Source organism: Aquarana catesbeiana, linkage group LG02, assembly GCF_042186555.1.
Source record: "Aquarana catesbeiana isolate 2022-GZ linkage group LG02, ASM4218655v1, whole genome shotgun sequence".
NCBI classification, from domain to species: domain Eukaryota; kingdom Metazoa; phylum Chordata; class Amphibia; order Anura; family Ranidae; genus Aquarana; species Aquarana catesbeiana.
In genome coordinates this window covers 100,058,994-100,131,082 of record NC_133325.1, presented here as the reverse complement: position 1 = coordinate 100,131,082, position 72,089 = coordinate 100,058,994, and positions in this window count along the sequence as shown.

Genomic DNA, 72,089 nt, shown 5'->3' with positions numbered 1-72,089 from the left:
ATGGCCTCCCTGATCCTGCAAAGCCTGCGTAAGGATCCTCGTATTCGTGGTATCAAGGAGAAGGACCAATACTGGCTGGCAACCCTCCTTGATCCACGTTACAAGGGTAAGGTTGCGGACCTTATCTTGCCATCGCAGAGGGAGCAGAGGATGAAACATCTTCGGGAGGCCTTGCAGAAAGGTCTGTGCAACGCGTTCCCAGAGACTGGGAGGTTACAAACTCCTGTTTCTGGACAACGTGTTGCTGAGGCTTCGGTCAGTCAAAGAAGGAGCGGTGGAGAAGGTGGCCGTCTGACCGATGCGTTCAGACAATTTTTTGGTCCGCAGCCCCAAGGTATGATCGGTTCCAGCAACCATCGCCAGCGTCTGTTTTACATGGTGCAGGAATACCTAGGGGCAAGATCAGACTTGGACACCTTTCCCACCGAAAATCCTCTGGGTTACTGGGTCTTGAGGATGGATCACTGGCCAGAGCTTGCACAGTATGCAATTGAGCTACTGGCCTGTCCTGCATCCAGCGTTCTTTCGGAACGCACATTCAGTGCTGCTGGAGGCGTGGTAACCGATCACAGGGTGCGTCTGTCCACCGACTCGGTCGATCGGCTGACCTTCATAAAAATGAATGAGTCTTGGATCACCACCAGCTACCAAGCACCCGATGCTGATGTAACCGAATAATTTTTTTTGAAATCTCAGATCCCTTCAAAGACTGCCTATGCTGATGCTGAGTGACTATCCCTGAGTAATTATCCTCTTCCTCCTCAATCATCACGCTGATAGCTTGTAAGAACATTTTTGGTTCTGGGCGCCACCACCAGTGCCTAAGGCACAATTTTTCAGCCCCTGTTTAACAGGGGCGTGTAATTACAATTTTTGATGTAATACTTTGCAGCAGGGCTCGTTCCTGCATTCCAACTAGAGTGTCTGTGAGGGGTTGCAGTGTTGTGGCACCAGCACCAGTGCCTAAGGCCCAATTTTTCTGCCCCTGTCTAACAGGGGCGTGTAATTACAATTTTTGATGCAATACTTTGCAGCAGGGCTCGTTCCTGCGTTCCAACTAGAGTGTCTGTGAGGGGTTGCAGTGTTGTGGCACCAGCACCAGTGCCTAAGGCCCAATTTTTCTGCCCCTGTCTAACAGGGGCGTGTAATTACAATTTTTGATGCAATACTTTGCAGCAGGGCTCGTTCCTGCGTTCCAACTAGAGTGTCTGTGAGGGGTTGCAGTGTTGTGGCACCAGCACCAGTGCCTAAGGCCCAATTTTTCTGCCCCTGTCTAACAGGGGCGTGTAATTACAATTTTTGATGCAATACTTTGCAGCAGGGCTCGTTCCTGCGTTCCAACTAGAGTGTCTGTGAGGGGTTGCAGTGTTGTGGCACCAGCACCAGTGCCTAAGGCCCAATTTTTCTGCCCCTGTCTAACAGGGGCGTGTAATTACAATTTTTGATGCAATACTTTGCAGCAGGGCTCGTTCCTGCGTTCCAACTAGAGTGTCTGTGAGGGGTTGCAGTGTTGTGGCACCAGCACCAGTGCCTAAGGCCCAATTTTTCTGCCCCTGTCTAACAGGGGCGTGTAATTACAATTTTTGAAGCAATACTTTGCAGCAGGGCTCGTTCCTGCGTTCCAACTAGAGTGTCTGTGAGGGGTTGCAGTGTTGTGGCACCAGCACCAGTGCCTAAGGCCTAATTTTTCAGCTCCTGTTCAACAGGGGCATGTAATTACAATTCTTGATCTAATATTTCACAGCAGGGCCCTGTGAGGGCTTACAGTGTTGTGGCCACAGCAACACCTAAGGCCCAAATTTCTGCTGAGTATATAGGGCAGGACCCTACTTTCAAACATCTAACTTACAAACGACTCCTACTTGCAAACGGAAGGAGACAACAGGAAGTGAGATGAAATCTACCCCTAGGAAGGGAAATTCTCTCCTGTAAGAGTTAATATGGGAAAACAATTTCTCCTTTCCACTGATGCTTTCCAATCCTTGTTCCACAAAAAAACCCAAATTTTCAAAAAACATTTTTCATTGGGACAAAAAAGTGAGGTGAAATCTTCTGAAGAGGAGGAAAGACAGCAAAACAAATGTCACAGGGGTGATAACCCTTCCCTATGTTTTCCAAAAAGCTTAGAAAAGATTTTTTGGCTGGAGCTAAACACGTTAAAAATGTTCAAAATTACAAAGAGATTCTACTTAACAACAAACCTACAGTCCCTGTCTTGTTTGCACCGCCTGTATACTGCTGTTCAGAGTATATAGGGCCTGGTGGCCCCACACCTTTCCTTATTTTAATTTGGGTGCGGGGTTCCCCTTAATATCCATGCAAGACCCAAAGGGCCTGGTAATGGACTGGGGGGTACCCATGCCGTTTGTCTCACTGATTTTCATCCATATTGCCATGACCCGACATGAAATTAAACCCGCAAGCAGTTTTAAATGAGATTTTTTCCTTTAAAAATGACATTTGGTGCAGGGACTGTTCTAAACATGGGAAACACGCGTCACTTTACAGGCATACTATAGACACCCCCCAGGTACGATATTTAAAGGAATATTTCACTTTTTTTTTTTTACTTTAAGCATCATTAAAATCACTGCTCCCGAAAAAACAGCCGTTTTTAAAAGTTTTTTTTGCATTGATACATGTCCCCTGGGGTAGGACCCGGGTCCCCAAACCCTTTTTAGGACAATACCATGCAAATTAGCCTTTAAAATGAGCACTTTTGATTTCGAACGTTCGAGTCCCATAGACGTCAATGGGGTTCTAACGTTCGTGCGAACTTTCGGTCCGTTCGCGGGTTCTGGTGCGAACCGAACCGGGGGGTGTTCGGCTCATCCCTATTGACCACCCCCTCTTCAAAAAACTCCACGCCTTTGGTCTCAGTGACTGTACTCTTCGCTGGTTCTCTTTCTACTTATCCAACTGCACCTTTAGCATTGCTTACAATTCTACTTCCTCCTCTCCTCTTCCTTTCTCTGTTGGGGTCCTCCAAAGTTTTGTTCTTGCACCTCTCCTATTTTCCATCTATACCTCCTCCCTGGGTCAGTTGATAGCCTCAAATGGCTTCCAACACCACCTCTACGCTGAAGACATCCAAAACTATTTCTCTACCCCTCAGCTCACTCCTTCAGTCTCCTCACGTATGACTAATTTACGATCAGATATATTAGTCTGGATGTCACAACACTTCCTCAAACCTAATCTATTCAAAACCGAATTTATCATTTTTCCTCCCCCACGTGCCTCTTCCCCTGTTCTGTCTGTCAAAATCGATGGCACAACTATAAGCCCATCCCCGCATGCCAAGGTCCTAGGAGTAGTCCTGGACTCTGAACACTTCTTTAAGCCCCACGTCCAATCACTGTCCAAATCTTGCCACCTCAACCTCTCCAACATCTCCAAAATACACCCCTTTCTAACTAATGACACAACAAAGCTCTTAATTTACTCACTGGTTATCTCTCGCCTCGACTACTGCAAATCCCTCCTCATTGGCTTATCTCTGCATAGTCTATCCCCTCTTCAATCCATCATGAATGCTGCTGCCAATCTCATCCACCTTACAATCGCTCTGTGTCTGCTACTCCTCTCTGTCAATCCCTCCACTGGCTTCTGCTCACCCAATAAATTAAATTCAAAATGCTAACAACTACCTACAAAGCCATCCACAACTCTGCCCCCAGCTACATCACTGACCCAGTCTCAAAATACCAACCTAATCGTTCACTTTGTTCTGCTCAAGACCTCCTGCTCTCTAGCTCCCTCATCACCTCCTCTAATGCTTGCCTCCAGGACTTTTCCAGAGCCTCTCCAATTCTGTGGAACTCTTTACCAATCTGTCTGATTATCATTTACTCTATTAGCTTTTAGACGATCCCTGAAAAACCCTCCTCTTCAGAGAAGCCTACCCTACCCACACCTAACAACTGTATTTTCATTTTCTCCATCTGATTATCCCCCACAGCTATTACCTTTTCTTCCACTTGACCCTCCCTTCTCGATTGTAAACTCTAACGAGCAGGGCCCTCTGATCCCTCCTGTATTTAATTGTATTGTAACTGTACTGTCTGCCCCCATGTTGTAAAGCACTGCGCAAACGTTGGCGCTATACAAATCATGTATAATAATAATAATAATAATAATAATAATTACAAGGCAAGATAAACAAACATAACAGGGAATATAACTACACTAAAACCCAGTATAAAAAAAAATTGAAAATGTACAACACCCATAAGCAATCACTAGCTTCCTGTAATTTAGCTATCCTTCTTTGCAGTTATTTGTGACATGCTGTTGCTGACCTTGCCTTGCTATGGGCTTTACCCCATAATGCATGCCAAAGCATATAATGTGGTAACACACATTGCCGTGTCTTTCATTTATAAAGCACTGCATTGTTTATTGTCCCTTTCAGCTGACTTCAACAGGGCCATGCAGGGCAGCAAACTGAGAATCTATTATTTTACCAAAATGCAGCAAGGTACATAAGCAGTCCAGGTGGAAACATTGTATTTTCTAATGTATATGCTTGACCTGCATTGTGAAACACAGCAATATACACATTAATGTATTTGGTAAAATTGAGCCCTTTTTACCTCCGATTGCCTGCCAGTTTGACCTAGCTTTGTGGATTACAAGGATTCAATGTGACAGCGCTATAACTAAATAAAACAAAATAAAAGAAAACCAAGGAAAACTAATCTCAACTGTTGGGATTAGTTTTCCTTGGTTTTATTTTATTTTGTTTATTTAGTTATAGCGCTGTCACACTGAATCCTTATTATCTGTATTTGTGTGTATCTCACACTTTTGACAGCAGCTTTATTTATTTATTTTTAATTTAGTGTTTAGTTTTAGCGCGGTCATTTTCTAATTTTCTATCTTTGTGGATTACAGTTTGGATTTATGTTCTTCCCTCATATTTACTTTGCCTTGCAAACAACCTTAGTTTTTGTTGCATCTGTTTGAGAGACAGCTGGAGTTTACCTATTATCTAAAGCAGTCAATCTCAACTAGGGTTCCCTTAAGAGGGTGCTAGGGGTTCCTCAAGCTGTGGTTGAATGACCTTCCTTTTGATGGTACCTGTGTAGATCCGAAACCTATGCCATTTGGCATAGCCAGTAGCATGAACCCAATGATCTTTAGCTTTCTATAAGCACAATATTCAGACCACTATTGTAAGGGTGGTCCAATGATTATCAATGTAAGGAGCATTTTTCCCACTGTTCCCCAAAAAATAGATTTTAGCAGGGGTTTCTTGAGACCTGGAAATTATTCTAAGGGTTCCACTGGGGTACAAAGAAAGAGATACTGATCTATAGTAGATTTCTCATAGCCAGAAATTCGTATGCCACTGTTGTTTCTTACAGGAGAGTTTCGGTGCTATGCTGGTCAGATGAAGGCAGTGTCTTTTTTCCTCATTGATGAAGCTCAAAGATGTACATAATTCAATTTTAGTCTCATCTGACCTTTAAAGCACCTTAAAGATTCTGCAGCCACATGGAAAAATGTGTTATGTTCGGATGAGACTAAAATTTATTGATTTGACCTCAACACTAAACGATATGTGTGGCGGAAATCCAATACAGCTCACCCTCCAAATAACACAATTCTTAACCTCCCTGGCGGTAATCCCGAGTGTGGCTCGGGGTTACATTTCAGTACCATTAGCGGTAACCCCGAGCCACACTGGGGATTGCATTGCAGAATCCTGGTCCAGTGTACTTACCTTGTCACCAGGATCCTGCGATGTCCCCCCGCTGTGCCTGCGGGCTGTGTCCTCAATCCAATGCTCTGTGTGCCGGGCTCCATTCCCTGCGATCGTCACGACGCATGGGGCGGATCCCAGTGGCAAATTCAAGAAGTACACAATACATGACACATACAGTACACTGTAATTTTACAGATTACATAACTGTATCAAATCATTTTACATCTCGTTTGTCCCTAGTGCTTTGGCCCATGCCCTGCATGCAGTTTTGTATTATATATACTGTTCTTTCTGCCTGGAAACTTGAGATTGTCCATAGCAACCAAAAAGTGTCCCTTTATGTCAAAAGTGGTTTTAAACCAGCTAGAAAACAGCGATAGTAAATTAGAACACTTGCAGAATTGAGTGATAGTGAATCGTGAGGAAATTAATTTTATTATTATTATATTATTATTTTGTATAATTATTTATAGTTATTTATTATATTATAATTTATGATTTCGTGTTTCAAACTTTATCATACCCGGGATGTCTACTAGAATTTGTTTGGACAGATTTAAGCGAGTTATTACTAAGAATTACAGGCCTACAATATAAAATGCCAAAATTTCTATGCAAAACAATGTACTGCTTTGAGATGCAAAAATCTGACATAATCATACCGCCAGGGTGGTTAAAGTAAAGCATGAAGGTGGTAATATTCTGTAATTGGGGTGTTTCTCTGCAGCAAGGACTGGAGCACTTGTCAGGATAGAAGGATAAACTGATGAGGCAAAATACTGTCAAATTCTTGAGGAAAATCTGCTGCCCTCTGCCAGAAAGTGGTCAAAGGGAAGACACACAGGTGTGCCTGGGCATACCCTAATCACTGCGTGCGGTGCCAATTTCCCCCGATTGCCTTGGATTCCCCTCGTGTTGCGCACCCCGCTCCCCCACGCAATGCTGCTGGCTTCCCTCCTCTCCTATCCCCCTGGCTCCTGCAGGGGGTGTTTCAGAATGGAGATTGGGGGAAGGGGCTGGTAGATATGTCATTTACTGGCCCCTTCCTTTTCTAAATGAACACAGTGAACACACTCACTCACTGTGTTCATTCATAACTAAAGCATAGTAAACTGTGTGTGAATGAACAGGAAGCCCTTCAGTACAGAGTATTCATTCAGTCCAGTACAGCTGAGGCTGCAGAAAAAAGCATGTGTGTTTGAGCTTTGGGGTGCACACCCTAATGCAATGGGCTGCACACAACTATGGTAAGACAGTTTACCTTCCAACATAATCAAGACCCAAAGCACATGGCAAAAATGACCACACAATAGTTGATAGAGAAAAAGCTGAATGCCCTTGCATAGCTTAGTCAGAGCCCAGATTTAAACCCCATTGAAAATCTGTGGAATGACTTGAAGACTGCAGTCCACAAACGGTCACCGTCAAATATAACTGAACTTAGCAGTTCTTCAAAGAAAAGTGGGCAAATATTGCAAAGTCTACATGTGCAAAGTTAGTAGAGACATATCCCAATAGACTAAAGGCTGTATTTAAAACAAAAAGTAGTCCAACAAAATACTGACATAAGGGGGGGGGGGGGGGTGAACCTTTTTCTCAGTGATTCTGTTTCTGATTTTTATTCTTCTGACATGTTGGTGTTAAATCTTTCACTTGGATGTTATAAGTTGCACTAGTAAATACTGGATAAATCAAACACTGGGGTTGATTTACTAAAGGAAAATTCACCCTGCACTACAAGTGCACTGCAAGTGCATTTGGAAGTGCAGTCGCTGTAGATCTGAAGGGAAGATCTGAAATAAGGTGAAGCTCTGCTGATTTTTATCATCCAATCATGTGCAAGCAAAAATGCTGTTTTTTATTATCCTTGCATGTCCCTCTCAGATCACAGCGACTGCACTGTCAAGTGCACTTGCAGTGCACATGTAGTGCAAAGTGGATTTGCCTTTAGTAAGTAAACCCCACTGTGTCTGTCTTTATTTCAGGCTGCAAAGCAACAAAAACAATATTTGAATTTAAATCAATATTTTACTTTTACTCACTGTAGTTTATATAAAAGATAAGGTGCTTAGGCTGTGCAACTAAATAAGATTTAAACAACAATTTGGTGTTAATATCATAGATAAAGCAAGTGTCAATGCATAAATAGAAGTCTGTGTCTCCAAAAGTAGTATAGATATTGTGTATCCCCACACCATGGAGTTCAAATATAATGATTTATTCAACAGTTCTCCACATATATCATGCCTATAGTGCCCCCACAAGAAGTAAGATGCTCACTCACCAGATAACATTGATCCCTGAATACAGGAAGGTCCATATGCGCTTTAAATGTTTTAACAGTAAGAAAGATTCCACAGCTCAAAGCAATCAATCCTCCAAATTGGGCTCTCAGATGGCTCCCAAATCACACTGTTACATCTTCAACAAAGCTCAAAGAGAGTACCAGGTAATAGTGAAAAATGCTCATTGTGTGTCAAATACGGAAATTTCCTCCCTGGATGTGACATCACTGGATGCTGGAAAGGATGGCTGAAGTCCCGATCCAACGCGTTTCACCATGAGGAGTCTTTAGGAAGCACGTAAGCCTCCATATTACCAGGGTCTTATATAACACATGAGCGTTTGTGTTAAGAATATATTGGCTGCATATATGGTATCCTGATCAGCCAATAACAAAACACATAAGAAAAAATGCCCTAATCTAAGATCTATTGTCTAATGCAACTATGATGCACCTACAAAAAAATGAACAGGATTCCCCCTAAATTACTATATACCATAAATTATTCTATAGTTTACATTCAGATTACTAAATGAATAACCATCATATATTGTATATATAAATATAAGCATTAATACACATCAATTGTAAAAATACAAATTAAAAAAATAACTTGTCTATATTAGTGCCATTTAGTGGGTGTAATAGAATATGACACAATAATGCCTAAATTTACAAAGTACACCAGAAAACCTATATTATAAAAAATTTTAGCCAACATAAATGTATTTGTATATTTATTAAAAATTGATTAGAAAATAATTTTGATCAAAAATAATATTTAGCCTTTGCAGGGACAAAAGTATTGAGCGCATGAATTCATTTAGTCTCGTTTTGTGAACCTTTACAGAATACAGGGGGAATCCCCCAGCTCCAATGGGAACAGAGCGGTGTGGCATCCTATACACAATGCAGGGCTGTATATACTGGTGTCTAGACTTGGGACTATCAAATGTGAGTGCAATATATGTTTACTCTTATTTGTTTTATCACTTTTATGGAAATAAATACTACACTATGAGCATTTTTCTCTAATACCTGGTATTCCCTTTAAGCTTTAATGGAGATGTAAAGGTGTGATCGGGAGCCATCTGTGAGCCTGTTTGGAGGAATGGTTGCCTTGAGCTGTGGAATCATTACTGTTAAAATCTATTAAGTGTGTATTGACCTATATTCAGGGGTCAATGTTATCTGGCGAGTGAGCATTTCTTATATCAAATGGTGGTACTATCGGCAAGATATATGTGGAGAATCATCATATTTAAACTCCATGGTATGGGGACACACTATATCTATACTACTTTTGGAGGCACAGACATTTATTTATGCATGGACACTTGGTTTATTTATGATATTAATATCAAATTGTTGTTTATATCTTATTTAGTAGAACAGACTTTTAGACTGATTTAATAAGACAGTTGAGAATGCGCAACCAATAAGTCATGCCAAGATGGCCATCTTGGCATGACTGATTTCATGCAGCAGAATTCCTGGCTTGTATATTGAATGCTCTTTTATCCATTTTACTATGTGAGTGTTTTTTCCTTTTTTTAAATAAAATTGGCTATACATTATCACCAGTGTTAATTTTGCCATCGAATTTTTATTTCGTTTTAGTTATAGTCTTTTGACTAAAATGCCATTTTAGTTTTAGTCCCTTTTAATCATCTGCAATGGTTTTAGTTTTGGTCGTACTAAAATCGACTAAAATCTCCAGTACATGTTAGTCGAACAAAATCATTTTAGTCAACTAAAATCTAATGTGTTTAGTTAAATTGTAATGCATTATTTAAGAATTTCTATAGAATTTCCAAACTCATTATATACTCCTGGAGTAAAAAAAATCTAATATCATGTTATTATTTATGGTATTAAGGTTTGAACAAACTCACAGATACAGATTTATCCACTCTAGACGATCTGAGGAGGCCCGTAATGCTGCACAGTGCTCCGGATGGTGGTCTGTCTGAGGAGGCCTGTAATGCTGCACGGTGCTCTGGACAGGGGTCTGAGGAGGCCTGTAATGCTGCGAACAGTGCTGGACGGTGGTGGTTTAATGCGCAGTGCTCTGGATGCCGGTGCTTAGGGGAGGCCTTTAATGCTGCACAGTGCTGGATGATGGTCTCATGTCTAATGGAAGGCCTGTAATGCACAGTGTCCCTGGATGCCAGCGGTCAGAGGAGGCCTGTAATGCACGCACAGTGCTCTGGGTGGACGGTGGTCTGAGGGGAGGTCTGTAATTGTAATGTACACAAACAATGGGTGCTCTCTGCTCTGGACGGTCGTCACTGTGAGTTGGGAGTGGGACTCTCATTGGGACTCGGGAGGCCTGTAATGCACAGTGCTGCTCTGAATGGTTGTCTGAGCACTTGGAGGCCTGTAATACTGGCTGCACAGTCGCTTGCGTGCTGGGAGTGGAAACAGGCAGAGCTCCATGTAAACCAGAAGTTAGTTCATGAAGGTAAATGTCCCTGCCTTATATTTTCATTTCGTTTTTTTTCGATAACGAAAACAGAATTGATTTCCGTCATATTTTTCATCAGTGGATGAAAATGTGGTGTGCTTTTCGTTTAGTTTTCGCCACTGCAAAAATGGCACTGACAAAAATTTTGATACAAATGTTTTGTTGACGAAATTAACACTGATTATCACGTGATTGGCAGTGTTCATCCTTGTGTTTTATGTTTACATACTTTGCATACTTCACCTGGAAAGCAGAGGCGATCCCATTGAAATAGCTGGGCTGACAGCTTGGCTGAGCTTGGGCGGATGCCTTTCCTAATCTTGCATGATTAGACCACTCAGGTTCTGTCAACATGTTCTGGTAAGCTGCAGTGTTTTATATGTGGGTGTACAACACTGGGGGGGGGAGTGATTTACTAAAAAGACACTGCACCAGTTCATACATTAATTAGTGCGCCGGAAAAGTCATTAATCAAACGTGCAAATGGGCGCACATTGAAGCGCAAATAGAGATAATAAATACCCGTATATGTAAACTGCAACTGTCGCTAGGGTAACTGCATTTTTCTCAACGATAATAGCGCACGACCAATTCAATTGGTTAATTTCATCTCATTGGATGTGTCTTGTTAGGCAATTAGTAGGTGTACTCAGTTATTTAACCCTTTTGATGCTAAACTCATTCCTATCACGTCTAATATATCTTTGAAATATGTTTTTTTCTTTTTTTACCCAAATCTTTCAATACATTACAAAGAACAGAGAAGTATGTCTAAACCCAATAAATTAATATTTTCAGATCTTGATCTTTAACCACTAGACTACTGCCCACTGTCATATGACTGGCGGGATGGTAAGGCTCTAGTTCTGGGTGGACATCATATGATGCAAGCCCATTTAAACAGGGCATGCGCACGATCGTGTGCGCACAGCCCTGTACTGTCGGTGGCGGCGTGTCACTGAGACACTGCTTGTCACCGACAGTGGTGAACAGCCACTGGGCATGGCTGTTTACCACTTCATCATGGCCGATCATGGATGGTAACTCCCCTCATTACACGGCGCATGCGCGCAATCGTGAACTCGCTGCGCGTGCATGTCAGTGGCGGCATGTTCCCGGGAACACTGCTCGTCACCGATGATAGCAAACAGCCATTGGCCAGGGCTGTGTACCACATGATCGGCTGTGATCTATTCACAGCCGATCACTAAATGTAAACCCAGAGTGGTAACTAGCTGTTACCATCCCTTCTCTCCTCACACACCGTTTCCAGTGTGAGGAGAGAAGAGCTAGGAGCAGTGAGTTACAGATCTATGTTAAGTAGTGTCTGCACCAACACCACACCTGTCCCATCGCCCCCCCCCCGAATTGTCATCTGTCACCCAACAGTCACCCCATAAATATGCACCTGTCACATAAGAGACTGCCATCAGTGACCATCAGCAGTGCAACCGTCACCCATCAGTGACCGTGCCCCGTCACCCATCACCCATCAGTGACCGTGCCCTGTCACCCATCAGTGACCGTGCCCTGTCACCCGTCACCCATCAGTGACCATGCCCTGTCACCCATCACCTGGCACCCATCAGTGACCGTGCCCTGTCACCCGTCACCTATCAGTGACCATCAGTGGTGCACCTGTCACCCATCAGTGACCGTGGCCTATCACCCATCAGTGACCGTACCCTGTCACCCGTCACTCATCAGTGACCATCAGCGGTGCACCCGTCACCCATCAGTGACCGTGCCCTGCAACCCATCACCCATCAGTGACCGTGCCCTGTCACCCCTCACCCATCAGTGACCATCAGCAGTGCACCTGTCACCCATCAGTGAATGTGCCCTGTCACCTGTCACCCATTAGTGACCGTGGCCTGTCACCCATAAGTTGTTTTGGACCGAACCAGAACCATTCAGTACTTTTGTTTCTGTCCCCTGGCCAAATTAACCTGTAAAAGTGTGCACACTTGAAGCAAATTACAGACACATACATGAGTTCAGTAGATTGATACTTCTCCTTTATTACTTCCTGGACTCTGGCTAATATGCTGTGAGCCGGATATTTTGTTATCAAATCAAATATCAAGACAAGCATATGCGGACCACAAGATGTATATATTCATTATTGTGACAAAGTTTAAGCTTTTAGCTGGGTTATATCTATATAAGGGAATAGCAAACTATCATAGCTATGTAGGGTGTCTTGTTTCCAGTTCCTGAAAACAGGCGCAATCTTCTTTAACTTGTTCTTAACTCTTGCAGTTCTGTTCCACATGAAGGGGGAGGGTAAGCTGGCAGACATCTAACTGAATATGGTTAAGGCTGATAGCAGAGGCTGAAGTAAGCACTTATACAGGGCCGATCCTAGGGTCACAGACGCCTGGGTGCAGAAATATTTCTGGCGCCCCCACAAAAGGGACGTGGTCATCTTACCAACTCCTCCCCTTTACAAATGTTTCTATGGCAATGACTCAAACACAGAGATGCTCCCCTTAGAAGTCTTCGTTACCTTGGGATCCTCCCATGATCTCTTAACAATAAAGAAAATACAGAAAGAGAGTACACTAATGAGACCTGGAGGGGAGTCTCTCTGATGCACACACAGAGGGCTGTCTGTTAGAAAGAGCCCCTACACATAATACGGTCAAAGACTGCAGACATGATACAAGAGATGGTCAGAGACTGCAGACATGATACAGGAGATGGTCAGAGACTGCAGACATGATACAAGAGAAGGTCAGAGACTGCAGACATGATACAAGAGACATTCAGAGACTGTAGACATGATACAGGAGGGGTGGCAGGTGACGCTGGGTAGCACCCAGATCTGTATTCCTGCAATGACTCCATTCCATTCTCCGCCAGGGATGGCGCTAGGCTGTGTGGCTTTCCTTCTGGTGGCGCAGGGCAGCGGGGTTCTCTCTCTGATGGTGTTCTCTCAGCACTGCCCCCTCCCTCTGGAGTCCTGGGTGTACTTTCCTGAGTGTAGACCCCCCTAGGAAAAACCACCCCCCCTCCATTAGTACAGACCCCCACCAGGACAAACCCCCCTCCATTAGTACAGACCCCCCCCAGGACAAAACCCCCCTCCATTAGTACAGACCCCCCCAGGACAAACCGCCCCTTCATTAGTACAGACCTCCCAAGACAAACCCCCCCTTCCATTAATACAGACCCCCAGGACAAACCCCCTCCATTAGTACAGACCCCCCAGGACAAACCCCCTCCATTAGTACAGACCCCCCAGGACAACCCACTTCCATTAGTACAGACCCCCCAGAACAAACTCCTCTCCATTACTACAGACCCCCCCAGGACAAACCCCCTCCATTAGTACAGACCCCCCAGGACAAACCCCCTCCATTAGTACAGACCCCCCCAGGACAACCCCCCTCCATTAGTACAGACCCCCGAGGACAAACCCCCCTCCATTAGTACAGACCCCCAGGACAAATCCCCTCCAGCACTGCCCCCTCCCTCTGGAGTCCTGGGTGTACTTTCCTGGGTGTAGACCCCCCTAGGAAAAACCACCCCCCCTCCATTAGTACAGACCCCCACCAGGACAAACCCCCCTCCATTAGTACAGACCCCCCCAGGACAAAAACCCCCTCCATTAGTACAGACCCCCCGAGGACAACCCCCCTCCATTAGTACAGAACCCCGAGGACAAACCCCCCCTCCATTAGTACAGACCGCGGAGGACAAACCCCCCTCCATTAGTACAGACCCCCCCAGGACAACCCCCCCTCCATTAGTACAGACCCCCGAGGATAAACCCCCCCTCAATTAGAACAGACCCCCCAGGACAACCCCCCTCCATTAGTACAGACCCCCGAGGACAAACCCCCCTCCATTAGTACAGACTCCCCCAGGAAACCCCCCCTCCATTAGTACAGACTCCCCCAGGAAACCCCCCCTGCATTAGTACAGACCCCCTTAGGACAGACCCTCCCTCTATTAGTAGAGACCCTCCCCTCCATTAGCGTACATAAAAACACCCGGGCGGCAGCTGGAGAGGAGAGGACAGTGTGAAGATGGAGACAGGCTTGGGCAGGAGGGAAAGACAGAGGAGGAGAACACATCAGGCACGGACCGCCCCCCCAGCAATGTTACTACGTGGCTGGTCTCTCTCCACACAGAGACCAGCTGCTCCGCTCTCCGGCGCTTCTCTCCTTCTCTGACAGGAGGAGGGAGGGGGGACGGGCTGCCGCTTGAGCCTCGAAAACTACAGTGGTGGTTGTGACCTGTGGAGGGGGCCGCCTCTGGACACAGAGAGGAGGAGGAGGAGGGAGGGGAGCACTCTGGCGCTTTAGAGTTACCACGTCTCTGGCGCCCGGGTGCACTGCACCCCGTGCACCCCGTCTGGGATCGGCCCTGCACTTATATCTATATGGTTATAGATGTTATATTGGAAATAGGCATTTCACCATAACACTCATGGTCACATCCATTACAGTTCCCCCCTTGAAATGCTTATTTCACAAAACTGTCCCTCACACTGAAAGACCTACACCCAGCCCATCCCCCTCTGCAACTCTTTTAAGCCGTATGTAGAGAAAGAGCAGCGACTAGTTCACAACCCCCCTCGATACAGCTGAAGGAGTGCGACCAGGTGCTCTCTGTCCCTATAGCCCTACGGTGTTGCACCTCAGGGGAGGGTGACTGTAACGGAGTGTAACACATAATTTTCATTAAGGCCTTACATAGACATTGTCATCATAATCTGATATCTCTTGGTTCATGAACGTGGGGGTAGTTTGATCGACAGCTTTCTCCACATACTTCCTGATGCAGCAGATTATAGCCGCCATTACCAGGATAGCTATTCCTATCTGGGTCAACAATCCCTGCCATCCTCCCTTTATCCAGGTAAAATACTGATCCCAGGGGTTGGTGAGCCCTGAGTTCTGTTTTAATGCTTTGGACAAGTCCTCAAGTTTCTGGATGGCTAAAGTCACTTTACCATTTGGGCCGGTGTTGTCTGGGATGTAAGTGCAACATGTGCTTGTCTCGGGGATCATTTTACATACACCCCCCCTTTTTAGCTAGGAGCATGTCTAAGACCATACGGTTTTGGAAGGTCATGTGTGAAGTTGCTTCCAACTGTTCGGCTAAACCTTGGAGTGCATCTCTGGTGTAATTGACAATTCTTTGTTGATTATAGTAGATGTAATTTATCCAGTCTACATTTTTACAGTGATGATGGGAATCAGTGACTCAAAACCCATTAGTGACCATCGCCTGTCACCCATCTGTGACCATCACCCGTCTCCGTCCGTCGCCTGTCACCCATCAGTGACCATCGCCTGTCACCCATCAGTAACCATCGCCCATCACACCATCATCACCTGCCACCCATCGCACAGCCCATCAGTGACCGTCACCTGCCACCCATCTGTCACCCGTCACACAGCTACCCGCCACACAGCCATGTCCAAAAGAGTATATAACAGTGAGGAGGCGTTCCAGATCCTCTCCATGACTGATGAGAGCACCGGGGAGTTCTCATCAGATTCCAATTCTGATCCTGAATAAAATTCGGCATTTGAACCGATCGAGATTAGTAATGATTCGGATGAAGAATGGGCCCCTCCTAAAAGGGCACGACACTCTGGAAACCAGGCAGCCGCCAGCAACCAGGATTATATTCCCAGGCCCAGTACCAGCACTGCCGCCAGCAATAGGCCCCAGGAACAAAGGCCCAGTACCAGCGCTGCCGCCAGCAAGTTGTCTCCCTTTGGAAATTTTCCTTTTGTACAATGTAATGTTCTCTGTGATTTTTTATTATGGAATGTGTTTCTATACCTTGTAGTACTTGAATATTTTGAATAAACATTTATTTGACTAAAATCACTTTTTTCTTTTGTAATATTTAGTTTCTATTTTTCTTTTGAAGAGATTCTTTCATAAACGATTGTGGCTTATTTCCTTTTATGCACAGGTGCTTTTGTTTACCATACTTTACTGAAAGGTACATCTGAACCTTCCATTGTTCATTGCCCGTATTGTCTCTCCTTGGAATTTTCCTTTACTACAATGTAATGTTCTCCATGATTTTTTACTACGGAATGTGTTTCTGTACTTTGTAATAATTTGAATATTTTTTCCCTCACTTCCTGCTTGGATGAAACAGATGTCATCAGGACATGAAGTGAAAATTATTTTGGCTTGACATCTTCTGTAAAATGTTTTTTTTTTCTGCCTAGAGTCTAGCTTTATAGCATATGTATATAAACATCCTGCACGGCAAGTGGGTATACCAAGATCATGGCTGCAGTTTGCAGTTTCTAAAGCCAGTGATTGGCTTTCATTTAAAATCGACCTAGGTGGCTTTAAAGCCACCTTCTCACTTTTACAGTGCTTGGAAGCCCCCTCCCTCCCACTGCCACCCACTGCCATTCCACTGAGGAGCCCAGGACCGCAGTAAGCAGTCGGGCTTGCTGGCCACAAAGGAAATGGAGGGACATAGGTTCCCCCATCCCCTTTGTGATGAATGATCGTTACAGCCAGGAAAGCAGCTGATCAAACATGATCTGTGTTTTATCAGGTGCATATGAGGGCAGGGGAGACATCAGGAGTCTAATAGACTGTTGTCTCCTTAAAGTGTACATGTCACAGCCCAAAGCTACCACAAGGGGGCTTGTTCACTCCTTTGTGATAGCAATAAAGTTAAATTGGGGTAAATTGGGGTCAAATTTAAATAAAAAATAAAAATAGTAAAAAAAAAAAAAATGTAAAAGCATTACTATGCCCCCATGCTGATATGCAAATGAAAATGTGCATGTAGGTCCAGCACACCTGTGTAAAATTATTGCACCACACATGTGAGGTATCGCCATCTCAGAGGGAGAGCAATAATTCTAATGCCATAGATCACATTTAACTCTAAACTGATAACCTGTAAAGGCTTTTAAAGCCTCCCCTATGAACAATTTTATGCACTGTGGTTTGTCTCCATTTCGTGGGCATGTACAATTTAAAATCTTTACATGTTTGGTATTTATTTACTCAACACAACATCATATTTTATGTGTTTACCAAAAAATGTGTATTATATTGTGTTTATGTGCACTAGAGTTCATTTAGGTGTATTTTCTTTTAAATGTGCATGTGATAAACAGCTGCGAAAATATTGTGTGACATTAAAAATTGCAACAGCCACCATTTTATTTTCCAGGGCCTCTGTTTTCAGAAAATGTATAATGTTTAGGGGTTCCCAGTAATTTTCTGGCAAAAAAAAATGTATATTTTGCATGTATGTGAAAAATGTAAAAAATTGGGGGCAAGAGGTTAATCTGGACCCTGTGCTTTTGTCTTGATGGCTAATTGCCTATAAAGATAACATTCTTTAGCTTTAGTTACATTACTTACCTGTGAAGGATGTTTCATGTTGTGCAGGTTCCTGGATTCTGTCGAAATCTTCACTGCAGGTCTGGCCTGTCCTCCTCCTGCCACTGAACTTCTGGCACTGTGAAGGTTAACAGCTTTGGGGGCTCTGAGTTTAGCGCCACTAAAGATGATCTGATGGGTACATGCTCCTTCCTGCCCTCCCCTTCATTGACAAAAGTTCTTTCACTGATTAGACTACATGTATTGTGACCCGTAAATGGGGGAGAGAATCCTGTGACTGATCAGACTCTCCTCGTTTACAGATTACAGTGTAACCAGTGAAAGAACTCTCCATAATGAAGGAGAAGACAGGAGGAAGCCTGCCCCCATCAGATCATCTTTAGTGCAACTGTTAACCCCCACTGTGCCAGAGGTTCAGAAGCTAGAAGAGGACAGGACAGCCCTGCAGTGAGGATTTCTACAGAATCCAGCAGCCTGCACATTTAGGACATACTTCATTACAGGTAAGTGACTAAACTTCAGCTTTAAAAAAAAGTCAAATTCTTTTTTTATATATATAACACAATGGTGTGTATGGATCGTCATTTAGTTACAGCACAATATCCCCTTAATGAATAGAGGACAAAAAAGAAGAACTTTAAGAGGTTTATGATGCCGGCAGGCGGGGTGTGGCTTAAGATTATGTGACCACCGTGATTGACTGTCACAGCAGTCACGTGGTCCAAAAACTCCCGATCGCATGGAGCGATCAGGAGCTTATCGGTAAAGTAATGGTAACTGTGCCAGGAGCGCGCAGAGGGCACGCTCTGAACACAGGTGTATTGGGGGCAATTAAGGCAAATATGCGGCCCCTAGGCGCTAAGGACCAGGCGTCAAGAGGCCGTATATTTGCGTACGGCCGGCGCCAAGGGGTTAAAAATACCATTTTTATTAAACAATAAGTTAAAGTGTTGTATCCACATAAAACAAATGCAATCATGACCCAATTCTTACAGTCCTTAGTTTCATGGTGACTTTGAACTGGTGAATCCTGACATATTTCGCCCAAAGGGCTTCTTCAGGGGTGATGTATCCACTAGCGGTTAAGGCATTCCTGGCGTTACACATATGTAACTTGAGTCTATAGTCAGAACTATTCAAAGATTTTCTCAATGAAGGCAAGCCAAAACGGACTACACGTGTCCACAGGAGGCATACAAGGACCAGAAAAATCTACTTCTAGAGATAATCACATGGGGACATAAGATCCTCAACTTAAGGATACAGTGTATATAAGCATGAGACTCTTCAATTTGCAATGTACGCCTGCCCACATGGCTCTGTGGCATAATCTACAAATCTTCCTCCCTCTTAATTTATTTTTTCAAAAATGTTTGCATTTAGAAGATATTTTTTTGATATATTTCCTCCACCCATACATTCAAGGTATAGTCACTCTGGCATTTACTGAAATGTACAGGAAGGCCCGGCTTCAACATAAGGAGCTTTTACAAGACTGTGTCAGCTCATGGTAGGTACAGCTCTGCTTTTATACAAGAATATCTATTTGTTGTGTTTGTTATTTTTAACAGCAGTTGGCCATGTTTATTTTCAGAAGGTTTTTATTAAATTTCAAACCCCTCTGGCGATTATTCAGCTTCAGCGTGTTCAATGCAAGGAAACACGGAACCTTTACACTCATGCCACATATTCAGATAGATGGGCTGCCTCCGGCACATTTATCAGGAAAACCTCAATTTTACAACAGGTGCCATGCTCTGCAGACACATGAATAATCCTTGTTGTCTGACTCACCTTGTCTCATGGCACCAGTTTATAGTAAATTCTTCACAAGCCAGTGTAGACACGGGTCTGCCTCCCTGAATGCTGTAGACAAGGCTCATTTGTCTTACTTTTGTATAACTCTACCTACATCAACTTTGATATTAAAACCCAATGCTCCCGACCAGAATTACTGCTGTGCTATAAATGCCTGTTTAACAAAGAAGACATCAATTACATTTTTTTTAATAGAGGCTCCTAAAGCCACAAATCATCATCGCGTCATTTGCCCTCATTTTCTGAAATCTACATTGGATTGTGTGTCGGAATAATTCTATTCAGGCTGTCGTTTAAATGGCAACTTCTTAATTTTTATTAGCAGCCAGTATTACTTTTTGTCTTAGCTATGTGCACGGACTGTGCTTGCTGTTCATGCTCAGTCATGCTTTCAGGCTAATTTTGGTAATGTGCAGTATAGACATAAAGAGACATATTCAAGGTCATAAGATGCTGGCATATGCTTGACATATGGTCTGTGGGTAAATGTATTCACTAGTGCCTACCGTTCCACTTTTCACATGACTAGAGAGAAGATTGAGATGGAGAGGTTAGCTTATATAGATAAAAGAAAGAGGCATAGCTATAGAAAGATCATTTAGCTATTTCCTATGGCTAGACAAAAGATAGAGGCATAGGGGCTGATTTACTGAAGGCAGAAAGACTGTGCTCTTTGTAAGTGCAGTTGCACTAATTTTCCCCAGAGCTTAGTAAATATGGTAAAGCTCTGCTGATTTCCATCATCCAATCATGTGCAGGAAAAGGTTTTTTTTTTTCCTTGCACCTGATTGGGTATTCTTTACAACATGAAGCGTCAACACATTTACTAAGCTCTAGGGAAAATTAGTGCAGTAAGGTGCAAGGATAATTTAAAAAAAAAAAAATTTTCTTGCACATGATCGGATGATGGAAATCAGCGGAGCCTTACCATGTTTACTAAAATCTGGGGAAAATGAATCAGAAACAGAATCATTAAATTTATCGTCATTTTACAATAACAATCATAAAATGAAACAGAGTTGTAGCTCCCTCACATTAAAAAAAGAAATTCCACGCCCAGCATAAAAATACTTAGAGAAAAAGAGGAGGCTCTCATAGCAAAAAAAAATCTTAAGATTCTTTATTATTAAAACAAGCAATACACTCACATTTTTCGTGTGTCTCGACTGACACAAACATTCAAACTTCAACAAGAAGCTTGGTTTGCTTCCGGCTGAAAGCTCCAAGCCGCTAACACAATCACAGCATGTGTGGTGATGTTACGTCCAAACCCCACCCTACACGTTTCGTCATCGGAGGCTCTATATTCACAGCTATTTTTATTATACAGACCCCCAAACAAGAAAAAAACTGAACTATAGTGAGTCTTTTGACTCATCTTAACATCTCATGCGTCCTTACCTCTAAAACTCTCTTGCAGAATTTTGTCACAAGCATCCAGAGGTGGACAGAAAAGGGAAATAAAATAAGAAACCATGCTCATAAGTTAGCAGGCTCCTGCCTAAATTGGTCCTAGTATGTGTACGTATGAATGTGAGTTATGGATTGTAACAACTTGAGGGCAGAGACTGATTTGAATGTAAATATTCTTTATATGTAAATCGCTGCATAAAAAGTTGGCGCTATGTAATTATTACCTGTAATAAATGAAAAGAAACAAATTATCAAAACCCGTACATATTAAGGTTTGGCATTGCCCCCTTATCATGCTATATATAAAAAGTTAATAAAGCGCTAACATCAACCTTAATATACCACAGTGATCCAATAAATAATGTGAACCAATAAAGGATGTGATCCTATAAGGAATAAACTAATCATATATATGTTTCCAGTAAACCACACTAGCTATAAATTAATTACTGTTCTTCCAAAATGCTTGTAGATTTCTGGAGATACTGGAAAAAAAGTCAAATACCACTCATTTGTAACATAAAACACAAAAGGACAACGATACCCAAATGATCAGGTGTGTGGTCTCTGATGATGTTCACATGTGGTGGATTGCTTTCAAACCTTCATTGCTTTCAATCCTTCATAGATTGATACTGCTCAAACAAAAGAAAGGACATACCTCATTGCGCAAATAAATAAACTAAAAACGACATGTGGGTAATAAAACACAGTTGCATTAACACATGCCCCGCAATAAGATTGCATTTAAGAAGGTCAGTTGCATATATGCACTGGGGTTACTGGCTCCTCCTAGAGCTGGGCAATTTTCTCCAAAAAACAAACAAACTGTGATTTAAAAAAAAAAAAAAAACTCGATTCACAATTCGAATCAAGTTTTTTTTTTTTTTGATGGACACCGCGCCAGTCCTGAGGAGCTGCGGGCAGGAGTTTTCAGGCGAGGCCGCGGCTTCGGCCTAGTCCGCAGCATCCGGCCTCACTGACTAGGCCAAAGCCACGGCCTTACCTAAAATCTCCTGCCCGCAGCTCCTCAGGACCGGCGCGGTGTCAGCGCCGGTCCTGGTGAAAAAGAATAAAAATGAAAAAAAATCGATTTGCTGGAAATTTGAATCGATTCGACCTCTCAACTCGATTCAAGATTCAAATCGATTTTTTCCCCAACCCTAGCTCCTCCTACGCATTACATCACTGGCACGTGACTTTTTCATCCTTTATTGGATCACATTATTTATTGAATCACTGTGCTATATTAAGATTGATGGTAGCGCTTTATTAACTTTTTATATATTTATTTTTTGGGGTATCAGCACATAACACAATAATAGCAGTCACTATCATTTGTTCATCTTAATATAATTTTTGGTTCACATTCATTCACATCGGCGCTTTAGTAATTTTTATACAATTTTTTACCCTTATCATGCTGCCATAGGCACTCCAATAATAAATTCAGCTATGGCTTCATGCTGTTTTTATTTAATCTGTTAAATTTGGAGTCAGTAAGCAAAATGGCTGTTTCCTTGTCTAAGCGATCTTCAAAACGTGGCATCCACATATTGCTTATTTTATTACCGGCTTTATTTACTGCTTTTTCACACTTCAGTGTCTCTTAATTGAATTTGAAAGATTCAGTGCTGGATTTAATTCATAGTAAGTGCACCATAAGCTAAAAATGTTGACTTCTAGAAATTCAAGAGCAATTTATGTTCCTGTTTTTATCTTACTTTACATTTGTCAACAGTGTTATTTATTCTCATCTGCGGCCAATAAGCCTCATATGCTCACATTTGTTGGCATACGCAGTAAAACAAATGTTTATAATCATTTTTGTTACTTCTGGGAAATTCCTTTTTGGTGTGGCATGCTTGCAAATGGAGCATTTTTTTTTTCATACAATATCTGGAAATCTTTTGTGATTTAAGAATCCTGACTTTAAAGCCAAAATCCTCAATTAAAAAAAAAAATCATTTTTTTTATTTTGTTATTTTAAAGCTAAACTCCAGGCTAATGTAAAATATACAAATAATGGAAGCTCATTAGAATATCATTAAATGTATTATTTGAACGCGGTGAAAGTACCTAACCTTGCATTAGTTTTACCTCTCTGCAGTCCCTGTACAGCAGAGACTAGGCTGGAAAAGGCAGCAAAGAAGCTGGTCACTTGTGCTGCAGTGCTCATGTGCTAACAAGAGGACATGCTGATGGGAGGAGAGCATTGTGGCAGTGAGATGAGTCCTTCAATCTGTTGCTTATTCTTCATGGAAATTGTCTCTGCTGTCACCTTATATGTTTCTTATGTGGAACTTTAGTAAATTCTGCCATTTCAATCATCAGTTTGGTGTGCTGACTTTCCTTTAGTAGTTCGTTTATATCACTGTCATTTTATGCTGGAGAGATTGTTTCTTAATTAATGTCCTATAAGGAGAAGGCAAGAAAGGACACTGGGACAGGAACACACAGATGGCAATAAAAACATTGTCAGAGATTTTAACCCATCTCCACTCTACTAGAACAAAAAAAAAGTTTGGGGTGTAGTTGGGCTTTAACCACTTCAGCCCCGGAAGGATTTGCCCCTTTAATGACCAGGCCATTTTTTGCAATACGGCACTGCGTCGCTCTAACTGACAATTGCGCGGTCGTGCGATGCTGTACCCAAACAAAATTGACGTTCTTTTTTTCCCCACAAATAGAGCTTTCTTTTGGTGGTATTTGATCACCTCTGCGGTTTTTATTTTTTGCGCTATAAACAAAAAAATAGGGACAATTTTGAAAAAAAAAGCAATATGTTTTACTTTTTGCTATAATAAATATAACCCAAAAAATAAGAATAAAACAAATTTAATCCTCAGTTTAGGCTGATATATATTTTTGGTAAAAAAACCCGCAATAAATGTATATTGATTGGTTTGCGCAAAAGTGATAGCATCTACAAAATAGGGAATAGATTTATGGCATTTTTATTATTATTACTATTTTTACTAGTAATGGCGGCGATCTGCAATTTTTAGCAGGACTGCGACATTGCGGCGGACAGATCGGACACTTTTGACACATTTTTGGGACCACTGACATTTATACAGCGATCAGTGCTATAAAAATTCACTGATTACTGTATAAATGTCACAGGTAGGGAAGAGGGTGACACTAGGGGTTAAATGTGTTTCCTCATGAGTGTTTCTAACTGTATGGGGATGTAACTGACTAGAGGAGGAGCCGGATCATTGTTCCTAGCTAGTAGGAACAGATGATCTGTGTCTCCTCCCGACAGAATGAGGATGTGTGTGTTTACACACATCCCCATTCTGATTGTCGTGCCCACGATCGCGTGTCGCCGGCAGACATTGCGTCTCTGGCCACGCGCATCGGGTCCCCCGCAGGGCAGTGGGCACATGCCTGCTATAGCTGTTTAAAGGGCCAACACACAGCTACAGTGATTTGCCCTGGAGAGCCAACCTGCCACATTATAACGATGGTGGCTGGTCCGCTACTGGTTAAAGTGTTTGCCTGGCAATCCTGCCAGAAGTCAAGTAAGCTCCTAACTTCCTGTTGCTGGCTTATAATGTTGCTGCGCAAAACTTCCAAGTGGTGTTGTCAGCTCTGCAGAGTTTTGGGATATAGAACACCTATCAATGTTCCTCTCCACATGCATACATCAAAATCTTTCCCATCAGCATGAACCCTCTGCTTTGATTCCAAAGAGCTTACTCACATATTGGGGTTGATTTACTAAAGGCAAATAGGCTGTTCATTTTGCAAGGATATTTTCATTTTCTCCTGCAGAGTGCATCTTCCCTTGCAAAATGAACAGCCTCTTTGCCTTTAGTAAATCAACTTGACTGTATGTAGTGAAACAGTGAAAAAAAATACAGTGTGTGAAATGAACTCTACACATCATCCCTACTCAGGCACCATCCTAATAATGTGTCCTCGGAACAAAGATAACAGAGGTCCATCCACCCCATGGGACAACACCCAGGGTAAGGAGGTAAACCCCCAAAAATGGGACTTTGAATTGTGCCTGACTGGGAAAGACAATACTTCTGTATACAGATATATAATAAAAGCACAATTTTTTATTACAAAATTAAAATATTGCATTAAAAGTGCAAAGTATATCCAATGCCATATTCCTACATATTTTACAATAACAACCAGTCAGTATCATTTGTAAGCATATAGGATTGACGCGTTTCACATAACTTGCTTCCTCAGGATCCACGCTTGTACAGAGATAGGGAATAGATATGGCTCAAATCTTAAATAGAACAATGTACAGGGAAAGACTATGACAGTCAAAAATAGGCAGAAATCGTGCACATAATAGGTCTAGCCAAGTCTGATTAAAAAAAGTCTGGGCATAAATCTCTCCAGTGAATTTTGTTGTTTTTCTTTTTTTTCACTTTTCTTGTTTGTCCTTATTTGTTTGCCCTAGCCATATCTATTCTCTGTACACCTGTGGATCCTGAGGAAGCAAGTTATGTGAAACGTGTCGATCCTATATGCTTACAAAAGATACTGACCCGTTGGTATTGTAAAATATGTAGGAATTTAGTATTGGATATACTTTGCACTTTTTAAAGAAATATTTAAAATTTTGTAATTAAAAAAAAATGTGCTTTTATTATATGTCTGTATATTATTGTCTTTTCCAGCCAGGCAAAATTCAAAGTCCCATTTTTGGGGGTTTTCCAACTTACCCTGGGTGTTGTCCCATTGGAAGGATGGACCTCTGTTTTCTTTGTTCTGGTTATGTAGTGAAATGGCTCCTGAGAGATGTTACCTTAGCAAGGAGGGGGGGAGAGTGGTTGTCAGCTGGAACTGACAGCAGGCAACCTGCTGATCCTCCTCCTAGATGAAGACACAGGCCACGTTAATGTTATTTCCCACAACTTCCAGGGTTCATGAGCACTCCCAGGACAGATTAGTTTCTCTGCTTCCCTCCCTCAGCAGCTCAGAGAGGCCACACCTGAACAAGCAGAGGAAGCTGGGCAAGTGAACTGCAGCCAAGATGGCAGGTCCTCCACTATGAGGACTTTGTTAAGGTCTGATGACAAGCAGCTCATTTTTTCACTCATTTGTTTTACAATTTGTTTGTTTGAGCATTTGTCCTTATTAATTTTACATTTGTTTGTGCAGGTGTAAGTATACTGTATTGCTTGTCCCCACCTAGTAATACAGCCAGTAAGTCTGTTGCTTTTCAAAAGAACAAGCTCTCCAGCAGAATGTATCAGTTACAGAGATGAGACAAACCATTTACTACTGACAGGGGTGCTTACATTGATCAGAATTTATTTATGTAAAAACTTTATCCCAAAAGAAAAAAAAATATTTGCAGTAACTGCTTATAAAGCATTCAGGGCCATCTTTAAGGCAGGGCAAAAGGGGAAGCTGCCCTGGGCCCTGTCATTGTTGTGGGGCCCAAAGAAGCTGCCTCATACTTGCCAACTATCCTGGTTTAAATTCCCTCGTCCCTCGAGGTTTTAGTCCCATGCTGTGTCCCAATATCTCAGTGTGAAGTGCTGCTACTAAAGCTGCCCAGCTCTGCCCTATTGTTGTGTACAGATGACTCACCTGCAGACCCTGTGTATACATGTAAATTACAGGCATTCATATGTAAATAGCGGGGGCATTCATATGTAAATAGCGGCGTCCAGGGGCATTGATATGTATATCATGCCCCCCTGAGGTCATATCCACAGTAATCTCTAGCAACCAATCAACAAGCAGAAATCATGTGCTGTAACCTCTAGCAACTAATCAGTGAGCCGTAATGTGTGCTGTAACCTCTAGCAACCAGTCAGTGAACGGTAATGATACACTGTAACCTCTGGCAACCAATCACAATAGCTGCCTGATCTGATTAAGTAAACTGATTTTGAGTCTAGGTGCTATTTATTGTATGTCTTAGAGCAGGTGGAGAGTGAAATTGCATGGGGGGGGGCCAAGAAAAGTTTTTCCTAGGGTCCAATCAATATTACGGACGGCCCTGAAAGCATTAGCTGGATTTTGGCATACATTTTTTAGTGCATCCAAATCTATTAGTATATCTACCCCCCCCCCTCCCAGACTGACAATTCTGCTGTCCAAAGGTGTCCCCTGTACTCATTCATCCAGAGTGGGGGCTGTCTAATACAGGAGGTAAGTTACTGACCAGATTCCAGTAATGATCTGGCAACCAGATCAAAATTCCAGCTCTGTTGGATCAGTTCCAGAAAGTTCCCAGTTATGATCATTATAAATAATAACAATTATTTGTGTATTTTATATAGGAGTTTATGCACAGAAAAAAGTTATAACCTAAAGCACCTCTTTATAATTCTTATAGTTAGGTCAACTTTCCTTTTACATTTGGGTATTGTTCATCGTAAACCATAAAACAATGTTGTGGTTATTTACATAAAAGCTGGGGGCACATATTTTTCTACCCTCCTGCCGCCAAGAAATGTAGGACAAGTGGGACTGACAATAAAGACTTTGCTGCATTTGCAAAATGTGACTCTAAAAAGCAGATAAGCAATAGTCTCACGTTTGTAGTGTTGGTGAATAATATTTTCCCCTTCCACAATACCCTGTGGACTTAGCATCAGCATTAGAGAACTGTTAGTTTTATCAGTAATCTCAACGCAGAACATTGGGGATTTTCCACCTCTTTTGAAATCACACATTTGGATTTTTTGCATGTTTAATTATGTGATTAGATGCTAAATTCGATTTAGTCATGCCCTGAATCCTCCAAGCATGATCAGTCAACACGGAACGCACTTTTAAATATTTATCAAGGCTTTGTTTACCTTTGTTTTTGCTATGTCCTTTAGAATGTATCTCATTACATGTATTTGGCTATAAAATAAAACACTGTAGAAAGTTATTAACACTTAAGACCTCATTGCATAATATTTAATTTAGTAGTCGAAAGTATACAGTATATTTTATCAATCTTACAATCTTAATTTCGAAATTAATGTTTTTTTTGTTTTTTTGTTTTGGTAATACTTAGGGTCTATTTCTAAAACATTAGTTGTGCAAATATTAGAATTGTTTGTGCAAGCTGAACGAAATGGCACTGTGATTTTCCCAAGAGTTGAATTCTTGTTTCATCAGCTCCATCTAGTGGCCAAATGCAGTCTTCTCATTGAAGTATTTCAGAAAACTATAAGGCATTTTGGCCACTAGATGAAGCTGACGATACAGACATTAATCTCTTCAAAAATGACAGTAACATTTAGTTCTGCTTGCATTATTACTTCTAAGATTTGTGCAATTAATGTTTTTAACATAATGTCCTTATTTTTTATTAGTCCACTGCCACATGAGTCCACTGCCACATGACTTACTACAATGGCAATTTCGGTAGCGGAAACTGCTGATCCATTGCTGCAATCTCCGTTAGTCAACTGGTCTGTTCACTGACCCTCTTACCATGACATTAAGATGCTGCCACTTAAGTCTTTGGTACTATGAGGACCCTGCTAATGGACTCTTCTTATAATCAATGTGAACCACCCGTGTCACCAGGGAGCAATATAGTGTGCTCCCACCCCACAAACCTAAAGAAAGAAGACTAGGGACCTATTATATGACCATGGATTTAGGTAAGAACTTTGGGTATTTAGGCAAGTTTAAAAAAAAACAAGTAGATATTAGTTAAAGGGTGGTGTTTTTTTTTTTTGAAGATCAGCTTTAACCACTTGCCATTTTACCCCCTTCCTACCCAGGCTAATTTTCAACTATGTCGCACTTTGAATGACAATTCTGCGGTCATGCAACACTGTACCCAAACTACATTTTTATAATTTTTTTCACACAAATAGAGTTTTCTTTTGGTGGTATTTAATCACCACTGGGTTTTTTATTCTTTGCTACTTAAATGAGTAAAGACCGAAAATTTTGAAAAAGAAACAAAAAAAACTTTTTCATAGTTTGTTATAAAATTTGGCAAACAGGTAAGTTTTTTCCTTCACTGATGTGCACTGATGGGCACTGACAGGCTGCACTGATGGGCACTGATAAGGTGGCACCGATAAGGCGGTACTGATGGGCATTTATGGGGCTGCACTGATACGCAGCACTGATAGGTGGCACTAATAGGTGGCACTGATGGGCACTTAAACGTGGCACTAATGGACATTGATAGGTGGCACTAATGGGCACTGGTAGGTGCCACTGATAGGTGACACTCATTAGGAGGCACTGATGGGCACTGATGGGCAATAGCGGTAAAAAAAGCACTTGTGGGTTTAACTAGCTTTTTTTTGTATAACTCTCTTTTAAGGGCGGGGGGGTGTCCTATGCCTGCATACTTTTGCTTATATGCTAATAGGTGTCCCTTATTACCATCTCAAAAAGTTGGGAGGTATGACAGCCATTGTCTACCGTTTTTACATTTAGGAAACACCCCTGAGAAATACCATGGAGAGCCATTGTGTAGATACATTTAGACATGGCGTGGCTGCAAAGAGGTTCTAGAAAAAGTAAGAAAAAGTAAGAAGTAAGATGCAATAAAGCATGTGAAAAACGATAAAAATAAAATAAAAAAATGGTAATTGTTTATGATAGTGACAAACTTAATGTTATTCTGCTAGGATTTAAATCTACTTTAATTGCTGTATAGGCACTTTTCTTCTGTTTTCATTAGTTATTCACTTACCAACCTGACATCCATGCTAACTGGAATAATTCGCTTTTTAAAGTCGAATATATATACATATGTAGCACCCTCATCCTAAAATAGGGTTACAGGTAAATTTAGTTGTGCTGGGTGGTATCCAGCCTGGCTAATTTGTAGTGTTTAGAGGTCAAATGGCTTCCCTCCTAATCCTGTTTAGCTGTGATTTCTCCCTTTTGTCAGTAGGTGATGCTGTTGCCTTTGACATTTGAGTGATGAGCTACAGTGAGTTCAGGTTATAGATAAACATACCTGTCTCAGCCAATCATATTTGCTGCTATGCATGCTGGGAAAAGGTATTTATTTGGGAGAAGTCAGATGATCAGGGTTAGTCTTCCCTGCCCAGGGCTGCGGCCTGGGTAGAGGTGCGTGAAATAGCTCCTGGCTGCTAGGCCTGAAGCCTTAGGCCTATCCAGGTGGCCGTTGGCTGCTAGATCTGTCTGAGGCATATCCGGGTGTCTAAGGTTCTGCTGAGAAAAGCCTGCTCAGTATCCGGAAACAAATTCTGAGAGGGATGGAGTTCTAAGGTAGCATCAGAGGTGACTCTTCATGGACTGGAGATCCATGAGGTGGCTGGAAGAGCTTCAAGAGAGAACTCATTCAAATAATTCAGTATGATGCAGTGAGTAAAGCTCAGTTACTATAGGAGACAGCCTATCCTACAAGGTACAGATGTGCTGGTTCAGCTTAAAGGCTCTTCTCCTGTACAGCTGTCTATCTTATCTCACCTATTTTTGTTTAAGGAGTCTGCTAATCTGCCCATTTGCTGATCATTACTAAGAGCGTCCTGTGCCCTATCCCCTCTCTACCACATTTTTCCTGTTTGAGAAATAAACTTCTCTCTTGTTTAAGCATAAAAGTGACTGGCGCCCAACTTTCTTTCTTGTTCATCGCCCACTATGCCTCGTAACATGCAACCTGAGGAAGTATGTCAGCCCCCCCTACCTCTGGTAGTCATCACCAGGCTCCTGGAAAATTGGTGTAGGTGCTACACATATACTGTATATACTGTAGTATATGTGACTATAGTCAGCTTAAAGAAAAATGCTAGTCAGAATAGAAAACCTCATGTGAGTGAGGGGTGTATTAGTACTTCCTGGATGATTGTTGTGGTTAACAAAAGTTGTGAACAATTAGTCTCCAGTGGCTTCTGCTCTGAGCTTAATTTGCTACTATCCCGTTTCCATGTTTAATAATGAATGAGTTTCCTTGTCCCTTTACAAATAATTATTGTGCTCTCTGCTTTATGGTGCAGACAGGGTTGGCCCAAGACATTGTGCTGCCTTGACCCAGGAATAAAATGCTGCCCCCCCCAACAGAAAAAAATCACGCTCACCAAAAGGCCCCCACATTCATTATTTTTTTTATCATAACAATTAAAACCAGAATTTAGTTTATAAAGAAGTCAGTTTTACATGCAACAGTGGTGGTGGGGTTCAGACAGAGGCGGCAGTGGTGGTGGCGAGGGGGGGTTTAGACACAGACAGGGGTGGTAGGGGGGGTTAGACACTGGCAGGGGTGATGGGGGGGTTAGACACAGGCAGGGGTGGTAGAGAGGGGTTAGACACAGCAGAGGTGGTAGGGGGGATAGACACAGACAGGGGTGGTAGAGAGGGGGTTAGACACAGGCAGGGGTGGTAGGGGGTTAGACACAGGCAGGGGTGGTAGAGAGGGGTTAGACACAGCAGAGGTGGTAGGGGGGATAGACACAGACAGGGGTGGTAGAGAGGGGGTTAGACACAGGCAGCAGTGGTAGGGGGTTAGACACAGGCAGGGGTGGTAGGGTGGGGTTAGACACAGACAGGGGTGGTAGGGAGGGGTTAGACACAGACAGGGGTGGTAGGGAGTTAGACACAGGCAGGGGTGGTAGGGAGGGGTTAGACATGGGCAGGGGTGGTAGGGAGGGGATTAGAAACAGGCAGGGGTGGTAGAGGGTTAGACACAGGCAGGGATGATAGGGGGTTAGACACAGGCAGGGGTGGTGGGGGGGTTAGACACAGGCAGGGGTGGTAGGGAGGGGGTTAGACACAGGCAGGGGTGGTAGGCAGGGGGTTAGACACAGGCAGGGGTGGTAGGGAGGGGGTTAGACACAGGCAAGGGTGGTAAGGAGGGGATTAGTCACAGGCAGGGGTGGTAGGGAGGGGGTTCGACACAGGCAGAGGTTGTAGGGAGGGAGTTAGACACAGGCAGGGGTGGTAGGGAGGGGGTTAGACACAGGGATGGGTGGTAGGGAGGGGGTTAGACACAGGCAGGGGTGGTGGGCAGGGGGTTAGACACAGAGAGGGGTGGTAGGGAGGGGGTTAGACACTGGGATGGGTGGTAGGGAGGGGGTTAGACACAGAGAGGGGTGGTAGGGAGGGGGTTAGACACAGGCAGAGGTGGTAGGGAGGGGGTTAGACACAGGCAGGGGTGATAGGGACGGGGTTAGACACAGGCAGGGGTGGTAGGGAGGGGGTAAGACACAGGCAGGGGTGGTAGGGAGGGGGTTAGACACAGGCAGAGGTGGTAGGGAGGGGGTTAGACACAGGCAGGGGTGGTAAGGACGGGGTTAGACACAGGCAGGGGTGGTAGGGAGGGGGTAAGACACAGGCAGGGGTGGTAGGGAGGGGGTTAGACACAGGCAGAGGTGGTAGGGAGGGGGTTAGATACAGGCAGGGGTGGTAGGGAGGGAGTAAGACACAGGCAGAACCTGCCACCGGGATCAAGGGTCCCACCGGGTCCCATGGTAGGGCTGGCCCTGGGTGTAGATCAGTAACTCTGCACTGCTGCTCATTTAATCTCATTTAATCTTTAACTAACTGACAGGGTTATAACAATTAAAACCAGAATTTAGTTTATAAAGAAGTCAGTTTTACATGCAACAGTGGTGGTGGGGTTCAGACAGAGGCGGCAGTGGTGGTGGCGAGGGGGGGTTTAGACACAGACAGGGGTGGTAGGGGGGTTAGACACTGGCAGGGGTGATGGGGGGGTTAGACACAGGCAGGGGTGGTAGAGAGGGGTTAGACACAGCAGAGGTGGTAGGGGGGATAGACACAGACAGGGGTGGTAGAGAGGGGGTTAGACACAGGCAGGGGTGGTAGGGGGTTAGACACAGGCAGGGGTGGTAGAGAGGGGTTAGACACAGCAGAGGTGGTAGGGGGGATAGACACAGACAGGGGTGGTAGAGAGGGGGTTAGACACAGGCAGCAGTGGTAGGGGGTTAGACACAGGCAGGGGTGGTAGGGTGGGGTTAGACACAGACAGGGGTGGTAGGGAGGGGTTAGACACAGACAGGGGTGGTAGGGAGTTAGACACAGGCAGGGGTGGTAGGGAGGGGTTAGACATGGACAGGGGTGGTAGGGAGGGGATTAGAAACAGGCAGGGGTGGTAGAGGATTAGACACAGGCAGGGATGATAGGGGGTTAGACACAGGCAGGGGTGGTGGGGGGGTTAGACACAGGCAGGGGTGGTAGGGAGGGGGTTAGACACAGGCAGGGGTGGTAGGCAGGGGGTTAGACACAGGCAGGGGTGGTAGGGAGGGGGTTAGACACAGGCAAGGGTGGTAAGGAGGGGATTAGTCACAGGCAGGGGTGGTAGGGAGGGGGTTCGACACAGGCAGAGGTTGTAGGGAGGGAGTTAGACACAGGCAGGGGTGGTAGGGAGGGGGTTAGACACAGGGATGGGTGGTAGGGAGGGGGTTAGACACAGGCAGGGGTGGTGGGCAGGGGGTTAGACACAGGTAGAGGTGGTAGGGAGGGGGTTAGACACAGAGAGGGGTGGTAGGGAGGGGGTTAGACACTGGGATGGGTGGTAGGGAGGGGGTTAGACACAGAGAGGGGTGGTAGGGAGGGGGTTAGACACAGGCAGAGGTGGTAGGGAGGGGGTTAGACACAGGCAGGGGTGGTAGGGACGGGGTTAGACACAGGCAGGGGTGGTAGGGAGGGGGTAAGACACAGGCAGGGGTGGTAGGGAGGGGGTTAGACACAGGCAGAGGTGGTAGGGAGGGGGTTAGACACAGGCAGGGGTGGTAGGGACGGGGTTAGACACAGGCAGGGGTGGTAGGGAGGGGGTAAGACACAGGCAGGGGTGGTAGGGAGGGGGTTAGACACAGGCAGAGGTGGTAGGGAGGGGGTTAGATACAGGCAGGGGTGGTAGAGAGGGAGTAAGACACAGGCAGAACCTGCCACCGGGATCAAGGGTCCCACCGGGTCCCATGGTAGGGCTGGCCCTGGGTGTAGATCAGTAACTATGCACTGCTGCTCATTTAATCTCATTTAATCTTTAACTAACTGACAGGGTTATAAGCGTAGCTGAAACAACTGTTCAAAAAAAATGTGTGGATCAGGAGAACCAGACACATGGGTTTCAATGGGATGCACATGATTAGAGCCTGAGGCTCTAATTGGCTTAAAAAAAGGGTGGGTTTAGGGCGCAGAGCACTTCGCCCTGAGCCCGCCCAGTTGTGTGACAATAGCAAATTAAATATTCGCTATTGTCTTCCTGATTCTCCTTCTGGCCAGTCGGGAAGCAAATCCTGAGACCTGAGTGGCCAGGGAGTCTCAGGACTCCCGGCCACTCGGGTCTCAGGACCCATTTCCTGTTCGGCCAGGAGGAGAAGCAACATCTGTTCAGCCAGAAGGAGAGCCCTGGCTCTTCCCTTTGCTGGAGCGAGGAGCAGCAGCCCTACCCCTCATCCTCGATCTTCGTCATCCCCTAAGGTAAGGCTGTCTACCCGTCCGACTCCCATGGGGGGGGGTTTGGGTCGCGGTGCGAGTGAGGGGATGGGTTTGTTTTCCACCTTTGTGTGTTGTTAATAGTATTCTCAGTTTTGTTCATCGTGCAAGCGGATTTCGTTGGAGAGACTGGTAGAGAAAGTTGGTGGATACTGAACAGTTGGTAAGGTAAATGTGTCTGGGAGCAGCTTTCATGATAGACCGAATGAAGGATAACCTATTTAAAAGAAGGCTGATAAGATGATTGTTTCAATAGTCAAGGCGAGAGATAACAAGGGAGTGAATAAGTATCTTGGTGTTGTCATTGGTTAGAAAGGGGCATATTTTGAAAATGTTGTGGAGGTTGAGACAGCAATTGGACAATGATTGGATGTAGTGCCGAAAGCCAGTATCAGAGTCCAGGATTACATCCTGCACCCTGGCATGAAAAAAGGGACTAGTAGTTCTGCTATTAATCTTGATGGAATGGTCGAGGGAGGGGACATGGGGGGAGGAAATATTTTGAGCTCAATTTTGGAGAATGGTGTGACATCCATACTTATGTTAATTAGTAAAGTGTGAGGAAAACTTGTGGCAAAATATAAAATATTCCATGGACTCAACATGCCTCTCAGCAAATAGCTTGAAGTGTCTACTTTCCAAAATGGGGTCATGGGGGAGGGGGGGGAGTTTTTGTGCTATCTTGACATTTCATGGCCTCTGAAACTGTGATAGGTAGTGAGGAAGTGAAATCACCATTTTTTGCCCTTAGGAAGCCTGAAGGAGGTGAATGGTTTCCGGGGTCCTGTACGTGGCTAGGCACCCAAAAAGTCTCACACATGTGGTATCCCCGTACTCAGGAGAAGCAGCAGAATGTATTTTGGGGTGTAATTCCACATATGCCCATGGCATGTTTGAGCAATATATCATTTAGTGACAACTTTGTGCAAAAAAAAAAAAAAGGTTTGTCATTTTCCTGAAACTTGTGGCAAAATATAAAATATTCCATGGACTCAACATGCCTATCAGCAAATAGCTTGGGATATCTACTTTCCAAAAACGGGTCATTTGGGGGGGTTTTGAACTGTCCTGGCATTTTATGCACAACATTAGAAGCTTATGTCACACATCACCCATTCTTCTAACCACTTGAAGGCAAAGCCCTTTCTTTTTGTTTACATAAAAAAAATGTATATATATATATTTTTTTTTGCTAGAAAATTACTTTGAACCCCCAAACATTATATATTTTTTAAAGCAAAGGCCCTACAGATTAAAATGGTGGGTGTTGCAAATTTTTTTTTTCACACAGTATTTGCGCAGCAATTTTTTAAACGCTATTTTTTTGAAAAAAAAACACTTTTGAAATTTGAATGCACTAAAACACACTATAAGAAGAAAAGAAATAACAAGGCCTTTCAAAGGGGTCACAGTAACTGAACACTGCGGTTGAATTTAATTACATTTAATTTAGAAAGAACACTCCATAATATCAAATATGACAAGAGCTCTGAGGAAGTTAGCTGTTATTGGCGAAATATGTCAGCGTGATATCAGCACGTTCGTAATGATGGAGGGGTCGTAGCACTAATACAAATAGTGTATTGAGGCAGTGGTGATGGAACAGCTGAGAGCTTGCTGCAGGCAGGGATGACACTGGATCCAATACCCAGATCAACTTCCCAAAGGCTGAATTGCTATATTTATTATCTAAATAGTTGTATACTAATAGTGCGGTAGATCTGGGCACCACAATATTTTTTCACTAAAACACACTATATTGCCCAAATGTTTGATGAAATAAAAAAGATGATCTTATGCCGAGTACATGGATACCAAATACGACATGCTTTAAAATTGCACACAAACTACAAACTACATACATTTTTAATTGCCTTTAAAAGCCTTTACAGGTTACCACTTTAGATTTACAGAGGAGATCTACTGCTAAAATTACTGTCCTTGATCTGACGTTCACGGTGATACCTCACATGCATGGTGCAATTGCTGTTTACATATGACACCAGACCGACGCTTGCGTTCGCCTTTGCACGTGAGCACAGGGGGACGGGGGGGGGGGGTGCTTTTTTTTTTTCTTTTTTTTCTTATTTATTTTGCTTTTTTATTTTATTTTTTAAACGGTTCCTTTCATTTTTTTTCTATCATTTTTATTGTTATTATTATTGTACCCTCGATCTCACCTCTGCCCTCAAAGCATCTGACCACACCAGATCGGTGTGATAAAATGCTTTACCAATTTCCCAATGGCGCTGTTTATATCCAGCAAAACCTAAGTTATGAAATGCTCGTAGCTTCCGTTTTCTTAGGCCATAGAGATGATTGGAGCCATTCTGGTCTCCGATCAGCTCTATGGTCAGCTGGCAGAATCACCGGCTGCATTCTCGAGTTCCCTGTTGGGACAGGAGAGCCCGAGAAAACCATGAAAGACGGTGGGGGGGCTGTTCCCTCCCACTGCTTGTAAAAGCAGTGTAGAGGCTAATTAGCCACTAAGATTGCTTTTACATGAAAGCCGACCGCTGGCTGAAAATAACGATACCAAGATGATACCTAAACCTGCAGGCATCATTCTGGTATAACCACTCAAAGTCCAGCAACATACCAGTATAAACGTTGCTGGTCCTTGTTGGGCATATATTGTAATGTTCTTTTTTTTCATGCAGCCTGTGGGCTGAACGAAAAAAAGAGATTGATCAGTGAGTATGCCCACCATTAGAATACCGCCCTTCATCCACCCACTTCTAATGATGGGCATACATGCACCATTTTTTTTTTTTTAACAGTGGAGTGAAATCACCTCCTACAGTGCTGGAGTCGCTGATTTACGTATCATGAGAGCAAACGCTGTTACTGTCAAGATAAATAAATCAGTGCTGCAGCTGAATGGGGTACCTGAAAAGCAAACAATGGTAACGATAAAACATTAACTCTGATCGGTGACCCAAGCAGCACCCAGCTCAGCAGAGACGACCCATGCCGTTTCAGGGATTGCAATATTCATCCAGGTATCGCGTCGGCCGCTGCCTCTTGCGAGTTTTGCTACTGGTCATCTCAATCAGCCCTCAGACGGGGATCCAGTGCCTTACAACATCGCTAGGAGCATCAGGAGCCTGAACCAGCACCTGGAATTATCGCTGTGTCATCGCACAGAGGATTGGTGAGAGGGTGCAAAACCAACTTCCTTCTTGACACCATACTGACACTGCATGCAGACACCAATTTCCCTTTTTAGTGTCACGAGATGTTTGTTTGGAGCTGCCATCTCTAGTAGTTTACTCTTTTAAATCTCTAACGGAACATTCTAGAGGATTACTGCTTCATGCAAGCTTGTTTAAACCTACTCTTTTTAAACAAGGGCCCCACCATTTGCTAGCAAAATACACTAGTATTCTTCACGTCAGGACCTGCAACATTACAGAACTGTGCTTACTGTACTTGTGTAACCCTTTTTATTTCGTTGTGTGTTTGCCTCTCAAGGGTGTATGCGGCCCAGAAGGAGCTGAGGAGTTGACAAGTCTTCTCTCCTCCCTCTCTGAACCCGTGTTAAGGGCATATAGATTACTGCCCTTTCTATACCTGCAGTTGCTAAATATTGAAGGTTGTCTTTTCTAATTTATTAGTTAATTGTAGCAAGGTTTAACAGTGTTGTAAGTTTCCATATACTTTAAACCATGCTAATATATTCAACTTGTTTATCATAACCAGGTGTGTGTCTATTTTTGGTAATAATCCACAGCCAGGATAACGGTATTTACCGCATGTGTCCTTAAATGTCATTCTTGAAATTGAGGCGGAAGGTGGTAAAGAAGTGGGGGGGGGTGGAATTTCACTTTTTTTGGGTGCAGATCCATGTTAATAAAGACATTCAGGAAAAGCCTATTTATGTAGAAACAAGAATTCCAATATATTATTAAATCACGAAAATGGTTATGTTGTAAGCTTATATAAGCAGGTATCCCAGTGTAAAATAAGTTTATGAAAAATGAGTAGGTGTTGATATATGAGTGTATTAACAATAAGCACTGAAATAACATGTAAGTAATCTCACTGGAGTTCAGGTTTATTTTGTCTGAATTAAAAAGTAGTGACCTTCACATAAAACAGTGTGAAATGAGACAGAGAAGAGAAAATGGTAAAAAAAAAAAATGTTTTTGAGACATGCGCATCTAATACTTAAAGGTCATGTGACACTGGCAATACTGTAATGTGTCAACGAGGAAGCGAGTTCTCGCTCGTCCAGTCATCAAGGGAGCAACACATGGAACTGAGTAATCCTCCTACCCTATTACCTCTGTATAGTGATCTTGTTGTTTGTACTGATGTGCCATTGTCTTTTTCTGGAATTCAATAGGTGCGGCCCTCAGTAGACTATAGCTGACCATACATTCCTGATTACAAACAAATTGAAACTGTTTAGGTTTGACCTCATAATATATGGTTTTGGTAAATCTAAAGGAAAATTGTACAAGGAAATTGTATAATGTATGGCCAGCCTTATCCTCTTCACGTCGGTCGTACGCATATATGCAGCCTCTCGGCGGGTTGGCCTTAATGGCGAGAGGGCGCAAATATGTGTACCTACGTAAATGTAAACAATGCTGTGCTGAGTTCCCAGCAGGTAATGGAAAGCTCCTGATCGCTACTTGCAAGTAGCGATCGGGAGCTTTCCGATCATGTGACCGCAGTGAAAGCCAATCACAGTGGTCACATGACCGAAATACCCGCTTCCTGTCATCTGAAACCTCTTAAGGGGCCCGGGAGGTACCGGAGCTAAGGGTTTAATGTGGCCCCTGGAAGCTTTATCCTTCCAAATTTAGCCCCATATGTTTTATCTGAGTTTGACATGCTATCAGTAGAGTTTTATTTTACTCCTTATATCTTATCTCATCTTAACCTATGTACAGTGGGGACGGAAAGTATTCAGACCTTACATTTTTCACTCTTTGTTATATTGCAGCCATTTGCTAAAATCATTTTTAGCAAATTTCATTTTTCAAAGTTCATTTTTTTCCTCATTAATGTACACACAGCACCCCATATTGACAGAAAACAACAGAATTGTTGACATTTTTGTAGATTTATTAAAAAAGAAAAACTGAAATATCACATGGTCCTAAGTATTCAGACCCTTTGCTGTTACACTCATATATTTAACTCAGGTGCTGTCCATTTCTTCTGATCATCATTGAGATGGTTCTACACCTTCATTTGAGTCCAGCTGTGTTTGATTATACTGATTGGACTTGATTAGGAAAGCCACACACCTGTCTATATAAGACCTTACAGCTCACAGTGCATGTCAGAGCAAATGAGAATCATGAGGTCAAAGGAACTGCCTGAAGAGCTCATAGACAGAATTGTGACAAGGCACAGATCTGGCCAAGGTTACAAAAAAATTTCTGCTGCACTTAAGGTTCCTAAGAGCACAGTGGCCTCCATAATCCTTAAATGGAAGACGTTTGGGACGACCAGAAACCTTCCTAGAGCTGGCCGTCCGGCTAAACTGAGCTATCGGGGAAGAAGAGCCTTGGTGAGAGAGGTAAAGAATAACCCAAAGCTCACTGTGGCTGAGCTCCAGAGATGCAGTCGGGAGATGGGAGAAAGTTGTAGAAAGTCAACCATAACTGCAGCCCTCCACCAGTTGGGGCTTTATGACAGAGTGGCCCGACGGAAGCCTCTCCTCAGTGCAAGACACATGAAAGCCCGCATGGAGTTTGCTAAAAAACACCTGAAGGACTCCAAGATGGTGAGAAATAAGATTCTCTGGTCTGATGAGACCAAGATAGAACTTTTTGGCCTTAATTCTAAGCGGTATGTGTGGAAAAACCCAGGCACTGCTTATCACTAGGGATGAGCTTTGAGTTCGAGTCGAACTCATGTTCGACTCGAACATTGGCTGTTCGCAAGTTCGCCGAACAGCGAACAATTTGGGGTGTTCGCGGCAAATTCGAATGCCGCGGAACACCCTTTAAAAGTCTATGGGAGAAATCAAAAGTGCTAATTTTAAAGGCTTATATGCAACTTATTGTCATAAAAAGTGTTTGGGAACCTGGGTCCTGCCCTAGGGGACATGGATCAATGCAAAAAAAAGTTTTAAAAACGGCCTTTTTTCAGGAGCAGTGATTTTAATAATGCTTAAAGTCAAACAATAAAAGTGTAATATTCCTTTAAATTTCATAGCTGCGGGGTGTCTAAAGTATGCCTGTAAAGGGGCGCATGTTTCCCGTGTTTAGAACAGTCTGACAGCAAAATGACATTTCGAAGGAAAAAACCCATTTAAAACTACTCGCGGCTATTGCATTGCCGACAATACACATAGAAGTTCATTGATAAAAACGGCATGGGAATTCCCCACAGGGGAACCCCGAACCAAAATTTAAAAAAGAAAATGACGTGGGAGTCCCCCTAAATTCCATACCAGGCCCTTCAGGTCTGGTATGGATATTAAGGGGAACCCCGTGCCAAAAAAAAAAAAAACAGCGTGGGGTCCCCCCAAAAATCCATACCAGACCCTTATCCGAGCACGCAACCTGGCAGGCCGCAGGAAAAGAGGGGGGGACGAGAGTGCGCCCCCCCTCCTGAACCGTACCAGGCCACATGCCGTCAACATTGGGAGGGTGCTTTGGGGTAGCCCCCAAAACACCTTGTCCCCATGTTGATGAGGACAAGGGCCTCATCCCCACAACCCTGGCCGGTGGTTGTGGGGGTCTGTGGGCAGGGACTTATCGGAATCTGGAAGCCCCCTTTAACAAGGGGACCCCCAGATCCCGGCCCCCCCCTGTGTGAAATGGTAAGGGGGTACTTACCCCTACCAATTCACTAAAAAACTGTCAAAAATGTTAAAAATGACAAGAGACAGTTTTTGACAATTCCTTTATTTAAATGCTTCTTCTTTCTTCTATCTTCCTTCATCTTCTTCTTCTGGTTCTTCTGGTTCTTCCTCCGGCGTTCTCGTCCAGCATCTCCTCCGCGGCATCTTCTATCTTCTTCTCCTCGGGCCACTCCGCACCCATGGCATGGGGGGAGGCTCCCGCTCTTCTCTTCGTTTTCTTCTCTTCTTCCTTCTTCTCTTCTTCTCTTCTTCTCTTCTTCATTTTCTTCTCCAGGCCGCTCCGCATCCATGCTGGCATGGAGGGAGGCTCCCGCTGTGTGACGGCGACTCCTCGTCTGACGGTTCTTAAATAACGGGGGGCGGGGCAACCCGGTGACCCCGCCCCCCTCTGATGCACGGGACATGACGGGACTTCCCTGTGGCATTCCCCGTGACATCACAGGGAAGTCCCGTCAAGTCACCGTGCGTCAGAGGGGGGCGGGGTCACCGGGTGGCCCCGCCCCCGTTATTTAAGAACCGTCAGACGAGGAGACGCCGTCACACAGCGGGAGCCTCCCTCCATGCCATCATGGGTGCGGAGCGGGCCGGAGAAGAAAATGAAGAAGAGAAGAAGAGAAGAAGAGAAGAAGGAAGAAGAGAAGAAGATGAAGAGAAGAGCGGGAGCCTCCCCCCATGCCATGGGTGCGAAGCGGCCCGAGGAGAAGAAGATAGAAGACGCCGCGGAGGAGATGCTGGACGAGAACGCTGGAGGAAGAACCAGAAGAACCAGAAGAAGAAGATGAAGGAAGATAGAAGAAAGAAGAAGCTTTAAAATAAAGGAATTGTCAAAAACTGTCTCTTGTCATTTTTAACATTTTTGACAGTTTTTTAGTGAAATGGTAGGGGTAAGTATCCCCTTACCATTTCACACAGGGGGGGGCTGGGATCTGGGGGTCCCCTTGTTAAAGGGGGCTTCCAGATTCCGATAAGCCCCCCGCCCGCAGACCCCCACAACCACCGGCCAGGGTTGTGGGGATGAGGCCCTTGTCCTCATCAACATGGGGACAAGGTGTTTTGGGGGGCTACCCCAAAGCACCCTCCCAATGTTGAGGGCATGTGGCCTGGTATGGTTCAGGAGGGGGGGCTGCACACTCGTCCCCCCTTTTTTCCTGCGGCCTGCCAGGTTGCGTGCTCGGATAAGGGTCTGGTATGGATTTTTGGGGGGACCCCACGCCGTTTTTTTTTTTTTTTATTTTGGCGCGGGGTTCCCCTTAAAATCCATACCAGACCTGAAGGGTCTGGTATGGAATTTAGGGGGAACCCCACGTCATTTTTTTTTTAAATTTTGGCCGGGGTTCCCCTTAATATTCATACCAGACCTGAAGGGCCTGGTATGGAATTTAGGGGGACTCCCACGTCATTTTTTTTTTTTAATTTTGGTTCGGAGTTTCCCTGTGGGGAATTCCCATGCCGTTTTTATCAATGAACTTCTATGTGTATTGTCGGCAATGCAATAGCCGCGAGTAGTTTTAAATGGGTTTTTTCCTTCGAAATGTCATTTTGCTGTCAGACTGTTCTAAACACGGGAAACATGCGCCCCTTTACAGGCATACTATAGACACCCCCCAGCTACGAAATTTAAAGGGATATTACACTTTTATTGTTTGACTTTAAGCATTATTAAAATCACTGCTCCTGAAAAAACGGTCGTTTTTAAAAAATTTTTTTGCATTGATCCATGTCCCCTGGGGCAGGACCCGGGTCCCCAAACACTTTTTATGCAATAACTTGCATATAAGCCTTTAAAATTAGCACTTTTGATTATTCATGTTCGTGTCCCATAGACTTTAACGGTGTTCGCGTGTTCGAACGAACTTTTTTCCTGTTCATGTTCTGGTGCGAAACGAACAGGGGGGTGTTCGGCTCATCCCTACTTATCACCTGTCCAATACAGTCCAAACAGTGTAGCATGGTGGTGGCAGCATCATGCTGTGGGGGTGTTTTTCAGCTGCAGGTACAGGATGACTGGTTGCAATCGAGGGAAAAATGAATGTGGCCAAGTACAGGGATATCCTGGACGAAAACCTTCTCCAGAGTGCTCAGGACCTCAGACTGGGCCGAAGGTTTACCTTCCAACAAGACAATGACCCTAAGCACACAGCTAAAATAACAAAGGAGTGGCTTCACCACAACTCTGTGACTGTTCTTGAATGGCCCAGCCAGAGCCCTGACTTAAACCCAATTGAGCATCTCTGGAGAGACCAAAAAATGGCTGTCCACCAACGTTTACCATCCAAGCTGACAGAACTGGAGAGGATCTGCAAGGAGGAATAACAAAGGATCCCCAAATCCAGGTGTGAAAAACTTGTTGCATCTTTCCCAAAAAGACTCATGGCTGTATGAGATCAAAAGGGTGCTTCTACTAAATAAGTGCTTCTGAATACTTAGGACCATGTGATATTTCAGTTTTTCTTTTTTAATAAATCTGCAAAAATGTCAACAATTCTGTGTTTTTCTGTCAATATGGGGTGCTGTGTGTACATTAACCACTTCAATACAGGGCACTTATACACCTTCCTGCCCAGACCAATTTTCAGCTTTCAGTGCTGTCGCAGTTTGAATGACAATTGCGCGGTCATGCTGCAACCAAACTAAATTTTTATCATTTTGTTCCCACAAATAGAGCTTTCTTTTGGTGGTATTTGATCACCTCTGCGGTTTTTATTTTTTGCTAAACAAATAAAAAAAGACTGAAAATTTTGAAAAAAATAAAAGTTTTGCTTTTGTTTCTGTTAAAAAAATTTGTAAATAAGTAAGTTTTCTCTTTCACTGATGGGCACTGATAAGGTGGCACTGACAGGCACTGATAAGGGGGCACCGATGAGGTGGCACTAATGAGCGGGCACTGATATGCTGAATGGATGGGCACTGGTAGGCGGCACTGATGGGTGGCACTGATATGCAGCCCTGATGGGCATTGATAGGTGGCACTGATGGGCACTCATGGATGACACTGGGTGGCACTGGTGGGCACTGATGGGCACTGATAGGCAACACTGATGGGCACTGAAAGGCTGCAAAGATGGGTTCTTATGGGTGGCACTGATAGGCGGCACTGGTGGGCACTGATAGGCGGCACTGCTGGGTACTGATGGGCAATGATAGGCGGCACTGCTGGGCACTGATACGTGGCACTGATGGGCATTGATACGGGGCACTGATATGAGGCACTGATAGGCATCCCTGGTGGCACTGGCAGTGGTAGGCATTGGGGTGGGCACTGATTGGCAGCTGCCTGGGCACAGATTGGTAGCTGCCTGGGCACCGATTGGTATTTCCCTGGGGGTCTAGGGGGCATACCTGGTGGTCCAGTGTGGATGGCCAACTTGGTGGTCCTGGGCGGCTTCCCTGGTGGTCCTGGGCAGCTTCCTTGGTGGTCCTGGGTGGGATCCAAGGGGAGGCTGTGCTGATAAACAATAAGCACAGACCCCCCTGTCAGAAGAGCAGCCGATCGGCTCTCCTCTACTCGCTTCTATCAGACGCGAGTGAGGAACAGCCAATGACCGGCTCTTCCTATTTACATCGTGATCAGTCGTGATTGGACATGGCTGATCACATGGTAAAGAGTCTCCGTCAGAAAATCTTTACCTAGATCGGAGTTGCGGTGTGTCAGACTGACACACCACAACAACGATCGTCGCGATGAGCGCCCCCGGGGGCCACGCAGTGGCTCCATATCCTGATCATGTCATATGACGTCCGGTCAGGATACTGAAACCACTTTGCAGCCGTCATTTTGCAATATGGCGGGCGGCAGGTGGTTAATGAGGAAAAAAATGAACTTAAATGATTTTAGCAAATGGCTGCAATATAACAAAGAGTGAAAATTTAAGGGTATCTGAATACTTTCCGTCCCCACTGTAAAGCGTTTGCCTTGGACAGCATTTTTCAGGGAGGCAGCACTGCACCCAGGCAGAAGGGCAGAGGCGGCTCTTTAACCACTTCCCGTCCAGTGACATACCCGTACGTCGCTTGACTTTCTGTGGTTGTACCAGGATGATGCCTACAGCTGCAGACATCACCCTGGTATCGTTTTTTTAGGGACGGTGGTCAGCTCTCTTGTAATAGCAATCGGAGCGGCTTACTACCACCTTCCACAGCTCTGTGGGGCTCTCCTGTGCCACCAGGACTGGCTTTGAACGACTGTTCGTGACAGTAAACCGGAAGCGATGACATGACATCACTTCCGGTTTAATCAGAAACCATCAGCTCTAGTTTTTAAAATGGAAAACAGCTTTGAAATGGAAAACAGTACCGGTCACATGCCCTGTCACATGCCTATTGCTGTCACAAGAATGTTTACATTCCTTGTGACAGCAATAAAAGTGTTCATAAAAAAAATGAAAGCAACAGTGTAAAAAAATATAAAATTAATAAAAAAAAAAGTGCCCCCATCCTCCCGTGCAAAGATGAACGTGCATGTCGGTCCCTCATACACGCAAACAGCGATTGTCCCACACATGTGAGGTATCGCCGAGAACGTTAGATCATGGACGAATCATGTCTCAGGGTCTGATGAGGAAGCCACAGCCGTTTACTGTGAACAGCTGCAGCTTTCTCTTCAGACCCTGAGACCAGAACAGTATACCATGGCTGGGGTGGGACAAATTTAGATGGGGGAGGGGGGGGGGTGCCAGATTTTAGTCTTGCCTAGGGTAGCACAAAACCAAAATATACTACTGTATATAGCTAATATTTCTGGCTGCTCCACAAGGATGTTTTCCATCATAGAAAGCATAGTTTCCATGTCTTGTTCTGATGAGCATGCTGTATCTGTGCTAGAAACTGGAATTTTGATCTAGTTAGGTACAATTAGCCATAAATGATTTGTTGGCATTGCTAATACTGCCATTCTAAAGAGAACCCTAAATCCCATGTCTGTAGATTTGTTATTAAGTAATACTACAGCACGGCAAAAATATACCTTTAAAACTTCACTGAAAGCATTTTTCATTAATGTTGTTATTTTACTATCTTCAGAATAGTTATTATGTCTTGCGAAAAGTAATTATCAAGATCGATAATAGCTCGAAGTGTTTTGGCCATTGCGCAGATGATGCCAAAATACTTGGAGCTCTTGTCCATAAACCTCCTGCAGAGCGGAAACTGTTTTATAGTCCAGTCATAAGCAAGACAAACGCGGGAGGCTGATTTCATAAACTAATGCATCCCTGCTCACAGCAGAGAACCATTACCCTGAACTGTAAAAGACTTTCCAAACCAGAAATACAATTTTACATTTTAGCAAGCCTTGGATCCCTTATCCACTTTTACCCCTGATAGGCAATGATTTCTGCCGCTTACTACTTCATACGCTGGAAGCGAATATTTTAGCATTATAAATATTACATTTCAGGTTTTTGGAAAGAGGCCTGAGGATTTTAGAACATTGCGACGCATAATGAATCATCACCCCATGACTACAGACTGAGGTACTGCAGGATGATTTGATGTGCAATTCATGCGTACAGAGAATTAATTAACAAAAAATATAGAAAAAAATCTTCTTTTGAAATTGCCAACAGATTTATGTAAACGGATGTCACTCAAATAATTATTCAAACACATTTTAGGAGAATATCAGTACAATAAAATTGTGTTCACCTTGTACGTACTGTTTAAGTTCATAAGCCACTATGTTCTGTGGTCTTATAAGCTTCCTGGTCAAACTCACCTGATTTTAAACAGGTTTCCTGCTCAGAGCACAAAACATATTTGTCTGTGTGTTAAGAGCGGAATTGTTTTCAAAGGGGATTTCCAGGGAAACGTTTTCTTTTACATCAGAACCCATTTTTACAGTCTCACCCTTCCATAGTGCATCCTTTCTCTAAGTACAGGAATGTTGCAATTACAGATTTTACTCGCTTTGCAAATCTGGCATTGGAATATGGCCTTAAATTACAATAGTAGACTCCAGTTGGACAAGGGGTTTCTGATTTTCTTCAACATCCTCTTTTAATGGTGCCATCTACTTAAAATAATACAATTACATATGCATATTCAAAAAGGACTATTGCATAATTTGCTAGTAAATAAGCCTTTCTATCATTGCTGTGTAAATTAGTATAGGTTATTTTTGGGCAGCTATGAATTTGAGTACAAATATTCTTCTATTCACAGAAAAGTCACCTCATGTTCACCACCAGGTCTGTATACAGAAATCCAGAGCCATGGGGAGCAGAAAATAACTGTCATTAAACCTGCATAACAAGGTAATGGAATTTTATAAAGTTGGAAAAGGATATAAAAAGAAATCCAAAGCCTTGAATATGCCAGTCAGTATTGTTCGATCACTTATTAAGACATGGAAAATGCCGGTATTTCTTCATACAAAGCCAAGGTCAGGTAGATCAAGAAAGATTGCAGCAACAACTGCCAGAAGAATTGTTCGGGATACAAAGAAAAACCCACAGATAACCTCAGGAGAAATACAAACTGGTCTGGAAAATGACGGTGTGCTTGTGTTTAAGAAGCACATTAGAACGATACTTGAACAAAAATGAGCTGCATGGTCGAGTTGCCAGAAAGAAGCCTTTACTGCGCCAATGGTTATAATATGCTCGACAACACCTTGACATGCCTCACAGCTTCTGGCACATTGTAATCTGGAGTGACAAGACCAAAATAGAGCTTTATGGTCACAACCATAAGCCCTATGTTCAGAGAGGGATCTATAAGGCCTATAGCGTCAAGAATACCATCCCCACTATGAAGCATGGTGGTAGCTAACTGATGTTTTGGGGGTGTATGAGCTCTAAAGGCACTCTTGTGAAAATTGATGGCAAGATGAATGCAGCATGTAATCAGAAAATACTGGGAGACAATTTGTATTCTTATGCACAAAAGCTGTGTATAGGACGCTCTTGGGCTTTCCAGCACGACAATGACCCTAAGCACAAGGCCAAGTTGACCCTCCAGTGGTTACAGCAGAAAAAGGTGAATGTTCTGGAGTGGCCATCACAGTCTCCTAACCTTAATATAATTGAGCCACTCTGGAGAGATCTCAAAGGTGTAGTTCATGCAAGACCTGCAAGCATTTTGCCAAGATGAATGGGCAACTATACCACCTGCAAGAAGGCCTCATAGACAACTAATACAAAAGACTACATGCTGTCATTAATGCTAAAGGAGGCAATACACAGTATTAAGAACTAAGGGTATGCAGACTTTTGAACAGGGATCATTTCATTTTTTCCTAGTTGCCATATTTTGTTTTATAATTGTGCCATTCTGTTACGACCTACAGTTGAATATGAATCCCATACAAAATAAAAGAAATGTGTTTTGCCTGGTCACTCATGTTTTCTTTCAAAATGGTGCATACACTGTATTGCCAAAAGTATTGGGGCGCCTGCCTTAACATGCACATGAACTTTTCTTTTTTAAACTGTGCTTTTTATTAATTTTTATAACACAAAGGATACATTAGGAACATAATACATTGGAAATTCAGTGTACATGTATCAGTCCAGTATCAACTGCATTTCTGTCCCCCCCCCCCCCCCCTTTATAACAACACAAAAATTCAACCGTATTCTACAGATTTTCATAACGGGTTGATCTTTAGCCAATTCCTGGCCAAATACAAGTATTTAACAGTTATAAACTAAACAGCCTTAACCAACTAAGCACTTGCACATATATTAATGAACAGTGGAAGCTTGAAAATATAATTCTTACTCCTCAGGTACCGCAGGCAAATAGAAGTTTTAGTCCACATCATAGCCTAGCAGACACGTCACCTTATCCGCATTTCAGGAGTCAAACCCATCATTCAGGGAATTCACATGTATCTGAGAGTTCAGTCCACTCTCCCCATATTTTCATGAATTTACTAGCACAACCCTTAGCTTCATAAGTGAGTTTGTAAGTCGGTAATACCTGGTTAATCAAAGTTTTCCAGTGATTAAGGGAAATTAGTGTGGAGTATAAAAAAGTGTAGGAATTGTTTTTGATATGAGCTCAGCTCCATATCCTTGAAAATCGCCAATATACACCACTTTGGACTGCAAATATTGGGTAAGTTAAAGTTAATCGCAATAAAGTGGGTTACTTGTGACCAAAATGGTTGTATATTTTCGCAGCTCCAGAGCATGTAGAGTAGCACCCGTGTCCTTATGACATTTATGGCAAATGGGGTTGTTTAGTTTACGCATACGGAAGAGCCTAACTGGAGTGTAGTAAATTTTATGAAAGATACGTAATTGTAGCATTCTGTCCCTGGCAGAAATTGCAGTGACAAAATACGTATGAAGGAGTTCTTCCCAGTTTTCACCCGAGAGATCTGGTATGTCCACTATCCAATGGTTTTTCAGAACCTGTAATCGAGTGGATTTATGTTGCCCCAAAGTCTTATAATATGAGGAGATCAGACCTGTGTGTTCTGGTTGTATTAGAGCCCCTTCCAATGTAGAGTTTTGAAAGAAAACTCCGCTAAGACCTAATTGTGACAGGGCTGCGTGCTTTAATTGAAGATATTTAAAACGCCATGTGTTAGGTATTCCAAGTTCCCGTTGCAGTACTGGATATGTTTTAAATTGGCCTTGGTCATATAATTGATGTATATATTTTAATCCCTTTGTAGCCCAAAGACAGGCGTCAGGTAAGTCATGAAAATGAGGAAATGTGGGGTTAAACCATATAGAATGATTAGGGGAAATTGGAGCTGGGTCATCTGGAAACAAAGAGAGACATTGTCTGTATATCTTAAGAGAGACCTTTAATAAATCTGTACCCTTAACAGCTCTAACCGTTTTCCTGAAAATTAAGTTATTCAGAGCTTCAGAGGAGGAGAGCAAGGCTGCCTACGCCGCAGTAGCAGCATTATCCAACTGTGGAAAAAGCCACCAATGTATGTAGACCAGTTGTGATGCATAATAATAAGGTCTTAAATTTGGTAGAGCCAATCCCCCCTGAGTTGTAGGCAATTGTAATGTAGTCAGAGCTATTCTAGGGTTGTTAGGGAACCACAGAAAAGTTGACAATAGAGAATCAATTTCCTGAAAATTGCCATTCCTATTTGCCAAAATATATAAAAATTTGGGCAAAAATACCATTTTAAATAGGTTTACTCTACCCATTAATGTCAATGGCAGGGTCGCCCTATTTTACTTTTAAAGGATGCTATGCACGGTAAGAGGTTATTCATAATATAGTTGGAAATCGGTAATTGTACTGTAACTCCCAAATATTTAAACACTGAAGTGACTTGTAACGGACAGTCTAAGGGAAGATCAAATGGGAGGGTGGGATCCACAGGGAACACACTGGACTTGGTCCAATTCACCTTGAGACCAGAGAAAGTTCCAAAGTTACTGATAAGTTAAAGCTTCCTAGGGATCGTAATACTGGGTAGGAGAGGTAAAGTAACATATCGTCTGCATAAAGTGATATTCGTTCTTCTAGTGAACCAATCCACATAATTTGCAGATCCGGGGACGACCTTAAGAAGTCTGGCCAGGGGTTCTATAGCAAGCGCGAATAATAGTGGAGAGAGTGGGCATCACTGCCTGGTGCCCCGGCGAATTGTGAAGGGTTTAGAGATTATACCATTAACCCTAATACGGGCTAGGGGTTGGTCATACAGTATACGGATCCAGGTGAGAAAGTTATTTCCAAACCCAAATTTCTCCATAATACAGTACCTGACCGCGAGAATGTGTTTCCAGCGCGATCCCATCGCACTGGTTCTCGGTGATAGGGTACTGTACATCTCACGCTGGCTCGCTCATCGGGAAAGGAAAACTGCGTTTTTTCCTTTCCCGATGAGCGACAGGCATTGCTGACAGGTGTCTGATATGAATCATGAGGGGGAACACCTTGCCAAATTTTAAATAAAAAACCGGCATGGGTTCCCCTTCAGGAGCATACCAGGCCCTTAGGTCTGGTATGGATTTTAAGGGAAACCCCTTACACCGAAAAAACGGCGTGGGGGTCCCCCCAAAATCCATACCAGACCCTTATCCGAGCACGCAGCCAGCCGGTCAGGAAAGGAGGTGGGGATGAGCGAGCGCCCCCCCTCCTGAACCATACCAGGCCGCATGCCCTCAACATGGGGGGGTGGGTGCTTTGGGGCAGGAGGCGCCCTACAGCCCCCCCACCCCAAAGCACCTTGTCCCCATGTTGATGAAGACAAGGGCCTCTTCCTGACAACCCTGGCTGTTGGTTGTCGGGGTCTGCGGGCGGAGGGCTTATCGGAATCCGGGAGCCCCTTTTAATAAGGGGGCCCCCAGATCCTGGCCCCCCACCCTATGTGAATGAGTATGGGGTACATCGTACCCCTACCCATTCACCTGGGGCAAAAAGTGTCAATAAAAAAACACACTAGACAGGTTTTTAAAGTAATTTAATAGGCTGCTCCAGGGGTCTTCTTCTGACTTCGGGGGTCTTCTTCCAACTTCTCCACTCTCTCCGGCCTCTTTTCCCAGTGTCCGGTTCTTCTCCCGCTCTCCAGCCTCTTCTCCCGGTGTCCAGTTCTTCTCCCGCTCTCTGGTTCTTCTGCTGGGCTCCTCCGCTATCTTCTGCTCTTTTGCTAGCAGTGGCCCGGTCTTCTCCATCGTTTTGTTCCCTCTTCTCTTCTTCCGATGTTGACACAACGCTCTTTCCCGCTGTGTGCGAGGTGCGCAACAACTTATATAGGCATGGGGCGTGGTCCCCGGGTGATGTCACCCGTGACCCCACCCCTTATGATGTCATGGCCTGGGGCATGATGGGACTGTGACGTCATAAGGGGTGAGGTCACAAGGTGCCATCACCCGGTGACCACGCCCCATGCATATATAAGTGATTGCGCACCGCTCACACAGCATTACAGCGGGAGAGAGCGTTGTGTAGAGGTCTGAGTAAAGTTGTAAAAAGGCCTCCACAATCCGATCCTGGGACGCTTAGAGAGTGGCTGAACTATCATAAATACTAGAAATAGTGATGGGGTCGGGTATAGGTTTAGCTAAGAAGGCAAAATTTTTGTCCCCAGTGTCAAAAACTCTCTGATGCTGATACAGTAAGCGCTTCTGAGTCCTTGACACAAGTGCCAGTAATAAGCCCTTCGGGCATCTTGTAACAGTTGGTGACATGATAGGGAGGGATCCAGTTGGTGACAAAATGGGGAGGGATCCCTAACATAATTCTCCTCAGCCTCCTTCAGCTTGGAAGCCAAAGTAAGCTTTTGTTACTCATTAGCTTTCTTAAGTTCTGAAACTCCTTTCATATATGCTCCTCTTAGTACCGATTTGAAAGCGTCTCTGGCACTTCCTGGGCACCCTCCTGCCAAAATTTGGTTATAGCATCTGCGCAAGTGTATAGGACCAATGGCTTCACCATCCAATAAGGACTCATCCACCAAACCTGGCCACCTGGAGGCCTAGACACCCGCACAGTAAGCTCCAAGGAAGAGTGATCAGAAAGTGCCCTTGACAAATAAGACACTTCCTCCACTTTCTGTAAAGTATCTTGAGGTAGGAAAAATATGTCAAGTCATTTATAAGACTCCGATGAGCAGGAAAACTCCCTTTTATCCAGGTGTTTCCATCTCCAAATGTCAATTAAGTCATAAGCAGCTGCCTAGTCTCTTAAGGTGTGCGAATGTGGTCTAGCACATCGAAGTCTATCCATCTCCGTATCCATGACCATATTAAAATCACCCCCTACAATAAAGTGGCCTTTCACCATAGGAAGCACTGTGGCCATACAATCAGCAAGTCTTTGTAACGCAAAAGGTGGCGGAATATTAACACTCACTATGGTATACATTACTTCCATATACTTAAAGACCAGAGCAATATAGCATGCCTGTGGGTCAGACCTCCACAATCTGAATCGGTAGAGATTTGAGAATTAGGATAGATACTCCCCTAGAATAGGTGGAGTATGTTGCATGAAAAGCATGTGCGATTTGGGGCTTTTTTAAAGCCATGACCTTGGATCCCACTAGATGAGTCTCCTAAAGTAGTATAATATGCGTTTTTGTGCGTTTAAATAGTCAAAGACCAAAGATCATTTAATCTTTGAGTTTAGGCCTCTAACATTCCATGTAAGACATTTAAGAATCATATTTGGGGAGAGAGGGCAAAGACTCAAAAAATATTAGACTACGACCTCGGGCCCATCTAGATGTCCTATATCCCATAGCGTGAGTTAACATTTCCACAAGTTGACTATGACAACAGCAACACATAATTAGTACCTTTCTGGAGCATGGCTGTGCAGTGCAAAAACAACAAAAGAAAAAAAAAGAGAAGAGAAAAAAAGAAAACCCAGTAAATACCAACTTCCCTGTCCCCCCTCCCCACTCATCAAACTTCAACGGGCTTTATCCCAGTAACCATGAAAGTAACCAGAGTGGTGACCAGAAAGCTCCCCCAACTAATGTAGTAGTAGTTCCATATCGTCTACTAGAAAAACTTATTACTGCAAAAAAAGTACTGTGAATGACATGTCGAGGTCCATAAATACATGGATGAGCAAGTTTGGGGTGGAGGAACTTGACTGGCCTGCACAGTGTCCTGACTTTAACCCTATAGGACACCTTTGGGATGAATTAGAGAGGAGACTGCGAGGCAGGCCTTTTTGTGCAATATCAGTGCCTGACCTCACAAATGTGCTTCTGGAGGAATGGTGAAACATTCCCATAGACACACTTCTAAACCTTGTGGACAGCCTTCCCAGAAGAATTGAAGCTGTTATAGCAGCAAAGGGTGGGCAATAATGAACCCTATGGACTAAGGTTTGGATGACATTAATGTTCATGAGTGTGTAAAGGCAGGCGTCCCAATACTTTTGGTTATATAGTGCAGCCTTTTTCAACCAGGGTGCCTCAGGTGTCTTCAGGGGTGCCTTGGCAAAATACCTATAAATTGCCCAAAAACTGTATACAAGCCAGCAGGTGTATCAAGCCTGCCTATTAGTTACACAAGGTCTTCGTTGTGCACCATTACAGCCTTCCAGCCGCTAGTGTCCTAACAACCAATGGTGTGATCAGTTGATAAGGAGGATGTTGGACACCTGCCCCACTCCTTCAGCACCAGGGTCAAATTAGCTGAGTGAGCGAGAGAAACGAAGGAGAAGAGAAACACTGGAATACTAATTAGTACCAAAGATGTACTTGCTTTGGAAGAATAAATCACTGCTAATGTTGGGTGTCCTATGCATGTGGATGTTGCTACAATATGCAAAACTATTAGGTTTGTTTTTTAAAATTTGGAATGGGGTGCCTCCAAGATTGTGTGAAATTTTAAACGGTGCCTTGACTGAAAAAAGGTTGAGAAACACTGATATAGTGTATATTACCAATTCTCTAAGGGTATGCAAACTTTTGTGCACAACTGTACTTACATCATTCTGATTGCCCAAACACACAATAATACATTGTCTATTTCTTCTTTGATACAACTATGGGGTTATACGAAGATATTGGGCATTACTGACTTCAAAAGGGCATATTTATTATTTCTCCCACCGTATCTATTAATATTTTAGACATCATGCCTATCAGTTGTCATCATCATACTCTAGGAACTGTATAGACTGACTAAGGTGCAGGCCTCAGGCTTTTATTCTGATCTTGGCTTCAAAATCTAGGAAGCATCTGATCTTTTAAACATGTCAAGCAGGAATTCATACTTTTCAGCCTTCACTAGTTGTGTGCTTGTTTTAGTTCAGTGGCAGCACTGGCAGGTATAGTTGATCCAGATTTTCAGATGATGTTAAATTTGGATCTAATTTTATGGACTTGAATGGTTAAAACTGAATCCAAATTGTTATATTTGGCAGTTCGGATATCCACAATGCTTCCGGGAGAAAAAGACCAAAGGCTGTTTCTCCTCTATATCTGCTTTTGCTTTTGCCTTTGCCTGAGCACCCTTCGCTTGAATGCCCCTGAGTCTCATCCTTTAATTTTAAAGAAGTCCAGCATGAGCTTGTTTGGCTGGGCTTCTCCTAATGCCGCGTACACACGGTCGGACTTTCCGGCATACTTGGTCCGGCGGACCAGAGTGTGCCGGACAATCCGCCCGTGTGTGGGCGGCGGCGGACTTTTCCGGCGGACTTCTTCCCAAAAGCCCGCCGGACCTAGATTTTAAACATGTTTGAAATCTTTCCGTCGGACTCAGTTTCGGGCGGAAAGTCCGCTCGTGTGTGTGTGCTGGTCCGACGGAAAGCCCGCTCGTGTGTAGGCTGGTCCGACAGACCAAATACGACACGAGGGGATGGTATTGCATCTCGCGCTCGCTGCAATAGGAAAAACAAATCTTCCTATTGCGGCGAGCGCGGGGCATACCAGGCCCTTAGGTCTGGTATGGATTATAAAGGGGAACCCCGCTACGCCGAAAAAACGGCGTGGGGTCCCCCTAAAATCCATACCAGACCCCGATCCGAGCACGCAGCCTGGCCGGTCAGGAAAGGGGGTGGGGACGAGCGAGCGCCCCCCCCCCCCCTCCTGAACCGTACCAGGCCGCATGCCCTCAACATGGGGGGTGGGTGCTTTGGGGGAGGGGGGCGCCCTGCGCCCCCCCCCCCAAAGCACCTTGTCCCCATGTTGATGAGGACAAGGGCCTCTTCCCGACAACCCTGGCCGTTGGTTGTCGGGGTCTGCGGGCGGGGGCTTATCGGAATCTGGGAGCCCCCTTTAATAAGGGGGCCCCCAGATCCCGGCCCCCCACCCTATGTAAATGAGTATGGGGTACATGGTACCCCTACCCATTTACCTAGGAAAAAAGTGTAAGTAATAAAACACACTACACAGGTTTTTAAAATATTTTATTAAACAGCTCCGGGGGGGGGATCTTCCTCCGGCTTCGGGGGTCTTCTTCCGGCTTCGGGGGTCCCTCCGCTTCATCTTCTCCCGGCGTCCGGTTGGTTCTTCTCCGCTCTCCGGCCTCTTCTCCCGGTGTCGCAGGTCTTCGGCCGGCCCCTCCGCTCTCTTCATGTAGCTCTATTGCGAGCGGAGGTCCGGACTTCTGGGCTTCTTGGCTTCTTGGCTTCTTGGCTTCTCTTCTCTTCTCTTCCCCCAGATGTTGACACGACGCTCTCTCCGGCTGGACTGGTCTCTGAGGGCTGCGTTGTGACTTATATAGGCGGAGACCCCGCCCCCATATGATGTCACAGTCCCTGGGCATGCTGGGACTGTGACGTTTTAGGGGGCGTGGTCGACAAGAAGCCAAGAAGCCCAGAAGTCCGGACCTCCGCTCGCAATAGAGCTACATGAAGAGAGCGGAGGGGCCGGCCGAAGACCTGCGACACCGGGAGAAGAGGCCGGAGAGCGGAGAAGAACCAACCGGACGCCGGGAGAAGATGAAGCGGAGGGACCCCCGAAGCCGGAAGAAGACCCCCGAAGCCGGAGGAAGATCCCCCCCCCGGAGCTGTTTAATAAAATATTTTAAAAACCTGTGTAGTGTGTTTTATTACTTACACTTTTTTCCTAGGTAAATGGGTAGGGGTACCATGTACCCCATACTCATTTACATAGGGTGGGGGGCCGGGATCTGGGGGCCCCCTTATTAAAGGGGGCTCCCAGATTCCGATAAGCCCCCGCCCGCAGACCCCGACAACCAACGGCCAGGGTTGTCGGGAAGAGGCCCTTGTCCTCATCAACATGGGGACAAGGTGCTTTGGGGGGGGGGGGCGCAGGGCGCCCCCCTCCCCCAAAGCACCCACCCCCCATGTTGAGGGCATGCGGCCTGGTACGGTTCAGGAGGGGGGGGGGCGCTCGCTCGTCCCCACCCCCTTTCCTGACCGGCCAGGCTGCGTGCTCGGATCGGGGTCTGGTATGGATTTTAAGGGGACCCCACGCCGTTTTTTCGGCGTAGCGGGGTTCCCCTTTATAATCCATACCAGACCTAAGGGCCTGGTATACCCCGCGACGGGGCTAGCAAGGTGTCAATCTCGCCGATAAAAGCGGCAAGATTGACATCCTTTTCTAGTCCCGTCGCACCTGAGTCACGTTCAAAATGAACGGACTTGTCCGTGTGTGGGCAAGTCCGTTCATTCTGAAAGTCCGCCGGAACTCCGGCGAAAGTCCGTCGGAAAGACGGGCGGACTTAGCCCGCCGGAAAGTCCCGGCGTGTGTGGGCAAGTCCGTCCGTTTTAAAGTCCGGCGCACCTGGCGGACAAAGTCCGTCGGAAAGTGTGCCGGACCAAGTAGGATAGAAAGTCCGCTCGTGTGTACGCGGCATAAGGGTCACAGAAGTGCAATTCGTTTTGCACTCCTGTGACCCGTTTTCAGCAGAGAGCCATCTGCAGTCCGTTCTCTGCTGACGTCACCAAGTTCATTCCAGGCACAGCGCCATCCAGACTTCGGAAGTCTGCATCCGCCAGGTGCCTGGACTGATAGCTGTGTCCGTCTCTGTGGCAAACACTAGATTTCCATTCCAGACCTGCATATTGGGAAACGGTTGAGGGTGAAAAGATTTTATATTCAGGGCACTTTCAAACTATAGCCATTGGCTGGCATTTTTCCGCACTGGGTAAACGCCATCCACCGCAAGGGCACATAGAAAGTCCAAATCAAGGTAATTACCGCTCCAGGTGATATGGCTTGTGTTCACACCGTCCTAGTAAATAGGAGATGAAGGGTGCCTGCTCAGCAAAGTCAAATGGCAGAAAATGGAGAAAGGACAGCCGCACTCCGAAATAATGCCTTTATTGATTGAAGCTTAATCCAAACATCAATCAGAGACACAGGTCCAGATGATATTTATCATCTGGACCTGTGTCTCTGATTGATGTATGGATTGAGCTTCATTTAATAAAGGCATTATTTCCGAGTGCGGCTGTCCTTTCTCCATTTTCTGCACATACAAAGTCATTGCATTCTATGTCCCTCGTTCCCACCACAATGCTGGTGTAATGTGCGGTGCAATGCAGTGCAGAAAAATGCAAACATGCTGTATTTTTCCTCAGCACACCAAGGCTGGCCATACATTATACAATGTTCTTATTCAATTTCCTGTAGATTTACCTTCAACTATGTAGTGGCCTGTGTAAGGGCCTGCCTGATTGCATATAAATTGAAAGTGTTTAGGTTTGACTTATATGGTTTTGGTAAATCTAACGAAAAATTGAATAATGTATAGCCAGCATTAGTGGCACTGCATGTCATTGTACTGCAGTGCAATGTACCACCCTGCTGTGCAGAGACATATATAACCTGTCACTTTGTGCACTTCAAAAAATGATTAAAAAAAAGTAAACAGTATGATTCATGGAAATGTACTTCACATCACCTCCTCACTACATGTCACCACAGAAGAAAACTGATTGCTGTCTTCAGGCTATAATGGAGCATTAATCATGCAGGCAACGTGAACAAACACAAAGGATTTGTAGTGTTATGTACCAACTGGTTATGGAAATAATAATAGGAATATTACAGAGTGGGGGTCATCAACCTGTATATTACAGACAGGTGACTGGAAGATCGCGGTCTGCGCTTGCTGACCCACCATTCCAGAGCATCAAACAGAGCGCAATGCAAAGAGACTACTTGTAAAGTTGGAGCTGTAGTAGGGAGCAAAAGCCGCATAAGCCGATGACTCCTCTGTATAGCTGGCTCCTTTTCCATGTGGAGTAATACCAACTGCACTCCACCTCTTATCCTGGCTAACGGTCTCCAATGTGGTGCCACCAATAGGAAAGAAGAGATTTGCAGGACAGTGTGAAGCACTGGGTATAGTAGTATAGGGCTGCTTTCACACTCATGTGCTGCGGTTTACCCCCACCTGTAGCTGTAGTGTATCTACAGTTTTCCTGCAAGTTTGCTGTACTTAGCCATAGATTTCTTTTATATCATCCTTCTGTTTTACCACCCACCCCCCAACTTTACGCGTGAACAAGCCGCTGCCGAATGCAACTAAGGGCTCATTCATAAGTGCAGCAGGCACTGCTGCTCTTCTGAAAAGCAATCTGAGTGTGTGTTGACAGGTGGTGAGAAGACTATATGTTGCCTCCTCACCACCTGATTGAAACCCATGATTGCCGTGCAATGCACACTATTGTGACACGATAGTATGGCAATTACAGGTTTAAATCAGGTGTGAGAAGGCAACACTGGGTGACACTATGCCCCCCAGTGATCTTTGACTTCTGTGTTTTTCAGGTAGATCTCCACCTCTTTAAGGTTGCCTACCCCTGCTATAGAACCAGGGATATGCTGACTGCATACAGGGACAGTTTACATTAGGCAGATTCACTAAAGCAGTTGGGAATCTTCACACAAGATAAAATAATTAAACCGTACATTTCTTTTGACATGATTGGGTGATTGAGGGGAATATTTAAATTATTTATTATATGGAGATTCTCAAAACTTTCAATAAATTAGCCTCTTTGGATCATAAAACAGCCAGATCCATTTGCTGACTTTTCCGTAATACCATAGTTGCCAACTGTCCCGAATTTCCCAGGACATTCTCGGGATTCAGACCCTTTTCCCGGTTTTCGCGATTCCCGGGAAATGTCTCGGGAAATCCTTGTTTTACCGTTTTTTCGCCGCCGCCGGCCACCGCTAGAAGTTCGCGGCCGGCGGAGACAATGTCTCCACCGGCCGCCATATTGCAGAAGACCAGAACGCAGAGTGGCTGCCAATAGAAAGTGAGCTGCGGCGCCGCCCACCCCCCACCCCGCTGCTGGTCTGATAGTCTGTGACCTGTTGTAGGAAAGGCCACGGGGCGGTGCGGGGCGGGGGGATGGGCAGCCTCCCGGCCGGCTCTATTTCGATTGGCAGCCACCCGGCCGTCTCCGCCTATTGTTCCACGCTGCATGTTAGAGAGTTTCTGCTGCTGGGGGAGGGGGGCTGCTCCACTGGGGGACACACCGGATGTAAGGGGGGCTTCTCCACTGAGGGACACTCCAGATGTAAGGGGGGCTTCTCCACTGGGGATACACCGAGTGTAAGGGGGGCTTCTCCACTGGGGGACACACCTGATGTAAGGGGGCTTCTCCATTGGGGGACACACCTGATGCAAGGGGGGCTTCTCCACTGGGGGACACCTGATGTAAGAGGGGGCTTCTCTACTGGGGGACACACCTGGTGTAAGGGGGCTTCTCCACTGGGGGACACCTGATGTAAGGGGGGCTTCTCCACTGGGGGACACACCGGATGTAAGGGGGGCTTCTCTACAGGGGGACAACTGATGTAAGGAGGGCTTCTCCACTGGGGGACACCTGATGTAAGGGGGGCTTCTCCACTGGGGGACACCTGATGTAAGGGGGACTTCTCCACTGGGGGACACCCTTGTAAGGGGGGCTTCTCCACTGGGGGACACCAGATGTAAGGGGGGCTTCTCCACTGGGGTGACACTGGATGTAAGGGGGTCTGCTCCACTGGGGGACACCTGATGTAAGGGGGGCTTCTCCACTGGGGGACACCGGATGTAATTGGGCTTCTCCACTGGGGGATACCTGATGTAAGGGGGGCTTCTCCACTGGGGGACACTGGATGTAAGGGGGTCTGCTCCACTGGGGGACACCTGATGTAAGGCGGGCTTCTCCACTGGGGGACACGGATGTAAGGGGGAGACACCGGATGTAAGGGGGGCTTCTCCACTGGGAGATACACCGGGTGTAAGGGCTGCTTCTCCACTGGGGGACACACCTGATGTAAGGGAGGGCTTCTCCATTGGGGGACAAACCTGATGTAAGGGGGGCTTCTCCACTGGGGGACACCTGATGTAAGGGGGGCTTCTCCACTGGGGGACACACCTGATGTAAGGGGGGCTTCTCCACTGGGGGACACCTGATGTAAGGGGGGCTTCTCCACTGGGGGACACCTGATGTAAGGGGGGCTTCTCCACTGGGGGACACCTGATGTAAGGGGGGCTTCTCCACTGGGGGACACCGGATGTAAGGGGGGCTTCTCCACTGGGGGACACCGGATGTAAGCGGGGCTTCCCCACTGGGGGACACCTGATGTAAGGGGGTCTGCTCCACTGGGGGACAACTGATGTAAGGGGGGCTTCTCCACTGGGGACACCGGATGTAAGGGGGGCTTCTCCACTGGGGACACCGGATGTAAGGGGGGCTTCTCCACTGGGGGACACCAGATGTAAGGGGGGCTTCTCCACTGGGGGACACCTGATGTAAGGGGGGCTTCTCCACTGGGGGGACACCTGATGTAAGGGGGGCTTCTCCACTGGGGACACAGGATGTAAGGGGGGCTTCTCCACTGGAGGACACCGGATGTAAGGGGGTCTGCTCCACTGGGGGACACCTGATGTAAGGGGGGCTTCTCCACTGGGGGACACCTGATGTAAGGGGGGCTTCTCCACTGGGGGACACCGGATGTAAGGGGGGCTTCTCCACTGGGGGCACCAGATGTAAGGGGGGCTTCTCCACTGGGGGACACCAGATGTAAAGGAGGGCTCCACTGCTGGGGACACCAGATGTAAGGAGCGGTTCTGCTTCTGGGGGCACCTGATGCAAGGACGGACTCTGCTGGGGGCACCTGATGTGAGGACGGACTCTGCTGGGGGCACCTGATGCAAGGACAGACTCTGCTGGGGGCACCTGATGCAAGGACGGACTCTGCTGGTGGCAGGCGATGTGGCAGGTGGCATACTCAGGGATCCCACTGATTCGGCATTATGGTGAGTTGAATGATTTCATTCTATATTACAATGTAATTATTTCTATTATTACATTGTAATATAGAATGATTTCATTCTATATTACAATGTAATAATCGAAATAATGCACTTCAATCATCCTGACACCACAACAACCATGGTCCCGGGATGATTGAAGTGCTAACACCGGGTGTTTGGTGTATCTTTATCTGCTGATTGTTAAACTTTCTAGAATACACACATTTCTATTGTTGTGCAGGATCTGGGGCTGCTGTCCCTCCATCCCTCTACCCCCCTTTCCCTATCCATCCCTAATTCATCTCAGACTCTAACCACACCCCCTTTGAGCCACGCCCATTTAAGACACGGCCACTATTTTGCGTAAACCACGCCCATTTTTCGCGCGGCGCATTTTTATTTTTCCCCTATGCCGAGCCTACAAATGCATGCCCCACCCCCTAATTATAATAAGACTCCGCCTACAGCCAAAAAAAGTGTCCCTAAAAATTTTTTTACAATGTTGGCAACTATGTAATACAGCTATCAGATCGAATCGCTGTCAAAAGTTTGTAGATTTCATCTCCATAGCATCTCTAAAATATGCCCTTTTTAACTAATGAAACCACCAACCACTCCCTCGTTATCTCTCGCCTTGACTATTGCAACTCCCTTCTCATTGGCCTACCTCTCCATAGGCTATCCCCTCTTCAGTCTATCATAAATGCTGCTGCCAGACTCATCCACCTTACCAACTGTTCAGTGTCCTCCACCCATCTACTGGCTTCTGATTGCACAACCAATAAAATTCAAAATACTAACAACAACACGTAAACCCATCCACAGGTCTGTCCTCAGGATCATCACCAATCTCATCTCTAAATATCTCCCAAACTGTCATCTCCGTACTTCCCAAGACCTTCTGCTCTCTGGTTCTTGTGACTCCTCTTCCCATGCTCATCTCCAGGACTTCTCCAGAGCATCTCCCATCCTCTGGAACCCTCTACTTCAATCTGTCCGGCTATCTCCTACTCTGGCCACCTTTAGGTGGTCTCTGAAAACTCATCTCTTCAGGAAAGCCTATCCCGCCACCAACTAACCCTCTTGTATTTTATTGTATTGTAACTGTAATCTCCCTTTAGATTCTAAAGCGCTGTGAAAACTGTTGGCTTTATATAAATCCTGTATAATAATAATATTAATATTTAAAGCAAAAAAACTTTTTACGTTTTGGATAGAGTGGGGAGGGATTAGAGCACTTGTCAGGTTTTTATTGCTTTGTTGCATATATTCCCATTGCACACGTATCTGGAAACAGGACTCATCAGTAGTGGGTGTTGTAGAGACTACCAGCTGGATTCCTTAAACCTCACAGATAAATGCATATATTCGCAAGCACACTTAGGATCCTCAAATATTGTCCAAAGGTTTTTATTGCAGAAAATTCACATCACAAGAACAAAGTTTCGGAGCCACGCAGGACCCTTTCACATGCCTGACGAAAGAGTTCTGCTCAGCTCTGAAACATTGCACTTGTTCTTGTGATATAATCTGTAAAAGCCTTTGGACAATATGTTAGGCTTTTATTGGTGTCTGTGCCCCCATTAGGAAGATTCACCCTCTCTATCTGTCCTGTTAACTGTTATCATTGAAAGTGCAAGTAAAAAAGATCCCAAATTTTGGGTTGTCACCAGAACAAGAATGCTGAGGAAATCTTCCAAGGGGAAAATAATTTTGGTGACAACCTCACTTCCTGTTGTGGTTATGGGGCAACAAGTTGAGGAAAATTTCCCTAATAGGACATAGCAAAAAATAAAATAAAATAAAAATAACTACATTTATAGCCCTCCCTTAAGCAGCTCTTAGATTAGTCTTTTTATTTTTCATTTGACCAATGGGTTGAATGAAATAAAACTGATTTGATTCCCCCATCCCCACACTTGATATGGATGGGGGGAATCCTCCCTGCCGTCAGAACGGCTATAGCCTGCAGTGCTGATCGAGTGGGGAAAATTTGACAGGGCAGTTGTACAGAAGTTAAAGTGATTGTAAAGGTTCATTTTTTTTTTAAAATAACAAACTTACCTGCTCTGTGCCAGGGTTTTGCATGATCGAGTGGGGAAAATCTGATCGAGTGGGGAAAATCTGACAGGGCAATTGTACAGAAGTTAAAGTGATTGTAAAAGGTTAATTTTTTTAAAAAATAACAAACTTACCTGCTCTGTGCCAGGGTTTTGCACAGAGCTGCCCCGATCCCCCTGTTCTGGGGTCCCCGGCGGCACTCCTGGCTCCTCCTCCTCATCGAGTGCCCCCACGGAGAGCCGCTTTCCATGGGGGCACCCGTGTGGGGACCGTCCTGAGTCCTGTTGCTGCGTCCATTGACACAGACAGCAGGGCTCGGCCCCGCTCTCGGCTCCCGTGTCACTGGATTTGATTGACAGCAGCGGGAGCCAATGGCTCCTGCTGGTATCAATCTATCCAATCCATCCAATGAGGACCCGAGACAGAGGCTGGAGCTGCTGGGCTCATCCCCTGGAACAATCAAGTTCAGGTAAGAAAAAGGGGGCTTCTGGGGGGCAGCTGCAGCACAGAAGGCTTTTCACCTTACTGCATAGAATGCAGTAAGGTGAAAAAACACGAGACTTTATAACTCCTTTAATCGATAAATCGACTTCTGTACAAACTCCCTGCCCATACAAGGATCAAAATTCAGCTGGTCCCTGCTGAATCTGCTGTATGGGCAGCCTTACTCTATCCAAAATGAAAAAAAAAGTTTTGCCTTTAGTTCCAATTTGACCAGTGCTGGTAATTAAAATGTGACTATTGTATAGAAAAATGAGCAGACCCCTATGGTGTTTTTCTTATGTAATAACTGGACAATTATTTTTCATGTATTTTAAAGTAACTATTTTCGCCGCGTGTTTAAGCTTCATGGTGCTATTTAAATGGATGTATTTTTATATTAGTACAATTAAGAAAAGCACTCCCCCCATCTTTTTCCTGCTGTTTAAAAGACTTTCCTTTACTCGCTGTGCCATGACTTTACACAGCTGTACTGGCCAGAAACCATTTTGACTACAATAATTAGAAAAATCTTTTTATCCATTTTGCTGGCAGTTCTTGCCTTATTATTTAAATATGTTCTGGGTTGTTTTTTCAGCATTAGTTCTGTCAAACAAATGGAGTTGGCAGAAGCATATGCCACTGGAACAAACTCATCAAAGATCACTAGTTCCCCCTATTGGGCACAGATTGTAAGTCTTCAGAAAAGCGGAAATACAGAATATCTTCCTATATAAACCTTAATGGGCTCACCCTAAATCATTTAATATGAACTGAGTGTGTATTACACAAGAACAACAAAAATAAGCATTGAACTGCCATTCTAAATCTGTCATTTTCCAGTTTTAGCTTGTATTTGTTTTAGAGCTACTGGAACAAGGCAATCCTATTTTGTATGATCAGTGGATTTAAAAGTAGACTTCATCTTTTACATGCACAGTGTTTTGTGTAACTTTTTTTTTTTTTTTTTTTAATTTCTTTTTATTGAGTTTTGCAATATAGTAGTGTACAACTGGGTGGGTCAACGTGACACCTTCCCAGTGAAAGTTGGCTTTGCAGGGCCTTACATAACTAAACCCTACCAAATACAGTCTACGCCTACCCCAAACCCCCATTCCCTTCAACCCCCCCCCTCCCTCCCCTCCCGGAAACTTGTCACAGCTCAGGGACAATTCTTTAGCAGGCTAATGGTTTAGTCTTATACTTCACATTTGTACATTTGTTGTATCACAGTAACTTCCATCTACTGATCTGTTTCCTTTGTTTTAGTTTTCCATCCCCTCATGTACTTATAGTACTCTGGATCTTTATTTTTATCATTTGAGTTTCATATCGATCAAATGTATACACCCTGGAATAAGTCTCTATCCCACCGTAGTGTTAGATTCCCACCACACCTTCCATATTTTGTCGAACTTTTTCTCACAACCCCTTGCTCTATATGTTGTCTTATAAAACGGAAGCATATTGTTAACTAATTGTTTCCAAAACCTTCCCTCTGGAGCATTCTTGTTTTTCCATTTAAGGAGGATCGCTTTTTTCCCATAGAATAAGAGAATGGTTATTAGCGTTCTTAGGGCCCTGGTTGGAACCAGGTCCTCTACCAGCCCCAATAGGCAGACCTTAACTGTCACTGGGATGGGAATTGAGATCAGGTCTGAGATGCACTGCGTAATTTCCTTCCAATATATTTGAATAAGTGGGCATGACCAAAATATGTGTTCCGCATTAGCTGGAGAGAAAGAGCATCTCCAGCACTTTGCTGTGTCTCCACCATACATTTTTGCAAGTCTAGCCGGGGTATAATAGCTTCTATGTAAAAACTTAAATTGAATCAGTCTATCTCTTGCTGCAACTAAGTAATTAAAAGGTTGTGTCCATAGATCATCCCAATCCTCCCCCTGTAGCTCTGGAACCTCGGTCTCCCAATTGGTTCTACATTTGAGAACCGCCTTAGGGGTATTTTTAAAAAGTTCCTTGTATGTTACTGAGAGAACTTTAGGCAGTTCCTCTTCTGTCAACAGAGATTCCAGAGCCGAAGGCAGGGATTCCACCCTCAGCTCCCCAAATTGTTTTTGGAATGCGTGCCTAATTTGAAAGAAACGAAAGAGGTATGAGTTTGGTAAGTCATGTCTGGTCTTGAGCTGTGAAAAAGTCAGAAGCTCACCAAAAGATGTGATGTCCTTTAGTGTTTTAATACCCTTTACTACCCATATCATTGGGTCTGGGAGACTATAAAACTGCGGGAGTAAAGGATTCATCCATAATGGTGAGGACGGGGAGAAACCCAGGTAGCTAGGAGATGCTAATTTTACTGCCAATCCCCATGCTCTAATTGTGGCTATCATTGTCTCTGTAAGTGGTAAGTCTGTTTTAGTACCCCTAAATAGGGCCAGTCGTAGGCTTTCATATGAACCGAGATGAGCCGCCTCCAAAACCGTAGCTGCGTCCCCATCGTCTGACAGTAGCCATCTGCGGGCAAACACCATTTGTCCTGCCAGATAGTACTTGTGCCAATCTGGTAACGCTAGTCCTCCCTGTGCACTAGGCTCCTGTAGAACTTTGAGACCCACCCGGGGAAGCTTGGGTGTCCACAAAAATGAGACTATCAGACTGTCTATGCACTTGAAGTAAGCCTTTGGTATCCAAACCGGGGCGTGTCTGAGAAAATACAGGATTACCGGTAAAATTTTCATTTTTATAAGGCATATTCTGCCTATCAGGGAAAGGGGCAATCTGGCCCATGCCTGAAATTTTTGTTTAATGAGAGTTAGCAGTGGTAACAAATTTAACTTGAAATAATCCTGTACTTTCGCTGTTATTTTTACCCCAAGATATTTGAGTGTATCCACCCATTGCAATTGGAGATTGGGGTCTGCTTTGTCTTTAGCTTTGATATCTAAAGGCAATATGGACGACTTACTCCAGTTTACCCTGAGCCCTGAAAAGAGGGCGAATTTATTTAGGATTTCTAAGACCGCTTTTAATGAGGTGACAGGGTCATTTAAAAACAGAAGCATGTCGTCGGCATATAAGGCCAATGTTTCATGAATTGTCCCCACTCTAACCACCTCTACACTTCTCGAGGATCTCAGTGCAATGGCCACAGGTTCCATTACCAGGGCAAATAGAAATGGGGATAGAGGACACCCTTGTCTAGTACCCCTACCCACCTCAAAGAATGTAGAAACCGCAGATCCCAGTCTAATAGCTACCTTTGGATTCTTGTAGAGCATATAGATCCATTTCCTGAAGTTCGGACCGAATCCCATAGCCTTCAGCACCATAAACATAAAATTCCAATCGACTGAATCAAATGCTTTTTCTATGTCTATGGATACTACAATCCTCGTTTCAGAGTCTGAGGGTGGCAGCTGTAAGTGTGTAAATAGTCTCCTTAAGTTTGTGTCAGTCGATTTGCCTGGCATAAAACCCGTTTGGTCGATATTTACTATGGCCGGGATCACCGTCGCTAGTCTTGTCGCAAGAATTTTTGTTAGAATCTTTAAGTCTGTGTTTAACACTGCTATTGGCCTGTAAGACGCACAGTCCGTGGGGTCTTTCCCTGGCTTCAATAACAGGATCATGTATGCCTCTAGCATAGAGCCAGGGAGGGATGAATTTTTGTGACAGTGTTCGATGAGCCAGTGAAATCTGGACGCCAACTGTTCTACATTATCTTTGTAAAAGTCCATGGGGAACCCATCCGGCCCTGGAGCCTTGTTAGACGGAAAAGCAAAGATTGCTGCCTGTATTTCTTTGATTGTTATATTAGCCTCTAAAAGCTGACAGTCACTATCTGATAGTCTTGGGATATTTAGCCCCTCTAGTAGTTCGTGCATTTCTTTAGTATCATAATTAGGGATTGGTGAGTACAGGGAGGAGAAGAAATCGACAAACTCCTGCATTATGGCGGTCGGTTCATTAACCAAAACTCCCTGCTTGTTTTTAATCACCGGTATATGAGCAATGGGCGATTGGTCAGCCACTAACATAGCCAGGAGCTTACCATTTTTGTCTCCTTCTGCAAACACCCTATGTGCCGCCCTTGTCAAGTCTGAGCTAGTTAAACCCTTTACATGTAGTGATAATCGCCGTCTCGCCTCCAGCAGAGCTTCATAGGAGGACCCATTGTTAGACCTAGCATGAACATCTGCACATTCTCTCTCCCCCTGTTTTAATATTTCCAGTTCCTCGTTTTAATTTACTCTTGCAGTTTTTATGGCTGATATACATTCCCCCCTAACTACTGCCTTGAAAGCATCCCACACCATGGGTGGTTCGGCAGATTCCGAATTAACCGCCCAGTATGACTTAGTGGCTTCCTCAATTTGGGTCGCCACCTGCTCATTTTGTAACCAGACAGCCGAGAGACGCCATCCTCTCCCCCTTGCCCCGGTTGGAAGGGACAGAGCCAGAGAGAGAGGATTATGATCAGATAGGCCCCCAGCCAGATATTCAACCCTCTCCACATATTGCAATATTTGATTATTACCAAATGCAAGATCAATTCTTGCTGCCGACCTATGAGTCGATGAGAGGTGAGAATACCCTCTATCCGTTGGATGTTTCCATCTCCAAAGTTCCAGAAGGCCCGCCGTCGTGGCCCATCCACATAGGTCCGCCGAACTCGCCCTGCCCGGATTGGACGAGTCCAATGCTGCATCAAGTATCGCATTGAAGTCTCCCATCAGGAGCAGGGGGAGATGCAGAAACTGGGCCAATCGGGTCAACATGTCATATAACATCTGGATCTGGAATGGAGGAGGAATATAGACATTTACCAGTAGCATCCTACTATAATACACATCCATTACCATTGCCACATATCGGCCATTAGGGTCCGTTATAACTTGGTGTATGTTACACGGAATTGTCTTGCTAACCAATACCGATACTCCCCTAGCAAAAGAAGAGTAGGTAGAATGGAAAGCTTTTTGTATCCATGGTTTACGGAGATACATCACCTTGCCTCCGTCCAAGTGAGTCTCCTGCAAGAAGACTATGTGTGGTTTTGACTGCTTTAGGTATTGGAACACCGAGGCTCTCTTAAACTTATTGTTTAGGCCTCTGACGTTCCAAGACACCATGTGCAAATTATCCGTTCCTGACATTGGCATAAAAATAAAATTTGTTATCACCTTTTATAGGAAACTTTTCCCTCCCATGCAATGTATACCTACTAGTTATGTAATCTATTCCACCTATGTCGATCTGAGCCGTGACAAGTTTGCTAAACCCTCCCCCCCCTGCTATTATACCAGAGAACAACCCCAACCGAACGTAGAAAAGTCTGGCATGTAGCTTTATCCCAAAAAACGAAAAAATAAAAAATAACGTGGACATCTGCCGCATACGGCGAAAGTCTGACAGCTCTTCTGATGTAGTATTCGTCTTCCTTCGAGATGCTCCGGGTAAAATGTTCCTTGGAGCTTGTATATTTTAAGGGAGATTGGGGGACTTAACTGACATGAAGCCCTAGCAACGATCCCCCCGCCCGTTGATATGTTTTAGGACAGGTGTGACTGGAGTGGTCTCCATTAAACGTCCATCAGGCGGATCACTTCACCCCTTCTTTAGTGACAATTTTCCCATCCATGCGATAAAACAGGGACAGAGGAAAAACAAACTTGCGCTGCTCAGTGTGTCCCTTCTGCTGCAATTTGGAGGCCGCGGAAGGCATCACTGTGATCCTCTCACCTTCCCCCAGGTGCCGGTTAGGTTTTAGAGCGGATCAAGATGCTCCAATGTTACGGATTGTGCTCAGGATGGACGGAGCTCTGAAGAAAAGCTAGCTGCCTCGCTCACATCCGGCCACGCCCCGTTTTGTGTAACTTTTAATGATTTCAGTAATAAACTTATTATCTTTAAAATCTGTTTGCTATTTGTATAGTCCCTATAAAGCCCCCATTTTTTTTTGTTTTTTGCTATCTACAAACCCTAAAAAAAACTATACTAATTTTATTTTTATTTTTTTTTTATTTTAAATACTGCAGTATAGCTGTGAAAACCCTTATACAACCACTGCCCATTAATAAAATGACACATCACAGGTCCTTCCTTCTATTCGGAGGGGGTGCAAACCTTAAGCCGCATACACACGATCGACAAAAAAACTGGAATTTTGCTCGAAGGTTACTGGCTCCAACTTGTCTTGCATACACACGGTCACACAAATGTTGGCAAACAATTACGAACGTAGTGACATACAAAACATACGGCGAGCTGATGTGGTATCTCCATTACGAATGCTAGTTTTACAAGACCGAGCGCTTCCGGTCCATCCTTGTTTCCGAGCATGCGTGTTTGTACTTTGGACTTTTGTCCGACAGACTTGTGTACACACGATCGGAAAGTCCGACAACACACATTTGTTGGCAGAAAATTTGAGAGCATGCTAACCATCATTTTTTGTCGGAAAGTCCGACAACAATTGTCCGATGGAACATACACACGGTCGGATTTTCCGCCAACAGCCTGACATCCAACATTTCCGGTCGGAAAATCCGATCATGTGTACGCGGCATTAGTGCTGAACTAATCAGCGCTTACATATTCAGGGGTGAGGGCCATGCAGCACAATAATACTCTGAGCCCAGACTGTGTGATGAGTCCACCCTTGAAATTTGCCCATGACAGCCTAAGCTCAAAGGTAGAGGGTTGAATGATGTTGGCTATCATTTAATATGGAAGAATGATGACATCTAATTACAGAAAATAATTACTGCAGGGGTTAGCTCCAGAGTAAAGGTAAGTGCTGCAGAAAAAGCTACTTTGTATTTTACCTTTTAATTGTCTATTTATTGTTTTAAATATTTATGCAAATATTATCAGTTTATTGTAAATAATCTTATCAATGAGCAATAATGTTTTAAAAGCATTGTTTCTGAAAATATATTGTAAATACATACAGTATCTCACAAAAGTGAGTACACCCCTCACATTTTTGTAAATATTTTATTCTATCTTTTCATGTGACAACACTGAAGAAATGACACTTTGCTACAATGTAAAGTAGTGAGTGTACAGCTTGTATAACAGTGTAAATTTGCTGTCCCCTCAAAATAACTCAACACACAGACATTAATGTCTAAACCGCAGGCAACAAAAGTGAGTACACCCCTAAGTGAAAATGTCCAAATTGGGCCCAAAGTGTCAATATTTTGTGTGGCCACCATTATTTTCCAGCACTGCCTTAAGCCTCTTAAGCATGGAGTTCACCAGAGCTTCACAGGTTGCCACTGGAGTCCTCTTCCACTCCTCCATGACGACATCACAAAGCTGGTGGATGTTAGAGACCTTCCGTTTGAGGATGCCCCACAGATGCTCAATAGGGTTTAGGTCTGGAGACATGCTTGGCCAGTCCATTAGCTTTACCCTCAGCTTCTTTAGCAAGGCAGTGGTTATTTTGGAGGTGTGTTTGGGGTCATTATCATGTTGAATACTGCCCTGCGGCCCAGTCTCCAAAGGGAGGGGATCATGCTCTGCTTCAGTATGTCACCATACATGTTGTACTCAATGTACTGTAGCTCACCAGTTCTGGCAGCACTCATGCAGCCCCAGACAATGACACTCCCACCACCATGCTTGAAAGTAGGCAAGACACACTTGTCTTTGTACTCCTCACCAGCTTGCCGCCACATACGCTTGACACCATCTGAACCAAATACGTTTATCTTGGTCTCATC